Source organism: Marmota flaviventris, chromosome 12 (genome assembly GCF_047511675.1).
Source record: "Marmota flaviventris isolate mMarFla1 chromosome 12, mMarFla1.hap1, whole genome shotgun sequence".
NCBI lineage: Eukaryota > Metazoa > Chordata > Mammalia > Rodentia > Sciuridae > Marmota > Marmota flaviventris.
The window spans coordinates 53,797,029-53,856,804 of record NC_092509.1 but is presented as its reverse complement, the minus strand read 5'-3'; the positions used below and the strand labels follow the sequence as shown (position 1 = coordinate 53,856,804).

Sequence of the window (59,776 nt, the reverse complement as noted above, 5' to 3'; positions counted from 1 at the left end):
CTTGCACGTGCGAGGCAAGCCCTCTACTGCAGCGAGCACTCTACCGCTGAGCCACAACCCAAGTCCCCTGGGTCTTTATCTTTCATGTTGCATTATTTTTTCAGATCGCTTAGTGATGGCTTGGCTGACAGTGTCAAGGACTAAGGCAGTGGAAAGCTATATGGAACTTTTCTTGGAAGAAGTTTATTAACTCTAGGCTTTACTCCAGGATGATTGAGTAGGAAGCGAATTAGTATGCTGGAGAATTCCCTAGTGGTCAGAATGTAAGATTCTTTTCTCTGAGATCATTTCTTTAAAGAAGACCCTCTGGCTTTTTGCCTGTGGAATTGATGCATACTTACCAAGCTTTCTTGCTGCCATAGGGATGTTAAACTTGTATACACAGACAGTCTTCTTTTCAAACCCTCCCTGCTTCTTACTGCAGACCTGTGCTTTTCCTGGATTTCTTCATCTAGAGCCCCTTCAGTTGTTTTCCTTCTTGGCTATATACTCCAGGTTCTCCCCCCACCTTCAACAATGATATTGAGCAGATGCAATTACTATATGTTTTCACCTAGTCCCACATATTACCATATAAGATGGTTTGTGTGCATCATCAATGACTGGTATTAGTCATATGACAAGTGTCTTCTTTTTTTTTTTTCTCTTTCTCTTTCTCTTCTCCCTCCCCCACTTTCTCCCTCTCCCTCCTCCCTCCCTTTTTTCCTTTTTCTGTGTTGCTAGGGGTCAAACCCAGAGCTTTACTCAAACTAGCCAGTGCTTTGAGCTGTGTACCCTTAACCCATGACACATTTTCTTAAGGCTGGATCTTGATTCCCAGTTGTAGGCTGATCAACTTAATCTGAAAAGAATTTGTAACATGTAAATATTTTAGGATTAGAGCTGTTGTATACACACTTAAATTAAAAATAGTTCTACCATCAGTTTATTTCAAGAGTCTTCTAAGAATGTTGGAAGTTATTTTGTTCCAAGGCCAGGGTTATTTTAGTTTAAAAGTTATCTTTCGAAGCCACTGTTGTCTTCATAACAGTAGAACTCTGGCACTGAATTCAATGGTCTAGGATTCAGTGAAATGGTGGGTAATTTCTGGTCCCAACCTGGAATTTAAAACAAATTAATGATTTATTATAAGATTACTCCTTAATTTTAACACACTGTTATTTTAGCAATTGTGCATAATAACATAATAATTTATGGCATGTAAGGCAAAGGGCTGTATTTAAAATATGGAAAAAGGGACTTAGTTAGCCAGAAGTTATTTCTTTGGTCTCCAGTTAAGAAGCCTACTTTTATACCAAAATGTAAATAAAATGAATAAATCACACAAATTTGCATTTTGACAGCCTAATTCTAGACGCCCCCCCACCAAGCCTTTTAGTACTACATTATCTGGGAACCACTTTGTATCAAACTGCTGCTGTTAGCACAATGCTAAATTCTTTATACATATATCTCAGTTCTAGTAGGTAGATACTATTTTTATCCTTTTTGCAGGTGAGAAAAGTGAGGGTCAAAGAACCTAAGGGTCACACAGCTACTAAAAGCATTTATTTTAGTTTGGAAGAATGATCTTTAATTATTTGGTACCAGGGTTAGTAATTCAGGGACAACTTTCTTCTGAGAGATACCTCCTCCTCCCAAGCTGTAAGTTCTGAGAACAGCCTGCTCTATATCCTCCAATGTGGCCTGCACATAGTCAGTGCTTAATAAGTGTTTCCTAAGTAAATAAATGATGTGTGTTGAGAAAGCATTTTAATGGAGGAAGATTTTTTAAAGCAATAAACATGACCTATCATGCATAGTCTATGTTTATTCTTTTCCTAAACAATTTGCCAAATTAGAAACCTCAGAGAAGGGAACATGAAATGCAAGAGATTGCTAATCTACACATGATTTCAGCCCTGAAAAATCTAATCACAGGGCTTGGGGTGTGGCTCAATGGTAGAAGACTTGTCTAGCATGTGCAAGACATGCAGATTGAACCCCATGACTGCAAAAATAAATAAATAAATAAATAAATAAATAAATAAATAAATAAATAAATAAATAAATGTAAAAGGAATCTAATCACAAAGACTGGCCTAATGGTGAAGCTCAACAACCCGAGGATTAGATAAACAACTTAATCTTGCTTTCTCTTATTCTGTGAAAAGCCCTTCCTCAAAACTCCTGAAGGAGTTTGTGCCTTGATCTGAATATGTTTGATTCAGTCTCTGCTCTTTTCTCTACCAGTGCTCTGACTGTAATGTTCTTCTCTTAGGCCTCTTATGTACCAACCTTTTGCCTGCCTGTTGTTTATAAAACAGTTTCCATCTAAGTCTCTCTCAAATCCTTCTCAGTCTTTGTACCGATACAACCCATTACCAGTTACCTGAATCATTGGTTCCCAAACTTGGCTACACAATGGAATTATCTGGAGAGTTTTAAAAGCTATTAATGCCTAGGTCACCCCAGCCACCCCCTACTGGGAGATTCTGATTTCAGTAATAGTGGGTATAGTCTGGGCATCTGGATATTTTGAAAACTCTTCAAGTGATATAGCCAAGATTAAGAACCTCAACCAAATCACAACAATTGGCTCTCCATAACCAATCTTTGGCCTTCTCCATTCCCTTCCCTACCTCTCCTTTTCTTCTTCATGGTTAGGGTAATCTTTTCAAAATGAAAATTTAATCATTATCTCTATTCTTTTTAAAACTTTCAACTGTGTCCCATTCTGAGGCTAAAGGCTCCAAACCTGAATATGGCCAGTAAAGTCTTTCTTATTCTGCTGAGGATTGAATCTATGGCCTTGTATGTGCTAAGCACACACACTCATCACTGAGCTATGTCCCCAGATCTCTTTATTTTTTTTTTAAATTCTTCAAACATGTCATGTTCCATCCCAACACAGGGCCTTTGCACAAACTACTCTCTGTGAATGTGTTTCCCTTCTTGCTTAGTTAGATTTTAGCTTATCCTTCAGCTCTTGGCTCATTTCCCCAGGGAAACCTCCTGTCTACTGTATGCCATTATAGCATCCCATAAACTGCTTCCCAGCATTTATGGAGGGTAGAACCTATGGCTACTTCCATGCTAGTTCTACTAAATCTCCCTGAGTGTAGGAAACTTGTGTCTGTTTTCAGCTCACATTATATTGTGAAAATAGCACACCAACTGGCATTCACATAGGCTCTCAAATTATTTACTGAAGGAATAAGTATGAATAAATAAAAATGTGCCTAACATCAAATCTGTTACCCAGTCCAATCTAATGTCACCTCCACATCTCTGTAGAGTCCATTTATTCCTTTTCATCTTCTCTGCTGCTATGAGCCATCATAATATCTGGTCTAAACCACTAAATAGCTTTCTCAGTGGTCTGCATACCCTCCCTCTTTGTCTCTTTCCATTGTCTTAACAGCAGCCAGAGTGATCTCTCCAAAATAGAAGGGGTGAGGGAAGAATGCATGCCTAGCACACGCAAGGCTTCATCCCCAGGACCACCCTCCCCCAAATTTAAATAACATGTCACTCTTCAAAATCTTTTGATGACTTTCCATGGCTCTTGAAATAAAATTCAATCACCTTATTATTCTAACCCCTAACTCACTACCCACCAAACTACAATGGCCTTCTTTCTGTTCCACAAATCTGCAAGACTTTTCCAGTTTTCAGAATTTTGCTTTTACTGCTCCCTTTGCCTGAAGTGTTCTTTATATGACTCATTCTTATTTTTCAGGGCTCAGCTAAAATTATGTCGCGTTTTCCCTGACAGCTCTATTTAAAGGAACTTCCTTCAAATGTGCTCATCACCCTGCTAATTTCCCTTATAGCTCTACCAAAATCTATAACTTTAAAAAAAAGTGTATCTGGCTGTGTCCTGTGTCCTCCAGCAGAATGCCAGCTCTCTGGAAGCAGGTGTCCTGTCTATTGTGGTCACTGTATCCCCAGGATAGCACAGCGTCTCGTTTATAATTGGTGCACAATAGTCACACTGTGTTTGCCAGCTTCTGAGGATATCTGTGACTCTCCCACACGACCTTAGTGGTGGCTGTATGTGACTAATAGGATAAATCGGAGGTGATAGGGTATGACTTTTGAGTCTAGGTTATAAAAGCCATTGCATTTTGCCACCTCAGTCTTGAATCACTCATTCTAAAGGAAGCTGACTTCCACGCCATCAGCACACTCAAGCAGCCCCATGGAGAGGCCCACGTGGAAAAGTACTGAGGCCTCCAGCCAACAGCCAGCTTGACAATGCTGTCACTAAACCACCTTGGGTTGGATCCTCCAGCCATCAAGCCTTCAGCTGAGACTGCAGCCTCACTGACATCTGATTGAAATCTCGAGAGCCTCAGCCACCATTGCCCACCTGAGCAGTTTTGGAATTCCCAACCCATGGAAATCCCTAAGACATTTTTAAAAAAATCATCATTCATGTTCTAACCCACAAAGTTTTGGAATGATTTGTTCCTCAGCAATAGACAACTAACATGCATTCAATCACTGACTCAATGAACAGAGTAGTGAATATTTCAATATAAATGACACTGGAATAAGTCAGTCCTCACTAAGTAGGGGATATCCAAAGCTGTTCTTCATCTTCTGTTGCCTAGCCTGCACTTTCTAGCACCATATTTTCAATTGTCTATAGACCCTAACTTGATCATATCTGCCTCAAACCACTATTTCTATCAGAGGTACCAACAATCTTGCAGAAACAAGGATGTGGAGTGATCTTTAGTTCCTCTCTTGCACATTCTTTATTGGCACCATCTTTCCTCACTTCCAGTTCTCTGCCATATGAATCTTCACTCCATTTCCACTCAAACCTTCCCAGCTCAATTTACGAGCACTATTTTTGGAGAGTGACATATCTAGATTTGACCTCAACTAACAAGTTACTTGGTCCTGGGGATGAAACTCAGGGGCACTTGACCACTGAGCCACATCCCCAGCCCTATTTTGTATTTTATTTGAAGACAGGGTCTCACTGAGTTGCTGAGCACCTTGCCAAGTTGCTGAGGCTGGCTTTGAACTCGCGATCCTCCTGCCTCAGCCTCCTGAGTTGCTGGGATTACAGGCGTGCACCACCATGCCCAACTTTTAGTAGGTGGTTAAGGTCTCTAATATACCTACTTCATGGAGACATTTACAACTAGTGGTAATGATGAGCATACATGAATGTCACTTAGCACAGTTCCAGGCATGAGATATTTTAAATCCTAACAACTATCTTAAAGGTAGACTTTGAGTCTCCATTTTATTGAGGAGCAAAAAGGTTCAGAGAAGTTGAGTATCTAGCCCAACACCACACAGCTAGAAGGTGCCAGGCCTATGGCACTATGATGCCTGAATCCTGTCCCCCACTTCACACCATCCCACGTGGCACCACTGCAACAGCTTCTGGCTGCTCTTCTTGCCTGTAGCACCTGCCTTCTCTACCCTGTCCTGAGCAGAGCTGGGTCACTCTGCTGACTATGACTCTGATTGTCCAAATTTGATTTTCCCTAGGCTTCCAGGGAAAAGTCTTCTCCCTTGCCCTAGTCAGGCCAACATCCTCCCCCAGTCCCAACAAATCTCACCACAGCATCCATTGTCCCTGGTGGCCCATCCCAACAGACCTATCACACAGCCCAACTCAGGCCCCATTCATGCATGCTGCATTCCTAGCTGAAATTGGCTGTAGTGAGGCTCCAGTGACCTCATCTTTGGACTCCTACTTCTTTAGTTGGTATTCGGTCATTCTCTAAAAGGTTGAGGTCCTCTTCCCTATTGGACTGTAAGGTCCCTGTGGCTGAGATCATCGCCTGGATTTCTATGTATCTAGCAGAGGACAAGGTACCTAGTAGGTGGTAAATATTTAATTGCTCTGCTGAACATTGATTTGGTTTTGTAGATTTATAAAGAATTAGAAACTGTCTTCTGAAATAAGTGTGGGAGAATACCTTTTGTGTCTATCTAATGAGGTTTCCTCCTAGCAGAGGAATTATAACAAGGGTCCAGTTTTTGTTTTTTGGTTTTTGTTTTTGGTACCAAGCATTGAACCCAGGAGCACTTGACCACTGAGCCACATCCCTAGCACCATTCTCTTTTTTTGTATTTTTATTTAGAGACAGGTTCTCACTGAGTTGCTTAGTGCCTCGCCTTTGCTGAGGCTGGCTTTGAACTTGCCATCCTCCTACCTCAGCCTCCAGAGCAGCTGGGATTACAGGTGTGCCCACAGTGCCCGGCAAGGGTCCAGTTTTCTCTTGTTTTGGAAGCCCACCTGGATTCCCTCATGCAACAGATTTTTCACTTACACAGTCAGTCTGCAGGGCAGGAGTCCTACTGGCACATCCTGACAACCTCTCCTCTCCAGCTCCTCCTCACCTCCCAGGCTTCACACTTTCTTCAGCCCTAAGCTATACCCCTAGCCCCCCACTTTCCTTTACCACAACCTCCTCAAGGGGGCTCTGGCACCCCCACCCCAACCACTCTTCACTCCCTGCCTGCCCCTCCTTCTCTAAATGACCTTCATTTCAGCCTCCATCTTCCTTCTTGGTTCTCACTTCCCTCCCTTCTCAGACTCCAACCTTCTCCTGCTTCCAGAACCCAGCTTTGCCCTGCTTGTAACCTCTTGTCAATCGCTGGCCCTATCCCAGCTTCATCTATTGCCACCTAGTCCCTGGCTCAATTCTCCCAAGACTGGCCTGTCTCTGCCTGGTTCCCACTCCTCCTGATGCTACTGTTGGCTGTTCCCTGGGGACCTGGGACCCAGCTGGGGCCATCTCTCTGCCCTTCCAGCTTATTCCAGCTCACTCTGGGAGGAGTGAGGGAAGGCTAAATCCTTTTACTCCCACCATTTCTCGTGTGACTCACTTTAAAGAAAATTGTTAAATAGTAACTCATGCAGGTGACACTCAGCTGTGACAGAAGCACTATAGCTTCACAGTTGGCCACATTTGGGAGGGAAATGCTCTGGGTCCTGAATCCTGCTGATCTCACCTCCTGGCTATGTGGTTTGGGGCTAGTTAATGAATGGTCCCTGCAACTTACTGTAAAATGGGGATGGTAACACCTCAGAGAGCTTGCCGTAGGACTAAATAGGTCCTTGTCACCATGTAAGAGCCCCCAAAATGTTGGGGTTTGTTCATTTACAAAGTCTTCCAATGAGGTAATTCATTCAACAAACAAAACCCCAAAGCACTAATGACTATGTAAATAATATTAAGCTGTCATCATTGTACACTCTCGGGATCCCTCTGCCCACCTGCTGAAACAGAGAAATACAGTGAGGGGAGTTGGGAATTTTTGAACCATGCCTCCATATATGTCAAGTAATTGTCATAACATCATTTAAAATAGAGAAAGAAAAAGAAGTTCCCTCAACAATGTGTTTAGGCCCACTCACAATTTGTGGTGGGACAGGGACTCAGGGCTCAGACTGGAGTCGGCTTCCTAAGAAGGACACTTGCAGATTTTCATCCCTGAAGTCCCAGATGCAGGGAGCCAGGAAAGGAGGAACCCTCGGCACCCCTCTAACTTCTTTCTGCACCCAGACCCTCACATATCCCTGTCCCCAGCCGGGTCCTAAACTGGCTCCCTGAGTCAGCAAGCCCAGGGAATGTGCCGATCTGTGGCCCCGGCAGGGTTAACTCAGTGGTCAAGATCACTTGACCCGACTCACCCATGTCGTAAAATGGCAGTGAATAGCTTCTCTGGTAAGTGGTTTCCTTATACCATGAGTCGACAGGCTTAGAACGACTTTTAAAACGAATATATCGAATGAGCATTTGTTGGTCTAATTGAGGCTGATGCGGAGTTTTTCTCTCGGTTGGAATTGCCAAGTCTATGAGTGGTCTAAATGTAAAGAGAAATAGTTGATGAGTACCCACTGGAAGAAAAGAGGTCCGTTTTCTCATCAGCCACAGCCCACTCCCTGGAAGTGATGCTGGGCCTGCCAAAATTGCAAGAGATAGTGCAGGGCTTTCAGTTTCCCTTTAAGCATCCTTCCTTCTCCTCCTCCCCAAGGAAAGATCACAGAAAGCAACCTGCATCAAAACCTCCACTGACTCCGCCCACCCACAGCTGTGTCCTGTGGGCCAGATCGCCCCCTGCCCACTCTACCTTTGCCCATTATAATTTTTCTATGCATGTTTGAGTCCTTCAAGAAACCAATGCATTCTTTTAGGTGGATCAGCACTGTGGTGCTTCTTGGTGTTTAATAGGCCTCAAATTAATCACAACCTTCTTGTACCTCTATTATAAACACTCTCCAAAGTAAAAAGTAAACAATAATCAAAATGTAATGGGAAAATACCTTCGGGTACCCTCATGGGAATCTTCATTATCAGTACAGTATTTCAGATATGAATGTAAGTATACATTCACCTACAACTTTGGTGATACGTATTAAGACCTTGAAAATAAACGTATATTTTGTCTCAACAATTCTAGCAATTAGGAATGTTAACAAAGACTTAGTTCTAAGAATGCTTACAAAGTGTTTTTATGATGATAGAGAGAGGAGAACTTTCAGGTGGAAAAAAAAAAAAAGGAATCAGCTGAAGGGATAGAGGTGCCAATCACCCTGATCTGACCATCACACGTTGTAGACATGTATTGAAATATCACACTGTTCCCATAAACATGTACGACTACTGTCAATTACAAATGAGGATATATTTTTAAAAAGAAAAATAGGGAATTATTTAGTCACTAAGATAGATATATATAGAGAATGCCATACCACCATGAAAACTAATGCAGTAGAATTATAATTTTGAGATGGAAAACGTCCACAATATATTATTAAATTTAAACAAAGGTTTTGATTTGAGTTATGCATTTTAAATGGATGAGTTGTATGGCATATAAATTACTCCAATAAAGCTATTATCAAAGAAAAAAATTCCACAATACCATTCCCAACCGTATCTCATCCTATTTTGGTGTGGATCTGCATGATTAGCTCTGGGTGATACCATTATTGGTAATTTTCAATTTTTTATTATCAATGTCTTCCTCTTCCTCCTCCTCCTTCTTTTTTATTTTTGAGTATTGAATCCAGAGGTGCTTTACCACTGAGCTACATAGCCAATCTGTTTTATTTTTTATTTTGAGTCAGGATCTTGCTAAATTGCTGAGGCTGGCCTTGAACTTGGAATCCTCCTGCCTCAGCTTCCTGAGACACTGAAATTACAAGTGTGTACCACACAGACAGCTTACCATCAGTATCTTTTAAATATTCTATTAAATATTTTTTTGTGTATGTGTATATGTGTGTGTGTGTGTGTGTATGTGTGTGTGTGTGTGTGTATGATTCTAGGGATTGAACCCTGGGGGCTCACTCATGTAGATAAGTGCCCTACCACTAAAGTACATGTCTAGCTCTTTTTAAATTTTACTTTGAGACAAGGTCTTGCTAAGTTGCCCAGGCTGGTCTTGAACTTGCAATGCTCCTGCCTCAGCCTCTTAAGTAACTGAAATTGTTAGGTGTGCATCATCACTGTGCCAGGCACACACACACACACACACACACACACACACACACACCATATATATAATTTATATGATATATTATAGTATATATTTATATATGCTAAAAATAAGTGAGGTGTGCTGCTATAGATGTAAAAGTATTAAATGTTGACTGTTATTTTGGAACATCTAAATTCAATCAGGGTTGAGTAGGATAGTCTTATATCATTTACTGATGATACGTATTAAGATACGTATGATACGTATGATACATTTACTGTGACCACATCATACAAAGAGGTGATCAAAACTACTCAATAATAATAAAAATGTTGGGGTTCAGAAGGTGTAGGTCAGTGGTAACACTTGCCTAGTATGCATGAGGCCCTGGCTTCCATCCTCAGCATAAAAACAAAAAATTCATAATCTTTTCCTGATTGTGTAAAAACTTGATTGCAAGGTGGAAATGGAGTGACGCTGTCTGAAGTTTAAAAAAGGCAACAGTAAGAATCTCACTGTGCCGTGGGAGACATGTTGAATGGGTGAGAGTGATCTATTGTGGATGAGCCTGGAGAAGCATCAGGAACACCCACCCACCTCTACTTATTCTTCTTTCATGTTTAATAGGTATTTGGCCTTGTAAAGTGGGTGTTTTAAGAGGTGGATGGTAGTACTCCTTTTCCTATGGAATGAGTCTCCTGCTGTCCTTGCTGTCAATGAGAACATTAGCTGTCTGGTGACTCTATCAGTTTCCTGTGAGCTTGGGTTCTGTGTGACCATTGCTGTCAGACTGGTCACTTCTGTGCCACTGGGGGTTCTGATCCTTGGGACCACCCCCTAGATCTACTCCTGATGAACTGCCAGCTTGCCTCTACCTTCATCTGGAGCCTTTCTCAAGAATTAGAACATTCTACCTTTTCAAATAACACAACAGCACCCTTCTGACTTTCACTCAAAGGACTGTAATCTAAAACGCCAGTTGGTGGAGGAAGATATTTGGGGAAGGTAAGCCATTAGACAACTATCAAGTGACACCACAATTACAATAACTAGATTTAAAATACTTGCTTCAGGCAGCACATATACAACAATTGGAAATGACACAAAGAAGTAAAGCATGGCTCCTGTGCATAGACTGACCTGCCAATTCATGAAACAGTCCATTCTATTTTCCATTCTATTTTTAGGATTTTTTTCACCTTGGAACAAAATTGGACATGAATAATAACTTTCTTTTTTTAAAATTTTATTTTTTTAATTTATTTTAATTAGTTACACATGACTGTACAATGATCTTGACATATCATACATTTGAATCAGATGGGGTATAATTTCTCATTTTTCTGTGTACAGGTTGCAGAATCACATTGGTCATGCAGTCACGTATATACCCACAGCAATAATAATGTCTATTTTATTCTGCTGCCCTTCCTATCCCCCTTCCCCTCTAACTTTCTTGTTTTAAAAATCCCCCTCCTCCACATCCCCCCTCCAAAATGCACCTAAGAATGGTCTTAAGAACCACAGTATTTCCTGTTTTGGTAGCATTTTGTGTAGATTTTTACTTTTTATTTTTATTCTTAACAAACTCTTTCATCTTAACCCTGAACTTTGGCAGGCACAAGTCTTGTTAAGAGCCAAGTAAAATCAGGTTCCTTTAATAGAGCCATGCTGATGTTTGGGCATCAGTCAGCCGGGTTTTGGTGGTGGTGGTGAGGTGGTGAGCAGAGTAAGGACATTGTCAGATTGCACAAAGAACAAACTCAGAGGGTGCCTCTGCGCCTTGCACAGCTCTGGCTCTGGGTCCTGCCTGTTTCCCTTCTTGTCGGTACCCTAGTAGAGGATGTCGCTGTAATGAGTGTACTAAGCCAGGCAGGGTGGCATGCCTGTAACCGAAGCTACTTGGGAAGCAAAGGCAGAAGGATCCCTTGAGCCCAGGAGTTCAAGGCCATCCTCAGCAACATGGTGAGTCCCTGTCTCAAAAAACAAAACAAAACAATAACAGAAAACAAAAGTACAGTTGACTATAATTATATGAGTTAGAACTAAGAGCCTTCAACTGGGAATGGGAAAATAGGGGTAAATTTAAGTTTAACTTTGTACTGTGTGACCTCAGGCAAGATATCACTTCTCTTGCTATTTTTCATTCATCTGATTGGACCAGGATGACCTCAAAGTTACTTCCAGTTTGATCATATAAGTATAGACTATGTGCTGCTCCAAAGTATGGGTGCCATGGCTCTTTTCTCTCTGCATGGAAAATAACTGGGGTTTGGCTACACTAAAGTCAACTGGGAGAGGAGAAATCTGTAACATATACTAGATGATGAACTTGGGGTAATAGTAATTGTATGTTGAGCGCTTAATGTGTTATGGAATTTTATATCCATTATTTTATTTAGCAGATTAAGGCAGTTAATACTGAGAAGGAATGAAGATTGCCTAAGATCAAACAGTTCATAAGTTACTCAAATTGCTGCCTTTATAGTTTCCTGATTCCCTAAGCTGAGAGAGAGAGAGAGAGAGAGAGAGAGAGAGAATCAAAGTACCTTTGATTTTAGTTTTTTCTTTTTATGAAAACCAGACCTAGAAGGGTAGAAAACATTTAGGCCAAATTTGTAACTTTACTGAGAAAGAAACTGAATCTCAGTAAGTTTCAGTTATTTGGCCAATTGGAAATCCTAAAGACATGGGATTTTAAATAATGATTTAATAAAATTCTTTGTTTATTGTTGATTGTAAAAACAATGTGTGGTCATTAGAAAAAACACTGAAAGCTGGATATGGTGGCACATGCTTGTTTTCCCAGAGACTTAGGAGGCTGAGGCAGGAGGATCATGAGTTCAAAGCCAGCCTTAGCAATTTTGAGACCGTGTCTCAAAGTAAAAAATAAAAAGCGCTGGGGTGCAGTGCACTGATAAAGTGCCACAAGTAACCTCCCCACTACACACACAAAAATCAAAAAAATAAAAATAAAAGAAATAAAAAATTTGGAAAATAGAAAAAGATTAAAAAGTAAAATACAAAATACTATTGATCTTACCACTGATTTAAAAAGACATTATTGGGTCTAGAGAGTGTAGCTCAGTAATAGAGCTCATATTAGCATGAGTGAGGCCTTGGGTTTGATGATCCCCAGTGTAAAAAGAAAGAAAAGATCTCCCCACCCACTCCCAACAACAACAAAACCCCACTTTTAAAAAAATATTTATTTATTTTAAAGTTGTAAGTGGACACAATATCTTTATTTTACATTTATGTGGTGCTGAGGATTGAACCCAGTGCCTCGTGCATGCTAGGGGAGCGCTCTACCACTGAATCACAATCCCAGCCCCAAAACCCATCTTTTTTGATAGTTGGTGTATTTCCTTTTAAATCTTTTCTACCATGAAGTAATACTTGTTATTATTGTTACCATTATTAAGAGATTATGTCACCCATAAAAATCATTTTAGCTTTGGTGACATTCTTGGAAATTAATACTTAGGATGTGTCTCACCTGGGTGTTTTCTTCACACTATCATCATAATGAACTCTTGCCAGTTGCCCATGGTAGTAGCCTCGGAGATCCTTTCCTCTGTGAACAATGAAGTTACTATGGAGAAGGAAAAGAGTTGATTTTTAAAAAGCAATTGTTACAATTACTTCTTTAAAAGAAGAACATTGGCAGTTATATGATAGAAATACATTTGGATTTGGTCCCCTGTTCCTGGCAACTAAAACCTGCAAAATTTCCTGACAGTGTCTGACATAACGAACTCCTTCCACCATACCTGAGTTCATGGCACCTGCAGGCCTCCCTCCCCCTCGCCACAACCTCCAGGAGCAGTTAAAAAAAAAAGTGCAATTTATTTTCAGGATTCATAAGGAAATACTTCAGATGTCAGGTATTAGGTTCAAAATATTAGGAAAAAAGAAAAGGATATATAAAATATGTAGAACAAATGTAGATAATTATAGAAATAAGGAAACGAGTAAGTGGGACTCATACTATTTTTTCTACTTTTGATAAATTTGTATATTTTCCTAAGTTAAAAAAATTAATAAAGGAGCTATAAATAGAGCAGCACTGTGACATCAAAGCATGAGGTGCTCATAAGCCTGGATGAGGGACTCTACCCCACCTGGGGGCACTTGTTGTGGAGGAAGTTTTGAAGCATAAACATGAGCCAATGGGGTGAGGGCTGGGGGGGAGTGTGAACATGAGATGATTTTGCCAACCAGAATATAGTGATGCTGCGGTTTGGATGTTAAATGTTCCCCAAAGGTCCATGGATTAAAGGCTTGGTCTCCAGGAGGTGAGGTCCCTAGATTATGGGAAGTGTGACCTCAAAAGGAATTGTGGAACCCCATTCTCCTTCCTTTCTCCTCTCTTTTGCTTCCTAGCCATGAGGTGAGCAGTTTGCTGCACTACACACTCCTTTTCCATTACTATCTGGTATGCCTACCAGAGGCCAAAAGCAACAGGTCTGCCCCATGTTAGACTGGACCCTCCAAAACAATGAGCTAAAATTTTTTCTTTATAAATTAGTTATCTCAATTGTTTTGTTATAGTAACAGAAAGCTGACTAATACAAGTGGTGTCAGGGAAGACTAGGCTAGAGGGTCATGGTGCTCAGGTTTATATTCTGAAATACATCTTATTTTATAATAAATTACATTTCCTTTTATTTTATAGTTACAATACTATATTGATATTTTAAAATTATGTGTAGGTGCATTATATTATTAATGGATTTTATTTCAAAAATATACCAGAGACATTGCAAAATATTTGTTATAAAAAGACAGTGTTGTCCCAATTATTTTTCCGATTGAAATTTCTTCAACCAGTGTGAAGAAAACTTCTTCACCAACTCTTTATTGTGCAGAGTTGAATTATAGAAGCAACATTCAAGACAGCATTTTCTTTTTTTAATTAAATAATTAATTTATTTTACAATAGAATTCATTTTGACATATTGTACACAAGTGGAGCACAATTTCTCATTCCTCTGGTTGTACATGGTGCAGAGTCACTCCAGTAGTATAAATATACATGTATATTGGATAATAATGCCTGTCTCAATTCTGTTGTCCGTCTCATCCCCACAATCCTGCCCCTCCCCTACTCCCCTCTACACAAATCAAAGTTCCTTCATTCTTCCCTATCCCCACCCCCCACCCCTCTATGGATCAGCATCCACTTATCAGAAAAAACATTCAGCTTTTGGTTTGGGGGGATTGGCTTATTTCACTTAGCATGATATTCTCTAGTTCCATTCATTTACCTGCACATGCCATAATTTCATTGTTCTTTGAGGCTGAGTAATATTCCATTGTGTGTATGTACCACATTTTCTTTATCCATTAATCTCTTGAAGGGCATCTAAGTTGATTACATAGTTTAACTATTGTAAATTAAGCTACTGTAAACATTGATGTGGCTGTGCCATTGTAGTATGCTGATTTTAAGTCCTTTGGATATAAACCAAGGAGTGGGATAGTTGGGTCAAATGGTGGATCCATTCCAAGTTTTCTGAGTGGTTGCACCAATTTGCAGTCCCATCAACAATGTATGAATATACCTTTTCCCCTACATCCTTGACAGCACTTATTATTGCTTGTATTCTTGATAAATGCCATTATGATTAGAGTTAGATAAAATCTTAGAGTAGTTTTGATCTGCATTTCTGTAATTTCTAGAGATAATGAACATTTTTTCATGTTTGTTGATCAGTTGTATTTCTTCTTCTGTGAGTGTCTGTTCAGTTTCTTAGCCCATTTGTTGATTGGGTTATTTGTTTAAGTTAAGTGTTAAGTTTTTTGAGTTCTTTATATATCCTGGAGATTAGTGCTCAAGACAGCATTTTCAATACTGAATAAACTTGTTTTCAAAGAAAGTAAGTATTGTGTCTGAAAGTTTGAGAATCACCTGATGTCAAGAGTTTTTTGTAATATTTTTAAAAAGATTAATGACACGATACAGAAAGATTTTCTCTGATGGCAGTGGTACTAACAAATTGAGAATGCTTGGAAGTGAAGGCAATCTGGCTGTGACATCTGTCATCCCATTGATTGCCAGGGTTGATTCACATGATCTGGCTAGCTAAGTGGGTGTCCCCTTCCTCCCTCACCTCTCCATGTGTGCCCCTCTTGAAGCAGTGTACTCAAAGAGGAGGACCTTCCCAGAAGAGGACCGTTCTTCAGTCAAAGGCATTTGAGTAGCTGCATTCCCCTGCTAGAACTTCCAGACAAGCTCTCAGATTTGAGAACACTCTGAATAAAAGTAGAAAGACTATTAGGATATGATGAAATTCTGAACAATGTGGTGGAAATGTATATGAAGATGATGGATTAATAAATGTCAAGAGAGTGACGTTATGTGCCACTACACAAAAATGGTAACCGAGGAAGCACATTTTTTTAATTACCTAAATTTAGCTATTCCACAATGTATGTGTACTTCACAACATAGTGTGGTACAAGATAAAAACACGCAGTGTTTTCTGTCAATTAAAAAAAGAGAGAATAAAAATTAAAAAAAAAAAGAAATGTGGAAGGAGGGGGAGAGAGAGGACTGGTTGGGGATATTTTAGGGGGTGGGATTAAGGATAAAAGAGAAGTATCTGAGACAAGGAATTGGGAAGAACATTGCCATTTCCCCTGGAGGAGGAATGTAAGAAGGTGACTGTCAGTGGGAAAATGTCATTATAGAGTATGTGATGCCTGGATATGTGGGGTCTTTTTGAACGTTCTACAAATTCTGAGCACTCGGTAGATGCCATGAGAATTCATACAAAAGGAGAGTCAGTTGAAAGTAGCACATGGCTTGCATAAATTAAGCTCACTAAATATATATTGGATGATGCATGCAAGCTATGCCTTAGGTTCACTCAACATTTACTGAATGAAGATAAGGTACCCTGTGCTCTGCTAGGGTCTGCAAATACAAAGCTAAGAAGCAGTATTGGTTCTCAAAAATCTTCTTTACATGCTGAAATAGTGTCCCAAATGAAAGGCCAATGGGGCATCAAGGAGGAAGAGGTGTCTAGGGTTTGGACAGGCAAATAGGACTGGGAAGATACTCCAGGTGAGGGGAATTATAGAGGCCAAGAGTCAGACAGAGTTGGGTATAGAGTAGAGTGTGCAGGGGGGTGTGTTAGTCAGCTTTTCAATACTGTAACAAATACCTGAGATAAATTAACTTAAAAAGAAGAAAGGTTTATTTTGGCTCATAGTTTTGGAGGTTTCAGTCCATGATCGGGTGGTTCCATGGCTTTGGGATCTGAGGCAACATAGCACATCATGATGGAAACGTAGTGGGAGCAGGGCTGGGGATGTGGCTCAAGCGGTAGCGCGCTCGCCTGGCATGTGTACGGCCCGGGTTCCATCCTCAGCACCACATACAAACAAAGATGTTGTGTCTGCCAAAAAAAACTAACTAACTAAATAAATTCTCTCTCTCTCTCTCTCTCTCTCTCTCTCTTTAAAAAACAAACAAACAAACAAACAAAACGTAGTGGGAGCAAAGCTGCTCACTTTGTGGTGGGTGGAAGGGAGGAGAAGAAAGAGGAGGGACCAGGGTACAAATATCTCCTTCAAGGACATTCCCTCAGTGACCTAACCTCCTCCCACTAGACCCCACCTCCTAAATGTTCCAACACCTCCCAGTATGTGCCACAGACTGAGGAACAAGTCATTAACTCTTGGGCCTTTGGGGAACACTGAAGATCCAAGCTATAGCAAGGGGCCAGAGGGGGCCTGTCAAGTTTGAAGGGCAAGTGCTGAGCAGGGCAGCTGTGTCTGTGTCTTTGTCTATGCAAACAGGACCTCAGGGAGTTCTGATTTTCAGAAAAACCACAGGCTGTCTGGGCCTGCCCAGTGGCTGGGATAATATGACTGAACCCTGAATAGTAAATAACGGCAAGGGATTAAGTCATACGAGGAAAGAGAAGTTGGCACACAAATAGGGAACAAATGGCATTTCTGAATGCATGGGAGTCGAGACAAAGCTTTCTTAAGTGCTCATCCAAGCAACACCTTGGAGTTTGTGAAGAATCTGCTGGGGTTCCAAAGGGGCACTGCGGTCTCTCACACTCTGCTTTTGCAGTAGGTTGTGTTTTGCCTGTGGGTTCTTTGCTGGCAAAACGTTATGTGCTACCACACAAAAAATGGTAACCAAATGCCAGCAAAATATGGGCTAATGAACTAAGTGCTGCTCCCTAGGAGCAGTGTATAAAGCTGTTGTGAGAATTGAGAAGCCTCCTCCAGCACCAAGTAACACTCCTGCGGTCCCTTGGGGGTGTCTCTTGGTAGGTCTCAGTTGGAGTGGAGAGAGTGGGAAAGTGCGTGTTATGAGGTGGCTATTGGAGGGAGGGCAGGCAGGGGGGAGAGGTAGAGAGATTTGAGAAATGAAAGGATGGCACACTTTGCCTCCACCTCTTTGGGTCAATTTTCCAAGATGCTCCATGTGACTTTCATCTCAAACACAATAGCTACCAATTGATAAGTGTAAATACCAGTATTTTGAAGGAAAACTTTTACCTCCTAAGGGGAAATGCTTAGCGAGGGCAGAGGCTACATAGTACCCAGCCTCTCCTCTAGAGGTTAGATGTGAGGCAAAAACCGATGGATATTAAGTGAGTGCATGAACTAACTTTCCAGTCTTGGCTTAGAGCCTTGCCCAGGGCTCTGCCCAGACCAATTTCTATTGACTCGGCTTTCAAGATTTTTGAATTAGCTGTAGAAAGCACTTTCCTTTGCCTAGGGTGGGAGCAGGCAGTCCAGCCACGTCCAATCCCATCGTGCATTATTTACAAGTCCCGACAACTTGGCTCTTTAAGATGATGTGTTCAGTCTACAGAAGAGCAAACTTATTCCCTGGGAGGGTGACTGTAACTGGAGCAGGATCTGGGTTTAGTCTCAGACAAAATTCAATATGCACAGGCAAGGACAGAGGTGCTCATCCCTCCAGAGGCTGGACCACAGCGTGAGGTTGTCTGAGTCACTGTGACTCTGTAAAGAGAAGTCTTTGCACCTGGGCTGTGCCTCATGCTTTATAAAGCACTTTTACAGAGATGATCTCATGTTAATTCTCACAGTGACCTTGCAAGGTAAATATTAGTAACTTTCTGTGTTTTAAGAGTAAAAAGAGGCTCAGGGAGGTTAAGTGAACTTTCTAAATATCACCCTAGTAAATGCCAAAGCCATGAATCAAACTCAGTTCCCTAAACCCCATGTCACACCCAGAGAGTCATCTGTGTGTGTGCATGATGAAAAGGATGTTCATCCTTTCATCCAAAAGAGTTCGTCACTATTTCTGTATGAACTTGGTGATTCTCCTACTTACGGATAGACAGCAAGTACATATGATGCAGCAAAAGGAAAGGAAAACCAATAAAGACATAGCAATGTCAGATGGGCTGTTATTCCAATTTAACAAAAAGTCCTTATGCAAACTCTAATGTGTCTCCAGTATGTTGGGTACCAGGGACACAGTGATGGTAGACATGTTCTGTTCACCCAAAGTTCCCCATCTGGTAATGAAAACCGCATTCAGGCAGCTAACTAAACATAAACAGTGTGGTAAGTACTATAACAAGCTGGGAAACTAAGGCTTAGAGGGAATAAGTAATTCAGCTAAGGCCAACCTAATACAGAAAACGGGATTAAAGGCAGGGATTGGGAGACCAGCAGTCTATCCTATTGCCTCCCAGGCTCTACTGGCTCCATACTATCTCTTCAAGGAATGAAGGAGCCTCAGATTTCTCATTATTAAAATAGGCAAATAACTATCATTTCCATTAAAGGTTACATGAGAGTAAATGAGATATTTGTACTTGGCGAGTAAAATATTCCATGTTAGGTATTGCTATCTTCCCATGCAGGATGAGCTGACCCAACAGCTGCCTCTGGATATTTTAGAGACTGAGAGACTGCTCCAATTGAAAAAAAAAATTTTTTTTGTGCTAGGTATTGAACCCAGGGCCTCAGCCCATGCTCTATGACTGAGCTACCCCCACAACCCAATAAATATTTTAAAAATCTATTTAAATATGACACAATTTTGCTATCTTTTATCTTCTGCGCCACACTAAATGTAATGCACTTGAAATGATCTTTTCAGGAACATCCTGAACTCCAAAAACCAATGCCACAAACAGCCCTGCCCCTGAATGACAGCTCTCCAGCCCGAGGCTTGGATTTGATCCCAGTTAACAGTTGCATTTAATACTATTCTTTTAATGAGAATCATATGTGGTCCAAATTACTTGTGAGCCATTTAATATTTATTTTTATTAGGTGCCTCTACTGGTTTGCAATTCAGTTTCTCCTGGTATAGTCCCTGAGGTTAGGCATTTAAAGATGAGTTGGATGAATGCTATGCAGAAGAGCAGAAGGGCAGGCCCAGGTCCTGCCAGTCACAGGTGGCCAAACCACAAATAAAGGACAGAATAGTTTTCTCATTCATTCTTTTTAGTTTATTCAAGAACTGTACCCAGAGGGCCTACCATGTGTGGCTATCTGCTAAGCAGAGGTTATGATAGTGGATTTCAGACAAAGGTAAGCAAACCCCACACCAGCTAATCTGGAGATGTAGCAAATTGCAGTGAAGACAAGAAACAATGGTGGAGCCAAACCAGTGGGTATAAGGCCCATCACTGCCAAGTACTATGGGACCTTGGGACAATCACTTACTCACATGATGTTTCAATTTCCTCATCTGGAATTCACAGTTGTTGCAAAAAATTATATGAGATAATATGTACTCAGAATAATGTCTGGCACACAATAGGAGCTGTATGAGTATTATCCTTCCAGTGGTGAGAAAGGAAGGAAGTTGTGATAGCAGCAATAAAGAAAAAGGGTGTGAGGTAGGGGATAACAGAAGTGGAGAGATAGGCAGAGGAAGAAGGTCTCTCCTAGCCAGAGGGGCCAAGCAATGGCTGTCTGACCAGTTGGCAACACCACTCAGACATGCTGGGTGAAAGGGCTGGGGAAGGGAACAGTCCAGGCAGAAGGAAGATGCTATTTGAAGCCCCCAGGTATGAAAGAAGCATGGCCTCCTGGAGAAGATTGAAGAAGAGATAGGCAGGGGTATTTTCTGTAGGCCACAGCAATAAGTTTAGATTTTATGATAAATGCAGTGGGTTGAGCCATTTTATTCAAGGTAGGGCTGTGATCCAATTAACATTTTATGAAGCTCATTCTGGGGAACAGATTGTTGGAGGAGAAGAGTGGGAGTTGTCATAGATAAGCGGAGAGGCAGTGGTGTTCTGGCCCATGTCAAGGCAGTGAGCTGGAGTCAAACTGCTGAAATTTGGATCTGGAGTGTCTCCCAAAGGCCCATGTGTTTGAAGTTTTGGTATCCAGCTGTGTTGCCATGACAAACACCTGGAAAAAACCAACTTAGAGGAGAAAAGGTTTATTTTGGCTCATTGTTCCAGAGTTTCAGTCCATGGTCGACGGGCTGAAGGCAGAAACATCATGATGGAAGGGCATGGCAGAGCAAAGCTTTTCACCTCATGGTAGCCATGAAGCAGGGAGAGGGTGGGAAGAAGCCAGGGAAGAGAAGTACCCTTCCAGGGCATGTCCCAGTGACCTACTTTCTCCAACTGAAGTCCCACTCCTAAAGGTTCCACCACCTCTCACTGTCAATGAATCCATCAATGGGTTAATCTTCGGATGAGGCCAAAGTCTCATAATCCACTCACTTCCTTAAAATCCCCACCTCTGAACATGGCTATGTTCAATACAGAAGCCTTCAGGAGACATTTCATATCCAAACCATAAAACCAGCTCATAGTGCTATTGGAAGATGGTAGAACTTTTAGGAGGTGGGGCCTCAGTGGAGCAAGTTAATTCATAGGGATTGTGCCATTGAAGGGCCCTCTCTCTTCTTCCTGGCCACCATGAGGTGAGTAGCTTTCTCTGCCTTATGCTCCAGCCATGGTGTATGGTGCTGCCACAGGCCCAAAGCACAGGGCCGACCAACCTGGATTGAAACCTCTAAGACTGTGAACTAAAATAAATCTTTCCTCTTTATAAGTTGTATATCTCAGTTATTCTGTCACAGGGATACAAGGCATTCTGGTGAGAGATCTGTTCTGGACATAGAATTGATGTATCTTGCTGAGGGATTGGACCTATGGTTTTTGACAAGGCATAAGGTAGGCATAGAAGTGCCCCCCAGGAAGCACTGCAGGAGAAAGGCGGGGCACCAGCTCCACCAGGTACAAGAAGAGATGGAGCTTTTGGATCATGCCTCCCCTCTTATGGCTCTGATAATAAGCACAAGTGAGCTGAACACAGTCCAGTGGGCCACAGGGCTTGCTGCACTCTGTTCCCCCAAACCTCCAGGCTCCCCTGGGGGCTGGCTCAGGCCAGACCCAGTGACTGATTTGGCTCCGTGAAGCACCAAGCATTAGAAACCAACAAAGATTTGTTTCCATTTTCTCCAGGAGACAAGACCACAGCTAAATGGGCCCCATAGAGACAAAACAGTCTTATATACCCACAAAAAGACCAAGGACTTGTGGGGAGGGAGGAATCAGGAAATACTAGAACCAGTCCCTGTTTCTCTCTACCCTGTTTCCTCCTCAGGTAGATTTCAGGGACCTGTGCTTTTTCTGAAAAGAGGATTCTTAAGAGAATTCCACTCACCCCTCCTTTGGTAATTTATGAGTTCAAAGGATTTCTCTGTTGACCAAACATTGTTAAAATAATTAAACACTAAAGTAAACATAAAGGTTGCTCAAATCCATGAAGCCATTGAGGCTGACCCGAAAGTCTCACTATGTTGCTCCCCCAGAGTTCTGAATTACAAATCTCTGTAGAAGGTGAAAGATAGTGGGGTTAGGATTTACAGATTGTTATCCAATACCTCTCAGCAAGATGAATTCGGCACAATAAAACATGTATAGGGCTTTTTATTCCTGTGCTATAGATGATCTTGGAGAAGGAGTGAAATTCCTTCTTGGTTTCCATCTGTGCAGTCAGCTCCCATATTGCAGAAGCACAGGGGTGGTTCGATTTACCCCAAGCAGAGTAAAAGGCCCCCATCCAAAATTTGGGTCGTTCCAACGTTTTAAAAGCCCTTCCCCAGAGAAAAACCCAAATCCTCCTGATCTCTTGGAAATTTGGAGCTACCTATTAATTGGATTCTGCAGATTGTATGGGATTTCTTTAAAAAAAATTTTTTTTTTTTTTACAACTTTCCCTAAATCCAAAGAAGATTCCTCTGGCAGCAGTTGTTTCTCAATAAGGGAGCAGCTGGATGACAGCTTCTAATAGCTTTTTATTTTTTGTGGTACTGGGGATTGAACCCAGGACCTCACACATGTTAGGCAAAAGCACTAGGTGCCTGCCTGCCTTGCCTCAGCTCTGGAAGGCTGTGCATCTGTAAGATCATTACCTGGGTGGAATACCTGGGCGACGGTCAACAAATTCACGTAGTCGTATGGCAGTCATGATGGATGGGAATCTGAAAAAAAAAATACAGAATGAAATTTAATATTGTCAGTTTATACACATTTCCAGGTATAAGCTATTACTAGTGTTTGGATCTGGAATGTTCCCCAAAGACCAATATGTTGAAGGCTTGCCAGCCTTTGGTGCTTTTGGGAGGCAGTGGAACCTTTAGGACGTAGGTCCTAATGGAAGGAAGTTAGGTCATTGGATGCATGCCCTTGTAGGCGTTATTGGAAACCTGCCCCTTCCTCTTTCTCTCTTTGTTTCCTGGCTGCAGTGAAGTAAACAGGCCTTTACTATGCACTCCTGCCATGATGAACTATGCCATCACAGGCCCAAAGCAACAGAGTCAAGTGGCCATGGACTGAAGCTTCTCAAACCGTGAGCCAAAATAAACCTTATCCCTTATTAACTGATTATCTCAGGTATTTTGTTACAGTGATGGAAAGCTGACTAACACAGCTATCTAGCATCACAGAGTCCATCTGGAAAGAAAATCTGTAAAACATTGACATAGTAGAAGGTTTATCCATATCCTTTTTTAGGGAAGAAAACAAAAGAAGACTAGTAAAGAAGCAAAAAGAAGTGGAAAGTATAAGTGAAAAAGTACAGGTATGCTTTTCTTTAAAAACAAAAACAAAAAACCTGTTCTCGAATGTTAGTTGGGCACAGTCTCCTTTCTCACTTCTTAGTGGGCCTTCCTGCTGCACAAGCTTACAAATAAGCACTACATTTCCCAGAGTCTCTACAATTAAAATTCTGAATGTGAAGTTTTGTCCTTCAATCAGATGTGTTTACACGGACTTGGAAAAAGAAAACAAGGCAGAGAAAATATCTTGCTGCTTTGACCCATTGGCAAGAAAGGCAATAGTGGTTGGCATTGTAGCTCAGTGGTAAAGTGCTTTCCTAAGCACATGTGAGGCACTGGTTTTGATCCTCAGCACCACATAAAAATAAATAAATAAAATAAAGGTATTTTATCCATATACAACTAAAAACTAAGTTAAAAAAATAAAGGCTATAAAGATATGATGGTTTTCTGCAGCAGAAATCCAGTGTCTAATCTCTAGCTTTGGGGATGTTGAGATTCAGTTGCTACAAAGACAGTGACTGAACTGCATTCTACTGTTCAAACACCAGCTTCATGGGTGTGCAGAGGGAGCTGTAGTGGTATGGTAGTGGCATTGGGAGTGGATTCTTGAACTTGATTGTTCTATAAGCAGCTTTCTGATTTTTGTGGAATTGTTCTAGAAGATTCTTGGAGGCCCTACCCATGTTTTAGTCAAAAATTGATTTTGCAAACTCTTCATTCTCTATTTTAAGCTCCATTCTATTTCCCAATCCGATCTCAGACTTAAACATGTATTGTTTCTTGTCTAAAATTTCATATTACATCTGATTATTTACCAGAGAATAACTTACCACGAGCACACAACTGTAATTAAATACACACACACACACACACACAAATCTATAATAGGAAGGGAAACTGGGGAGGAGGACAAAGATATGAGAAAGCCATGCTCTTTATAGAGTATCTTCTGTGCCTTATTTTGCACTATATGTATATGTTACATTTTCTATATATGAAGACAGCTGGGCCTCTGATTTACATAAACATGGCAACCCGCACAGCATAAGAACATTGGACTGAGACTCTTGTGGCTGGTCATTTCCTGGCTATGCATATTGATTACAGAACTTCTCCAAGGATTAAATGAGGCAATAATGTATGTGAGTGTTCTGTAAACTTAAAAGCACCTTTAAGAAAGGAGAAATATGAGTTTCTATTTAGAGTGTGCATTATGTGTTGAATAGCATGCATTAGCTCCCATTAGCCTCCCAGCAACCCTGCAAAGCAGTAAAACTATTTTCCTCACGAGAAAACAGGTACTAAGAAGTAAAGTAGCCTGTACCAGTTTACAGGGAAACCAGGATTAGAATCTTTTGGCTCCAGAAACATTAATCTTAACAACTGTGTTATATTTAAACAATCCAGAGCACTGAGACCATCAGCCAAAATAAAAGTAGGACTGTTCAAAAGAAGCTAAGAGAAAAGAAACCAGGAGGAAGGACTAGGGGGAAAAAAGTGTGTGATGTCTCCCTCTCCTGCTTTTTATAGTCAAAACTTAACTCACTGCCTACCAGCCAGCTAGCTGATTTATTTCACCTCTGAGGATCATTTTCAAGGCAACTTGGAAATTTACAATGACATTACATTCTAACAGAATAGTTGGCTATCCATAGAAGCCTCTTCATTATATAATGTATTTTACCTTTAGCACTGCTCTGATTAGTTTTTTTTTTTTTTTAAGGAAAAGAGAACAAAAGAAAATTTGGTTACACACAATTGAGTTCTTGTGTGATTTGATACAAACAGAAAGCTTTGTGAGGTTTTACTTCATTAGAAGTGATATGCTAGAGAAAATCTAAGATATCTAGGACATCTATGCTCCAAAGACAGGACTGATATTGCCCTTGATGATACAGGGATTGCTCAGGGCCTACAAATTCTGAATCAGCATTGTAGGTTGCCATGCCATACAGTCAGTTTTGGAGGAACACATTAATAATTGTTTTTGAGTCTCAGTTATAGATCTGACATTCTGCATCTCTTAAACACATGAGAAAATGTAGATGGTAATAAGAGGTATCAATACATTTTGTTTTAGTCACTCTTAAAAAAAAATATAGCCACCAAATCTGAATGTGATTTCCCAAGCATGAACGTGTGGTTAACTTATCAGTGCCCTATCCACAGCCTGTACCAGTGCTGTACTCAGAGCTGAGAAAAATGTAACTCTCCTGTCCTTTGTTACTGGCAGCAAAGCCAGGAACACTGCCTGGATCCTGGTTGGCCAGATGCAGCTGCCAGCCCACAAATGAAATAAGTAATAATGTAAAAAGAAAATATGTATTTAATTGAGTTTAAGCAAACTGGGGAGAAGTAGCTATTGTCTCTCTGCCAATCTTGTAGAAGCCATTGCAATTTTGAGTAACAAAAGCCAGGAGATGTGCATGTGTGGATTTACTCAGGCTGTGCTTAGCCAGAGCACATGTCAGTTTTGACCTCCTTGGCGCCTGTTAGGGACAGGATTTAGTTTTTAAACTTTCTAGCCTCATCATGAGGAAGTTTGGGAACTCTCTGTTTCATTTGCAAATATTTACAGCTTTTACTCAATCACCTTCAAAGATTTTGTGGGACTGGGAATGTAGCTCAGTAGTAGAGCTCTTGCCTAGCATGTGCAGGGTCCTGTATGTGATCCCTAGTGCTGCCAAGAAAACTGTTTTTTTGCTTAGATGTGCCTCATGTAAAATTCTTCCAGAGCAGATGCAAGTTCAAGCTTAATCTTCCATCCCTTACCTTTTATTTAATTTCAAATTAACCGTAAGAAACTTCTGTGGTTTGGATCTGGAATGTTCCCTGCGTCCCATGTGTTAGAGACTTGGTCCACAGCTTGGTGGCCCTGGGAGAGGGTATAGCCTTCAGAGGTGGGGCTTATAGGAGGACTTCCAGTTATTGGGAGCATGTCCCTGAAGGGGATATTTGGGCCCTGAACCCTTCTTCTTCTCTCTTGTTCTTTCTCAGCCAAAGAGTCAAAAATTTTGCTCTGTCACGCTGTATTCCCACCTCAGGCCCAAAGCAGTGCCAGTCATATACTGGAACCTCCACAAATGTGAGCCAAACTAGGTCTTCTCTGTTTATAAGTTGATTATCTCAGGTATTTTTTTATAGTAGTGGAAAGCTGACTAATAGAAACCTTAAAACATTTTTCTTTTTTAAGACATAATAAATTACAAAACATAATATGTCCTGAGAACATAATGTTATAAAAGAACAGTAAAACAATCCATAATTCTACCCAATAATGGCTACTCTCATGCACATATAGGTACATATATATATGTACCTATATATGTGTACATACCTATATATTTGAAACCACAGCAGATTTTCTACTTCATATTATTTTTAATTTAACAATATATAATGAAAAATTTTCCCACATTGCTGCAGCATGTTCTTAATTCTAATATTTAATGTTCTTTTATGCTGTTTGGTAAGGTCATACATCACCTTATTACTTATTATTTATTTGGTGCTAGTTATGGAACCCAGGGACTCATACATGCTAAGTACCTGTTCAACCACTGACCTATACCCCACCCTCATGACCTTATTTAAAATGAGATCCATCTCTACCCTTACCCCTGGGATTCCTTATTCCTGCTATATGCTTTATTTTTCTCCAGAACCCTTGGGATTTTCTGCCTTACTGAATATTTATTTATGTATGTTGTTTTTAATGTCCTGCTACCTAGTTAGAAAGTGAAGTGCATGAGGGCAAGAAGATGACATTCCCAGTGCACAGAAATTAAAATTTAATTTTAGAACCTTTTATTTATGCTAGTGTTCAGAAGATGAACTAGGGTCAATAAATTTAAAAATGTACTTTCTTAAAGTTTAATGTTTAACATGGTCACTGTGAGAACCAACATATAAGATGCATTTTGTCAACTTTCTCAGCAACTTTTTGGTATTATATGACATATTATTGATTAAGTAAGAGTTCCACAACATAAATAACAGTAAAAAATACTAAAAATCTGCCCATTCACAGCAAAATCTGCGAACAAACTATGAGGAAACTTTCTTAACTTAATAAAGAACATGTACAGAAACCTACAGTTAACCTCATACTTAATGGTGAAAGACTGGATTAGTTTCTTTCGAAAACTGGGAAAAAATAAGAATGCTTACTCTCATCACTCCTATTTAACAAAATGCTGGAATTTCTAGCCATTTAAATAAGGCAAGAAAAGAAAAGAATATAGATGGAAAAGGAAGAAAACTATTTATATTTGCAAATAATGTTGTTGTCTATGCAGAAAATCTAAAGAAACCTAAGTCCTAAAACTTGTATCTATGCATAGCAAGACCACAAGATACAAGATCAACATGTAATAAAAATCATTTATATACTGTACTATAAATAAAAAAATTACACCCCAAATTTAAAACATAATAATTTATAATCACTAAAGAGATTGGAGTATTATGTAAAAATCTACAAGGCATATACAGGATCTGTATGCTGAAAACTACAAAAAGTTAGTGAATTAAATCAAAGAAGACTTGGGGCTGGGGCTATAGCTCAGAGGTAGCGCACTTGCCTGGCGTGCATGAGGCACTGGGTTCGATTCTAAGCTACCACATATAAACAAACAAACAAACAAATAAATAAATAAATGTCAATCAACAACTTATTTTTAAAAAATCAAAGAAGACCTGAGTGATATACTATGTTCATGAATTGGAACACCAAACAGGGTAAAGAAAACAATTCTCTCAAATTATCAGGTTTATTTTATCAACGTACCAGCAGGATTTATTTTTGCAGACACAGAGAAACTTATCCTAAAACTATTTGGAAATGCAGGAGAAATAAAATAACTAATGCAATTTTGAGAAAGAACAACCACCTTCTATTAGAAAGTCAGGAGAAAGCACCACCTAATAGACATTTCACATATGTGATTTCACTCAGTCTTTGCAAAAGTCCTGCAAGTTATTATTCTTAATTTGTGAGAAATGTTAAATTACATGCTTAAAGTCACAACCAGTTCTGTCTGACTGTAAAACCTAAGTTCCTTCCACTGCCGTACAACTGACTCATTGATTCAACAAATGTTTATTAATAATCTACCTTTTCCTGATAGTGCTACGCATTGGGGGGGGGGGGATTTTTAGCGAGACAAACATGGTTCTGCTGTTATATTGCTTACAGTCTAGTGGAGATGAAGTCACACATTCATCATAGAGTCACATTGATGAACATAAAATTAAAGCATATCGTTCCGGCAACTACTCTCTTTGTTCTCCTTATCCTTCTCCTATCTCATTGTCTTGCAAAGTGTTCTCCATCAGAGTAGTGCTTGACACATACTTTGGAATGAATGAATAAATGAAAGAACCAATTAATAAGTCAACTCAGTTACCTGGTCGTCTATTGGTTTTTAAAACTTTGCTCTTCTTGCATCATAGAGAGCAAGATACTCCATTTCTTTAAAAACAAATCAATACGTTGAGCTCAAACTATTAAAATGACTCTAAGTTGAGAAGGATAAATATTCATTTTCTAAAATAATTCTAGGCTTCATATAAAAGTTTGCCATAAAGTTTTTTTAAGTTGTGAGTGCCTGTCTCTAGAACCTTCAAAATGCTATCAGCTATTTAATAAGGCAACCACCTTGTCAGAGGAGAGAGAGAGGCATAGACAGTAGCAACCATGTCATTGTTACCTGCTTGGGCTGCAGTGGGTAGGGACCTCCTTGTTTTTAATAGCAGTCTTCTGAGGGTAGCAGTTATTTCAGCTGCCTCCTCGTATTGGAAAGACTGCAAAGGCATACTGCAGAGTTGTAGGACTTGATCCCTTTACATCATTCAAAGGGTATTGTGATGCACTGTGGGTTAGAAAGTTTTGCTAGGCAATGCCTTTCAGAGCTCACTCAGGCTTATAAAAAGTAGAGATTTTTGGTCTCTATGGGGAGCCTAGCTGCACATTGAAAGAAAGGGCAAACATTATGTAAAGGGGGAAGTCATACAGGCAAATAACCCCAGACTCTTTAATCTCTAAAGCTTTCTATTCTATAAAGATTGTTCCAAGGACCTCACAAGGTCAAGGATCTGGGCAGTGCTGTACTGGTGATTCTGCCTTCCCCAAGCGAGAATTGAGGGAGTAGGGTTGGCACAAGGACAAAGGAGTCCAGCTCTGCCTGTTCTAAGACTAGATTAGGCTCCATACTGCTGCTATTGAAGGCATAAAAGGAAGCTTTAATCATTTAAAAATATAATTTTAACCAATCCATGAAGCATTACAATAGCATTACTATGTAGATCATCAAATCACAACCTGAGAACAGAAGGGCAAAAGTATTCATTTAGACCAACCTGTATCAAAAACAAAAGCCAAGCAAAAAAACTGGAATTCTCTACAATAGGCTGACCTGGAGATATGGGCACCTTTCAATTGAATACAGTTGGCAAGTAAGAAGTAAAATATTTCCATCAGATCCAGATGGCACTTAGGACAGACCAGATCGAGGCTGGGCTCCCACTGGAAGCTTAACCTAGATGAACAGACCCAGAATAATTTAATACCAGAGTCCCAGTGACACGGCATTTTGTTGAGGCAGATAAGCTAGGGAACATTTAAATCTAAGAACAGAAGCAACATACTGGTCCACACAAACAGAAATAATAAATTGGTTCTCTTTTTTGAGTAAGCACCCTCAGTGCCAGGCACTGTTTCTGCTGTTTGACTCCTACAGTCTCAGTCCCTATGATGACCTTGGGAGGTAAGTATCTCCATTTAGAATAAAGGTCAAGAGAAGCTAAGGAACTTGCCTAACATCATACAACCAGACAGTAATGAACCTAGGCTTTTAATCCAGTTCTGTTTAACACTGAAGCCCAGGATGAATAACATCTCATTAAAATGTTAATTTTTCATTCTAAGAATAATAACTCACATTTTTTAAATAGAGGAAACAAACAAACAAATCCCCCTCTGTTTTGTGAGAATACACCTGGCAATACAAAAGAAAAATAGATAAAAGAAAAGTTTTAAAATGAACACAAATTTCACTAGTCAGAAATTATCATTGTCAAGAATTAGTGAATCTCAATTCAGGGTCCTGTCCTGCTAGAAATATAAAAAGACTGACATAAAAGTGTGAGATAGCAGCCATCGTGGTAGGGCATGGCTGCAATCCCAGTGACTCAGGAGGCTGTGGTAGGAGGATCACAAGTTCAAACCCAATCCCAGCAACTTAGTGAGGCCCTAAGCAACTCAGTGAGACCCTGTCTCTAATAAAATGTAAAAAAGGGATAGGTATGTAGCTCAGTGGTAGAGCACGTGCCTCATGTGGGCCAGGTCCTGTTCAATTCTCAATACCTCAAAAAACAAAACAACAACAACAAAAAAAAAAGAGATGATTTTTAAAAGACAGAAATGATTTTAGAAAACTGAGATCATACTATACATGTTATATACACACATGTGTATATAATATAAGGAGAATTATTTAAAATGTTAAATAAAAATCATGACTTATCTACAGAGTGTAAGAGATTGTGTGAAATGGTCATCAGAAGTTCCTTGGAACAAGGGGGGTGCTGCTTTTGCATGAAGATACTAATTGACACAAATTTCTTCAAACTTGTGACAAGCTCAATGACAACGATCTCTAATACATAGTTCTCCATTCTCTTCAGCTTTAAAATATCCTCCAAACCTCTTCCTGGATGTTGAGAGCCACAGCCGAAGGGGCCCCAGCAAACTTCCAGCTGCCAGCAAACTTCCAGCTGCCTGCTGATGATTGGCTCACAGCGGCCCCAGCAACATCTAGCTGATTGGCTCCTCTGCGGTGATACTCATTGGGCTGTTTCCCTGCCCTTTCAGACCACGGAGCTGCTCACTGGGGGACTTTTTTGGCTCTGCCCACGCGACCCAGCCAATCGGCCTCAAGAGCAGGAGGATGGTGGGAGGTGGTGAGGCTTGTGGTTGAGAGAGAGGCTTGTGGGAAGCTGGTGGTGGCAGTTGGGGCTCTGAGGGTTTTTCCTGAGGAGCTGTTTTGTTTGGTTCTAAAAATAAAGTTAGTTTCTTTTGACAAGTGGCTCCTGATTGTGCCCAGCCAGACTGCGGCATTTGGTGGCTAGCACAGGGAGCGACTGAGGGTAAGTGATAAGGTAAACTGCTCGCCCCTGAGGGCAGGGCGAGAGGATGGGTAGCCATTTTAAGATTCCTCTTTTGTTTTGCTTCACTTTTGTTTTAAGTTGCCTGTCCCTGGAGATGAGTGAGACGGAAGAAAAACCGCTCACATCTGAGGAAAAACTATTTGCGCCTGAGGAACAGATAGGGAGAAAGGCTATAATGATTTTTTGTTGTTCCATTTTTATTTCATTCTATCTCGGTTTTGTTTGGTGTTATCTTGTTGGGTTGTATTATAGTAGAAATATGGGATCAGAAATTAGTAAAAAACAAACCGAAAGAGTGTTAAGTAAATTGCTAGAGGAAGGAGGCATCCCAGTAAAATCAAGAGCAGTCAGGGCATACGTTGATACAATACAAAAATGTAGCCCATGGCTGTTTAAGGAGGAGTTGTTAAATATATCACAATGGAACCATCATGGTGAAGATTTAAAAAGAATAGAAAAGAAAAGCCCAGGGACTCTGCCAGTTGGCACATTGCCATTGTGGACGTTTGTATCTTGTTTGCTTAGTCCAAAGCCAATGGTAGAGGAAGGAGAAGACATATTGATCCAAGTAAAAGAGAAGGTCTCTCAAGTCAGACAGAGGAAAAAATCCAAGTAAAAGAGAAGGTCTCTCGAACTAGTCAGACAGAGGAAAAAATTCAAGTAAAAGAGAAGGCCTCTCAAGCTAGTCAGACAGAGAAAGAAAGTGTAAAACAGAAAAAGCCATCAGGGGGAAAGTTACAACAGGAGACTGCTACTAACACCTTTCTATCACCAGAGGACGTAAGTGTCCAACTAACAAGGCCACCTCCATATGCTGGGAGGTCCCCAACCCCTGCAGTTGATAGTTGGGATCCTGAGACAAGATCTCAAATATTAACATGCCCTGTATTTGAGGCATGAGGGCAGTGAGTTCACCATGCTTTAAATTTCAAAACAGTGAAGCAGCTAAAAGTGGCTGTAACAACCTATGGTCCTCAAGCACCCTTCACTGTAAGCATGGTCGAATCCATTAACAACTTGAACATGACGCCAGCAGATTGGGCTAATATGTGTAAAGCTGTGCTAAATGGAGGACAATACCTGTTATGGAAGGTTGCCAATGAGGAATTTTGCAAGGAGATGGCTAGGCGAAATGCAGCAGCTGGTTATCCTCAGAGAAATCTAGATATGTTGTTAGGAAAGGGACCTTATGAGGATCAGCAGCAACAAATTGCATATGATCCTGGTGTATACGCACAAATTGCTGTAGATGCAATTAAGGCATGGAAGACTTTACAAGGATATGGAGGTTTACAAGGTCAATTATCTAAGGTAATACAAGGAGATAATGAACCTTATGCTGAATTTGTAGATAGGCTTATTCAAACAGCTACCAGAGTTTTTGGGAATACAGAACAAGCAATGCCATTACTAAAACAACTGGCTTATGAGCAAGCGAATCGTTGGTGCAGAGATATCATTAGACCATGGAAACATGAAGATTTAAACACATATATTAAATTATGTAGAGACATTAATGAACAAGAGCAAGTCGTGGCAACTGCAGTAAAACAGGCTTTAGATGCCAGCGACATTAATGAACAAGGGCAAATTGTGGCAGCTGCAGTAAAACAGGCTTTAGATGCCAGGCCAAGAACATGCTACAATTGTGAACAAACAGGACATTTTAAAAGGAATTGCCCCATAAGGAGGAGGGTTTAACAAAACTAGGTATCAAAGGAGTAGAATACCAGGTATTTGCCCACGATGCCATAGAGGGAGACATTAGGCTAATGAATGCCGTTCTCAAACCACCATAGAGGGTACTCCATTATCAAAAAACGAACAAGGACCAGGTGTTTATCCACGATATCGTGGAGAAAGGCATCGGGCTCCATTGCCAAAAAATGGACAGGGGGGCCCAATGCTCCGGGGCCCCAAACCACAAATATACGGAGCACTGGAGGAACCCAGCAACCCCATCAGGGTAGTGCCCAGGACACATTGTCCATCAGATCCCTCATCAGACAAACCAGAGGGAGCGCAGGGTTGGACATCTGCGCCTCCGCCAGAGCAGTACTAACTCCAGAGATGGGAGTTCAAATCATTCCCACAGGGGTAAAAGGACCTCTTCCCAAAGGAAAGGCAAATAATAAAACAATGTGAACAAAAAAGGAGGTTAACAGATCTGTTTGTTTACTTTCACCTTTCCTTTTCATTATATTTAATAATTCTCTTAAAGATAATGTAAATTGTTAAGAAAATTGTTTTCTTTTAGTGCCTTCTGGAATGTTACATAATTTTTTCTTTAGCCATTATTGCCAGAATTCCTATCTTCATCCCAGTGCTGGTGAAGACAAAGATAAAACCAATCTACAGCTTCTGCAATAGCCATCACTGAACTGCTTGCACAACTTGCCTGGACACATTGTGAACTCACCTGTATGCATTGTGAACTATCTGTTGGTGCAGTGACTTGTGGTAGTGTTGGGGTATTTTTGCTGATGATGTCATCGGTGGTACAATTTTTCCAAAAGGAGCCATCAATTGGCTTGGTGTATCTTCCTCCCTTCTGCTTGTCATGATCGTTCAGCTAAAATTTGGGGGCCAACAGAGGTGAGACAAAGAACCTCACCCCCCCGCTGGTACAAAGACCTCTCCACAGGTGTGGCTGTATACTGGACCGGTAGTCAGTGACGGGTAAGATCCAATTGCAATGGTACCAACCTAACGGGTAAGGACCATATGTACTATTGGACAACCTAAGGCAGGCACGGTCCCTAAGCCACATGCTTGTTGTTTAAACAGAGAGGGGGAGATGTTGAGAGCCACAGCCGAAGGGGCCCGAGCAAACTTCCAGCTGCCGGCTGATGATTGGCTCACAGCAGCCCCAGCAACATCTAGCTGATTGGCTCCTCTGCGGTGATGCTCATTGGGCTGTTTCCCTGCCCTTTCAGACCATGGAGCTGCTCACTGGGGGACTTTTTTGGCTCTGCCCACGCGACCCAGCCAATCGGCCTCAAGAGCAGGAGGATGGTGGGAGGTGGTGAGGCTTGTGGTTGAGAGAGAGGCTTTTGGGAAGCCGGTGGTGGCAGTTGGGGCTCTGAGGGTTTTTCCTGAGGAGCTGTTTTGTTTGGCGTGTGTGGTTCTAAAAATAAAGTTAGTTTCTTTTGACAAGTGGCTCCTGATTGTGCCCAGCCAGACTGCAGCACTGGGTGTTTTAAATGGCAAGCTAATGCTTCTTTAGAAGAATGTTAATGGAATAGTCCTGTAAAATGTGATCATGAGGCTATCAGGCTATCTTTCTACCATGTCATTTGTCATTTGACATTCTCAAAAGGCAAAATATAGCCAGGTCATAGCCAGAGCTTTTTCCTATTCCGAATTTTCAAGTTTGGAAGCATGATTATTAAGTAACTCTTCCCCAGGATCCACTGACAACCTCTGTTTGGGGATCATCTTCTCTCCACTGAAATGTCATAGTTCTTCCCTGGTGACATCAGAGAGCTCAGAGACATTCCTTATCTGCACATTCCTTATCTAAATATTTTTTTTGAAAAATAATGCATGTTCTCATAATTCAGGTAATAAAGAAAACATAACTAGGAACATTAAAGTTAATATGAAATCTTTCAATCTGGAGACAAATAAATATAGTCTGATAGCCTGATGATAACATTTTAAAACAGATGAGCCCTCTAGCCATAAAGTGCAGGGATCCCTGTAGTGGAGAAGGTGGTGCTCTGCCATGATCCTACTCTTTTTTAAATTTTTTATTTTTTATTTTTATGGTAGTGCTAGTTTTATTGACTAGATGGAAAAGAGGACACAGCCAATACAGAATACCAAAAAGAGTATCAGGGCTTAGCTGGATGAAAGAATATAGGGTACACAGCCAGCAGATGAAACCCATGGCCAGATGATATACTGAAATTTATGAGCCATTAAAGAGTAAAGCCCATAACTGAAATAGAGGAAATATTTTTAAAAATTATTTCTATAAATCATGTTATTTCATTTAATTTATCCCAAATGCACCTATTACCTATTAAGTCTAAATAAGGACTAATGTGTCTATAGGGAATATTTTTAAAATGTGGGTTTTTGTTTTTGTTTTTTTAATTGCAACTCATTTTTTTTTAAAAATTGCAACCCTAGGGAAAGGAAAACCACCTGGTAGAAACTATTCTGAATTGTTGGAAAATTTTTCCCAAAATAATTGGTAGCTTCTAGATTCAATCTCATCTCAGTGACAGGAACAACAACAACAAAAAGAAACTACAACCTCCTTTGAAGCATTCTTTGATAGCAAATGAAACAACTGACACTGTGCTTGAAAGAAATATTTACTAAGCCAAAAGCATTTCAGTATTAATTTTTAAAAACCTAAATATATATTTCTGGGCCATGATCCTACTCTTCAGGTCTGAACTATTTCCACATCTGCTTAGTATATATATGTTGCTTTTAATAACTCACTGTTTCTCTTGGCCAAAGAACACTGGGGTCCACAGTTTTTGCTCCCACCTGTAGGTAGTCCACATCCAATGACTTGTCAATATGAAGACATTCAGATCCAGTCCCCTTGCCTGGGTTCAGATCAACTGTGAAAGGTAATCTTAGCTTCAAAGCTCCCTGTGTAATCACCTGACTGAGGAAGACCTTCACTGCATCTCAGTTCAATTTCTCCCTCTACTCAATTTTACTCATTTCCTTTCATTATGGAGATAGTTCCTAAAAACCACCTCTGTTTCTCAGTGAAACTGATTTGAATGACTTTAAAATGAGTTTTAAAATTCCATTCCCCAACGGCAGGCTACCAGGAAGGTCTTCAACACTAGTGAGAGGTAGAATAGGAGCAATTGTGGTTCTATTTTTGTTCATTTGCTTTGCAGTGCTAGGGATCAAACTCAGGACCACACATGCATGCTAGGCAAGTGCTCTATCAGTGGGCTACACTCCCAGTCCCTGGAGCAACTGGGAAAGCCTTCTTCTATGTTACAAAAGGACAGAACAGCAGTATAAGGGAACTGGCAGGAATAGTTCTTCAGGAATTTGAGAGGTTGGAGAAGTAATGAGAGCAATGAACTTGGATGGCTCTCAATGAATCCAAATGAACCTTTGCAGGTAAGATAGAGAACATAATCATTAATTCAGGCAAAGTGTGAAAGTAGAGGACCTCCTTTGCAGCATATAGAGAGACTCGTGTTGCCTGAACCTGGAGGGCAGAAAAAGATGAGGATCATACTTAAATTAATGGTAGTGGAGCCCTGGCAAAGGACTCCGCAAATCTGCCAAGTCAATGTCAAGGCCATGGTTGGAAAAAAAGCAGTAACCTAAGATTTGGAATGAAGAAAGAGGAGTCAATGCCCCTGAGAATCTGAAAGCTCAGATTCCCCCCAATTCTCCAGGCCTGCAGACGTGGTCCACTTCCTCTCTGTTTAGGGTTTTTACTCCTCCCTTGTTCAATGGCTTGACGGGGATATCTAGTCCCCTTTGAAACTGGGTTTTCTGCTGTTAAATTGAAATCGTTGTGATCAGGTTCCATTCATGTTAGAGAACTTTCAGCTCCAAGGCAGGCTACACCTGCTACTGTTATTGATGAGCAGCAGCTCTGCCAGAGATTCCTTTCTAGATTCTTGTCTCATGAACTGGAAAGATGAATTCCGTGGACAATGGAGAGTGAGTGGGAAAGAGAATGATTTATTCAGGCTAGAAGAAATGAAACAGGGCTCTCACCATGTGAGGGGGTCCTGATCGTGGGAAGTGCATTAGTCTAGGGGGTCTTGTGGCTGCTGGGTAGGGGCATTGCTCAATAGTTATGCTAATCAGCTTTTGGGAAACCGTGAAGGCTGTTGGTTAGGTCTGTGACATTCTGATTGGTTGTGCCTTTTGGTCCTTGAGTTTGAAATTTTCTGTAGCCTTCACTCAGGTCCATATGGCTTTCCCTTTCCTCCCTTTCTAGGACAAAGGAGTAGATTGAGATGTTTAGAATGTTTCTAAAGGGCAATCCATTTCTATGGAGCAGACTGTACTTTCCATATTACTTAGAGAAGCCTTTTTTGGTGGGGGACCCATTGCCTTAACTGACTGACTCAGATCAGTCAGTTTATTCTACCGATTCGCCTTCATCTGAGCACTGTCTTCTCTCTGGTGACCAAGCAATAATTAGATCACAGAACAACATAAGCTGCAGGAGAAGGGCTGTTAAGAGAGGAAAGAAATTTTGAGTCAAAGTATTATAACCTGAATTCCATCCTAAGAAAAGATTAGTATGTATGAAAAAAATGTTCAACATCTCTAGCAATTAGAGAAATGCAAATTAAAACTACACTGAGATTCCATCTCACTCCAATCAGAATGGCAACAATCAAGAAAACAAGTAAATATAAATGTTGGCAAGGATGTGGGGGAGAAGTTTCTCTCATACATCGCTGGTGGGACTGCAAATTGGTACAACTCTGGAAAGCAGAATGGAGATTCCTCAGAAAATGTGGAATGGAACCACCATTTGACCTAGTTATCCCACTCCTCAGTATATATCCACAGGACTTAAAACCAGCATATACAGGCTGGAGTTATGGCTCAGTAGTAGAGCACTTGCCTAGCACATGGGAGGCCCTGGATTCCATCCTTAGTACCATGTAAAAAAATAAATAAATAATAAAGGTATATAAAAAAAACCCCAGCATATACAGAGGCAGTCACATCAATGTTTATAATAGCTCAATTCACAATAGCTTTCTATGGAACCAACTTAGGTGCCCTTCAACAGATGAATAAATAAAGAAAGTGTGGTCTATATACACAATGGAATATTACTCAGCCTTAAAGAAGAATGAAATTATGACATTTGCCGGAAAATCGATGGGTTTAGAGACTTTTTTTTTTGGTACTGGGGATTGAACCTAGGGATGCTTAACAACTGAGCCACATCCCCAGCACGTTTTATGTTTAATTTTGAGACAGGGTCTCACTAAGTTGCTTAGGGCTTTACTTAGTTGTTAAGGCTGGTTTTAAACTTGTGATCCTTCTGCTTCAGCCTCCCACGTCGCTGGGATTATAGGAGTGTGCCACCATAAACCAATCTCAGAAAACCAAAGGGTGGATGTTCTCTCTGATAATGTGGATGCTAACAAACAACAAGGGTAGGAAGGAGGGGAAGAATGGAAGTTCAGAAGATTAGACAAAGGGGAATGAAGGGAATGGGGGAGGGGACAGGAATAGGAAAGACAGTGGAATGATTCTGACATAATTTTCCTACATATTTAGGTAAATAAGCCACAGTGAATCTCCACATCATATACAACCACAGGACTGGGATCCTATTTAGTTATACTATTATGTATGACTAAAAAGAACATATAAAAAAGAAAAGATTAGAAAAATTCAAATATTTTACAACATAACTGGCCTGAACTTAAAAATGGTAAAATTAAGAAAGATAAGAAAAAAACCAAAAAAGATAAGGGCATTCTGAGAAACTCTACTAGATTAAAAGAGACTAAAGAGATATGAGAAAAGAGAGCAATATGTGAACTTGGATGGGGTCTTGATCCAAACTGAAAATTCATTCTGCAGCAGTATCCCCTCTATAGGAGTGACGGATCTTCTCCCAGTTGAGTGTATCACCTATTCACAGATCATGGTTCAGTTGCTCCCCAAGAATTTGCATCATGTTGGGGCTGGGGATGTGGCTCAAGTGGTAATGCGCTCACCTGGCATGTGATGGGCGCTGGGTTCCAAACTCAGCACCACATAAAAATAAAATAAAGATGTGTGTCCACCGAAAATGTTAAAAAAAAAATCTCTCTCTCTCTCTCTTAAAAAAAGAATTTGCATCATGTAAGATTATATACCATTGCTGGGCTGCCTATAACCAATAACAGATCAGTATGGGGATCCAAAAGTGCATCCTTGGGACCGGAGGGGAAGCTCAGTATTAGAGCACGTGCTTACCATGCACAAGACCCAGTGCTCCACCCCCAATGCCATGAAAGAAACATTAAAAATTAAAAATAAAAGTACAGCCTTCTTTCCCAAATTTGGGATTTCTCTGGAGTTCCATTCTTGCTGGGATTGGCTGAACCATCTCTTGCAAATGACTCACAGTTCTACTTATACCTTCACCAAATCCTGTTTCCTTCCCTTTCTCACATGTGTTGCTACATGGCCAAACCCCAGTAGACCACCTCCAATTTCCATCTCAGTGTGTTTCTCAGGGAATATTATCCAAGAAACCAACCCTAAGGCCAAGAACTCTCTCTTCCCAAGAACCACAATCCTTGCCTTCACTGTCTCCAGTCAAATGTTTTAATGTTGCTGTTGTTTAGATACACATACTTCCATCAAATAACCTTTACAATAGTGACTTGTAAACCCAGCTCTGAAAATGTTTATGATCTTTTCTCTTCCCCACTTTGCTAAGTATACAAGCCAGCTCATTATAAAAATGAGGCAGAAATGTATAAATTCATCTATTCTGAGTCCCTGAAATATGACCGACTCTCCCTCATCCCATATTGAACGTTAAAATGAAAAAGATGGCTGTTTGGGGCTGGGAGTGTCGCTCAGTGGTAAAGCACATGCTCAGCATGCAGGAAGCTGTGGGTTCCATTCCCAGCAACACCTGTACATGCACACACACGTACACACACACACACACACACACACACAGAAAGGCTATTTAAGAATAGAACTCATTCCCGGTTATGATCAAATTAATTCTCTAATTCCAACCCTTACATACCTTCCTGAGGAGGGCATTCCTATTCCTTCAACCTCATATTCAAAGAAAGCAGCTGCCACCTCTTTCTGCATGACCCTAGAGTGCCTAGGACTTGGTTTACAGAATGGATCTCAGGGTGAAACTGTTACTACCTCTTCCTTTCTCATTTCCTCTTGCCACCTAAGCCAGGCAGCCCCAAATGCAGCTTGCCTCCCAAATGTTGCAATGTTTACACTTGAGCATGTCACATTGAGTGGGGGAGGGGATGAGAGAGATGGTGATTAAGGAGAAGGCTTTTGGTGGGAGAGTGGAGGGACCAAAAACAAATTTCTTCCTAGTGATCTAAACATTATTTTCAAATTTCTGGTGTCCTGAAATCTTCACTAAAAAATCTAAATTTCTCAGGACTATCTAATATAATACTTTTAATGACATTTAAAATTTTTCTTTTTATCTGGCAAATAATACATAGTGTTTAAGGAGGACCTACCAGGTTCTCATGACTATACTGGGCCAGAAGAGAGTAAGGTAACCACAGAACAAGACTAGGAGGCAAACACAGGTCGAAGCTGGGGGTGTAGCTTAGTAGCGAAGGACTTTGAGCACAAGGCTGTGGGTTTAATCCCCAGAATAAAAACAAAAACTAAAACAAAAACAAACAAACAAAAAACCCCATAGGCCAAAATTGGAGTTTTGTACCTTGGTTACAAAACAGGGCAATAAAACCTACCACAAAAGGCTCATTCACATTATGATTCTGGGGGATAATGCACTGCACTTTGGTTGGTTTGCAAATGTTCATTATAATTATAGAGGACAGAGATGAACCTCAAAACCTATTCAGACTAGGATGCCTCACTCTGACTCATGGACATGAATCTGACCTTCAGGACAGCTGTATCTTACATACTCTCCCCAAACATTTTATATAGAAGATTTCAAACTTACAGAAAGTTTGAAAGAACAGTACAGTGAACATCTGTGTACCTTTCATCTAGCTTCACCAGTCTTTTCCATGTCATATAAGTTTGTGTGTGTGCCGGGGATCGAACCCAACACCTCCTGCATGCACTGTAACACTGAGTTACATTCCTAGCCCCTCATATTATTTATTTTTTTTTCCTGAACCTTTTGAAACTAGACATCATGGCAGTTAATCCTAAGCATTTTAGCATGTGTTTCCTAAGGATTCAGGCATTTTCTATTAAGCCCAGTGTGTAAACCTAGAGTACATCTCATATACAGTTCAAATTTGAATTTTCCCAATTGATCCAAATCTTCTTTTCCCTTCCTTCCCTTCCCTTCCCTCCCTCCCTCACTTTCTTCCCCCACTTCCTTCCTCTCTTTCTCCCTTTCTGGTCTATTCAAGTCCCCTCATTCTTTTGTTTGCTTTTCATGATGATGACTTCTTTTGGAAGTCCACATGAGTCATCTTGGAGAAAGTCTCACAGTGATGTTGTTTTTCTCATTTCCTATACTAAGTGACCATTTTTGGCATGGTTATTTGCCAAAATGGGATATTGTGGTATCTGGTATACTTTTTTAAGGCCTACCCAAGACCTTGGGTAAAGTTCTCTTGGCTTTAAGTTTTCAAAATAATTGTTATTAACTTGATGAAATATTGATTTCTCAGAGGACTACTTCTTAGAGTAGACAATAACATTGAAGAAAGGATGAAAATCACTGAGCCTTAGTAGGGCAGGTACTGAGCAGGTCTTGGGGCCCTGAAAGCAGGGGTTCATGGTTCCCTGAATATACCATTAATGTTACTGGGCTTCTAGGACAGCCTTTGCAGCAAGGTCAGGTTCACACAGTCTGGACAAAGCCACTGAGAAAATAATATCAGGCAGCCACCCCAGCTGCTTTTTATTTAAGTGATGAGGACAATTTACTATTTTAGGAGGCTTATACACAAAGGTGTTAGCTTGCTTTATTTGTTTGATACTGCCAAAGTCAAGAGGCAGGAAAGTCTCTGAAGAATCCCAAAACAATAGAACGCCTCCTAAGTCACAAAATCACTTTATGCATCTCATTAGCGTCTCTGCTTGCTGATTACTTAAATCACAGACATCCCAAGCCATAAATTTTGAGAATCCCCTGAGGATCTTCCTCCCTCAATCCTTGCCTCTAGTAGCTAAATAAGGAATTTTAATTCTACCTCTTAATAGTCTCACTGGGATGTTCCCAATTCACTCTCTCCTTTATTGCCTCTTGCTTTCATGGGTGCAAAAGACTGTGGGCTGAGATTGTTGGTTACTCCACCCCCATGTCCCCAACACATGCATTTCCCATTTCTTCTCTGTGAACACAACCCCAATTTCGTTTAGGTTGCAATGGACCCAGGCCTGCCGGATGATGATTGTAGCTGATCTCAGCCAAGCATGGCCATGCCCTTCCCCTTCCCTGTAGGCTCACTTCTCTGCCTTTCCTTGCATCTCACTCAGAGCCGCCTTGTGACTTGATGAAGGGATATAAGGGAAATCTGCTAGGGAGTTGCTGAGGAGTATTTTCCTTGCTGACATAGGAGACATTTTTTCCACCCACTGCTTCTTTTCTTCCTGATTGACAACACAATGTCTGGAGCCTAGCAACCACTGGGCAAGGAAGGTCGTGCCATTACTTGTGCTGTTTCCTTGGTCTGGAACTCTCCCCACCCTCATCCGCCTGACTCATGTTTGTTCATTCTTTTGTCTATGGAGCCTCCCCTCCTGCTAGAGTTTGGATCTTGAAAGTCCTCCAAAGGCTCATGTGAGGGCTATGATGTTATGGGGAGGTAGTGCCCAACGGGAGGAAGCTTGGTCACTGGGAATGTGCCCTCCAAAGGGATATTGTGACTCCAGCTCCCTTTTCTCTCTCTCTTTCTCTGCTTCTTGACTGTCATTGTTATGGTCTTGGAGATCAGGTCTTGCCCCGCCCCCCACCCCCCTAGAAGAATAAATGCCTGAGAAACACCAAGGCAAGCATAGAAAGCAAGTTTTGTTTAAGAAAGGGACAGAGATAAGAAGCAGCAGACTTCTCCAGAGAGAAGGGTGTCCAGAGCTGGGTGTCCATGGAAGTGGGTGTATCTTGCTCTTTTATAGACCCCAGAAGCCCCCTTTGAATCCCTGCTTTCTTCTCCATGTAGGGGTTAATTGCTTGTGTCCAGGAAGTGCAATCCCGTGGAGGTTAGCTGTTAGCAACCCATTTCCTTTCTTTGATAACCAGCCCTCTTTTCTCAACCCCTATCATTCATTACCTACACTGACTGCCAGGCCTTTGCTCCCTGCCTCAGTTTGTTGAGGAAGATGGTTTCCTGTTCCCTTAAGCCAGGCAGGGCTGCAAGCAGGTTGCTTTTTAGCAAAGAAAGCATGTGGGGAGTCAGTATACTGGGCTCATTTTATAGAATTATTCTCTTAACTTCGTGTTCCCACCATCCTCATCTATTTGTCCCCTTATACCATGAGGTAAGCAATTTCCTTCATTACACGTTCTCTACCTTGATTACTACCTCACTACAGGTCCCAAAGTGACAGGGCCAACAAACCATGAACCGAAACCTCTGAAAATGTGAGTCAAAATAGACCTTTCTTCCTTTTCATTGATTATCTCAGGTACGTGCCTGACTCTGTGTTTCTTTCTCCTGCAGTAGTGGTCACTATGCACTGTCTACCTGTGTGTCTGCCCAGTTAGTTACACCTGATGTTTTTAAGGCCAGCAAGTATATCTTCTCTTCTTTGTGAGAAGCAGCATAAGTTAGTTAAGAGCAAGAACTCAGAGTTAAGGACCACAAAGCCCTAGGTTCAAAGTCCTGCTGTGCAACTGTACTGATTCCATTGGTCATTCCTCACTCTACTGTGAACTGTACTGATTCCATTGGTCATTCCTCACTCTGATATGAGATGTCCCCCAAAGCTCCTGTTAATGCAGGAATATTCAAGGTAAAATGATTAGTTACAAGAGGTTTAACCTAATCAGACCATCATAGTTTGAGTAACTGCAGGCAGGTGGGGGTGGCTGGAGGAGGTGGGTCCCAGTGGGCTTGCCCTGGAAGGGTTATTCTTCCTGTGACTCCTTCCTTCCCCTTTTTCTCTGCTTCCTGACCCTGTCATGGGCTGAGCATCTTTCCTCTGCCATGCCCTACCCCCATGGTGTGCTGCCTCACCTTGGGCCCAGAGCAATGGAGTTGGTGGCTGTCTGTGGACTGAGGCTTCTGAAACCAGAAGTATTTAGGTCATAGCAAAGCAAAAGCTGACTAAAACAGTCTCAAAGCCCCAACTTTCTCATTTGAAAAATGATTGTTATCTATATCAGAGAATTATTATAGGAAATGCAGAATCAATGGCTTAGCAGAATGCCTGGTACAGGGTGACATCTCATTAGGCATGAATTACTATTATTATTTATCCCTGGCACCTGCACAAAATCAATCACTTACTGATTACTGAGTTCTGATTCCTAATTCAGCTCAGAACTCCTGACTCCAAGTCCAAGTGCTCTTTACTGGACTGAAGTTTAGGAGTTAAAGAAGCATATGTTGTCCTGCCAGCCAAGGGCCACCTGTGCTGCTTTGCTAGCTGGATAGTGACATTTGCATATGGCCTAGGGCACTTGACCCATTTGTCACTTCCTTGTGTGGCCCCTTAGGATCTGAATAAAATTGTCTCAAACTCACAATGCCAATAAACAATAAATCCAAAGCCTTCCCAAAATTTAAGCAACTTTGGGGTTGGCGAGGCAGCAGGAGTGTGATTATATTTTTGTCATTTTTTACTTTATATTCCACTTTCAAAACCAATTATGGGTGTAATTGAGACTGCAGTTTGCCCTCAAATATTCATTCTGTCTTTATAGAACTCCTGATTTTTAACTGAGCACAGGATTGACTCGAATAAAGCCTTTTCATTTGTTCAAGAAAAAAGAATATAAAGAGAGTACAGATAATGCACTATGATTTACCTTCAGTCTCTTGGGAAGGTAAAATTGTGGGAAAGTTTTACTTTTGAGCAAGGAACCTGATCTAGCACAGATTCTAGGCTCTGGGGAATTAGATTCACAGGAGGCAAAATGCAATAGGTTCTTAGAAATTAAGAAGTATTTTTTGCCTTTTTAGAATAATCAGTGTTTGTGTATTGCTGGGTTGCCGATGAAGCCCCAGGCTGGTTGGAAGCTGAGCCGTTGGAAGCTGGGATGATGGCTCCCAGCAGCTTCTGTCTGCTCAAGTGAGCATCATAGTACTCAATGAAGATTGCACCAGTGTAAGTAGGCTGGGTGGCCAGGTTTTCATATTTGTCACATCTAAGTGTTCCTATTGAGAAACTGATGTGACTCCATTTTTGAGAAACCAGCTTCTACCTAAGGCCTGTCCTAAGGAAGGGGGCATGACCCTTGTCCTTGGAAAAACCCACAGAGCACTCCTAGGCACATACCCACCCTGCTGAGTTGTTTGTCTGCAAATAACAGGAGAAATCTGTGGCGCCAGGTGTCCCTGACTCAGTTAGGCTAGGTGAGGACCCATAGCAACCCCCTAGCAACCACCAATCAGCATGAGACAGGGAAAATACCCGGGATGCCAGATGACCCCCCAGTAGTTAATGGTGGTTGATAACATGCTGGGAAACCATGTAGTTCAGCATGTACACCCCTCGTGGCTTAAACCAATAGTTCAAAGGAATCCTCCTCTTGTACTAACCAATCACCCCTACCCAGCTTGTTCCCACCAGTGAATCTGCTAATCAATGTTAAGAGTTGTTGTTTGATTTTCCCGCGGTATGGAATGATTTGCTGTATGATGTTGTGACGCATAGAGTATCCCCCCCAAACCTATAAAATCTCACTGGACAAAGGACCCAGACTCACTCCCTGGGACCGCTGTGTCGGGAATGGTTGTGAGTTCAGGCTCGAGCTTGCAATAAAGACTCTTGTGTGATTGCATTGGATTCGGCTCCTGGAGGTCTATTGGGGTCCCACGAATCTGGCATTACACTATGTATTTAAGTATGACCAAGAACATGCAACTGGGTGCTTTACGCTGTCTCCAGGAGGTATGGTCTTCTCCTTTGTGTTGGGTGGACATAGTATCTCCATGTCCACCCAACACAAGGGATGGAAGCCATATGTGTAGGATGGTAAAATAGTAAGTTTGAAGAAGGTTGGATCCCCGATGATTGTGGAACCACCAAACCAAGACTTGCCTGCTTTTCTCTGGACCTTGTTTAGATGAAAGAGCAGTGAGCCTCTCTTGTGTTTAAGCCTATTTTTGCAGAGCCAAACTCATGTATGTTTTGAGCAGGACAAGATCCATGGATCTTAAAGGCAGTCCTATTTTTAGGCAGAATTTTTCTACCTACCCACTCCCCCACCACCTCACACATTTGTTCATTGAAAGAAATGTTAATTATTTTATACAAGTAGTTCCTTCACTTTGTATTTATGAAAGAATAAGAGAAATAGTAAAAAGAGAGAGAGAGAGAGAGAGAGAGAGAGAGAGAGAGAGAGAGAGAGAGAGAGGCACTGAGGAAGGGGAGATGTCGTTGTCACTGACATCTTTTCTTTTAGTTCCCAAGTCTCATGTGCCCTTTTGGAAGCGGGATGGACTGACAGCATGATTCCACAACACATCAGCGTTTAGTCATGATTTAGTGCTGATCATAACCTTGATAGGATATGAGTATGTATACCCTCTTAGTGTGGAAATGTTTTTTTTTTTTTTTTTTTGTCCCCAGCACCCTATAGGATAGTAGGCACATGTTAATATTTCTCCTGACCTCCTGGAGGAATGGGAAACTAGATCCAGTTTTTCATATGATGTTTTCTTGGATCCTGACTCCTTGATACGGTGTCATTGGAATGTATAAGGCCCTAGATATATGCCTGAAGCAGGGACCTGTAATGTGGACCATAATCCACATAAATTTAAGCTTATAGGAATTAGAGCAATGTAAAAATATTATTTAAGTCCGTTCTAGAACAAAATTCATACTTGCTATATAACTTCCATCTATTTAGATTTGCCACAAGCCTGATGTGTTATTTAAATACATTGTAGGGTTATTTTTCTGAGTTATCACAATGTTAGGAGGAGGAAGGTAATGCAGAATACAGTTTGTAACAGAAGTAACCGAGGCCTGGAATTATTCGATATCTGACCCATAGTTACACAAGCAGTCAAGGTCAAGGTAAGCTCTTGTCATGATTTGGATATGTGTCCCCCAAAGACCCATGTGGTAAAGGCTAGGTCCTCAGCTTGGCACTACTGGGAGGCAGTAGAAACTTTAAGAAGGGAGGCCTGGCGAGAGGTCTTAGGTCATAGGGCATGCCCTTGAAGGGAACAGAGGGACTGTGTTCTCTTTCTCTGTGTTTTACATCCTGGTCAGAAGATGAGAGCTTTTTTCCTTCAATACATGCTCCTCTCATGACGTGCTGCCTCACCACAGGTCTAAAAGCAATGGGGCTCACTGACCGTGGACAGAAACCTCCAAAACAGCAAGCCAAAATAAACCTTTCCGAGATGGGGATGTGACTCAAGCGGTAACACACTCGCCTGGCATGCATGGGGTGCTGGGTTTGATTCTCAGCACCACATACAAATAAAGATGTTGTGTCCACTGAATAAACTGAAAAGTAAATATTTAAAAAAAACTCTCTCTCTTCTCTATTAAAAAAAAAAAATAAAATAAACCTTTCCTCTTTGTGAATTGCTTATCTCAGTTATTTTGTTACAATAAGAGGAAGGTGATTCACATAGCTCTGAATTTAAGTCTGGGTGACTCCAGAGCCTCTGGAGTCTTTGAGACTAGTGGGACTGTACGGTGGGTCAGGAGATCTGGATTGAAGTCCTGGCTTTTCAGGCAGTAGCTCCCTGACTTTGAATGTGTTCAATTTCTCGGTGCTTCTGTTTCCTCCCTTGACATCATCCTGTCCTCCTATGCCCATTAGCAGGAGGAAATCATCCCCCACAACTCAAGCATCCTGCTTCTGTGGTTTCCTGTCGCATAGGTTCATGCGATGACTGATGACTGTGGGAGAAAACTCCTGGGAAGATTTCATCCGGCAGTGGAATAGTCAATGCTGGGGAGGTTCCTACAGAGAGAAGAGACTGCAGGTAAATCATCAACACCCCACCCCTGGCCGCCAGGGGTTCCCCTCCCATTCTGTCTCTGCTGGCCTGCAGCCCTTTGTCCCAGAAGTGGGTGACTCAGCACTTGCAGGGGAGAGTTTAACAGAGGCTGAAGTTGCCAGAGGAAATCAAACAATTCTTATTTACCAAACTGTCAAAATCCTATCATTGCAATTAAGGAGATAGGCAATTAACTGTGTCTTAATTACAGCAGCTGCCACTTCTTCTGAATGCTGTAATTTACAGAGAGAATGGGAGGAGACTTTAAATTAATGTGTGTCTTTAAACAACGGAAAACATTGATGGGGCCTGAAGAAAATCGTCAGCGGTGGTCGAAGGGGCCCCTCCTGAGAGGAGGCATTGTTGTGAGATGTGCTTACAGAACAGCTATGATTTTCCATTGCTTTTGTTGCCTAATGACTGCATTTGTAATAAGTGTCAGAGTGACATTATTATATCCTATTTTGTATACAATGCAATTTACTGATTTCAATAGCAACATCATCTGTGAAGCCCTCTGCAAGTGTCATCTCAGTTTTGTTTTGTTGTTGTTCTTTTTTTTTTTTTTTTTTTTTTTTAACTCAGCTTTAAAACAAAGAATTTTCAACAATAAGTCCAGGCTCATGGACCAAGAAACAAGCTTGTAATCTGAGGATTTTTAAAGGGGTGATTAGATTTGCTTCTGTACCACCACCTAGTGAGGTAGGTTTTATCATCTCACTTTACACTAGAGGAAACCAAGGCTCAGAAAAACTTTTTCAGAGTTGCAGAAGAAGCTATTTGGGCCAAGTTAATTTTTGGTGTGACCCAGAGTTTACTTTTTCTCCAAATGCTGGATAAAAATGTGGCTGGGGTTGTAGCTCAGTGGTGGAGCACTTCCCTTGCATGCGTGGGGCCTTGGGTTCCATCCTCAGTACCACATAAAAATAAATATATAAAAATAAAGGTATTGTGTCTGTCTACAACTAAAAAAAATATTTAAAAAATGTGGAATGTAAATGAAGGACCCTTATCAGGGGAGAGGACACAGTCATGGCAAATCCAGGATGTGCAGCCTTCAGGAGTCACTGAGCAGGAGCTGGGGTATGGAGCTTAGTGTGTACAAGGCCCTGATTCCCAACACTCCCTAAAACAGTCACTGAGTGGCAGAGAAGGTGTTTGGCAGGTAAAGGCCCAGATTCAGTTGTGATTTGGAGCTGTGCTTCAGGCCTTGGGAGGCCCCAAGGTGATAACAAAGCTCTCAAGACTAAGACTAAGTAGGCTTCAAACCTTCCTCCTCCCCTTCTGCTTCCCAGCCAGGTGAACTTGAGAAATGTCCTTGACGTTTCTGAGCTTCAGTAGCACCAATGTCCTGCACCTTCATCTGTATATTGGGAGACTATATCAACCTTGTACAACTACTATAGGGATATAAAGGGATGACACACAGCCCATGGTCTGGAATAACAACTGGTGCATTAAAGGCACTTGGCAAATGTTAGAGCATACCCTTCTCTTCCCTGGAAAGTAAATGGGCAGAGCCTCAGATCTAGGAGGCATGGGAGGCACTGGGGTGGGGGTGGGGGGTTACCATAAAAAATGAAAGTCCAGGAGTTTTTGAACAGAACTAGAGCACATGTTAAGAGATGGATACTTGGTCTTAAGAACAAGATGATGCCTCTTTATCATCACCAGGGACCACACTAATGCTGGACAACCAGGACCAAAGACTTCATGTGGAGACCCTGAAAGTGGAGTTGGAGCTGTCAGGGGCCTCCTGGTCAGCATGAATACTAAGAACTGTTCATGAGACTAAATGACTCATCTGTGGGGCGAGGAGGGATGCTGAGCTGTAGGGCAGGGTGGCTCCAGGATCCAGGACACTGGCAGTGTGGCTCCAGGGTGGACTTTGTCTTGGCAAGCTCTTGGCAAGTCCTTAGACTCACTGTCTTGGCAGCCTGTAGAGATATTGCAATGGTTTTGATGAGAGCCCTAAATGAGAGGTGCAGCTCTGTGCTTGCAAGTCCCTGCTTGGTCTAGTTCATTTGAAACTTTGATTGAACTTTGATCTTTCTTTTGAAAAAATATTAATCTTCAATATGATACATTAGTGCAGAGATAAAGTTACATGAAACTAAAGTTTATGCCTGTAAATATCTTCACATAAGAGTTTGATCCAACTGAGAGTTATTTGGTGGCCTGTGTTATAAAGACAGACTTGGGCCCTGCTTTGGACCCTGTCTTAGTCTGTTTTATGCTAGTGTAATAGAATACTTGAGACAGGGTAATTTATATTATAAAAAACAAAACCAGAAATTTATCTCATACAGTTCTAGAGACTAGGAATTCCAAGATCAAGGTGATGGTATCAAGGTGATGGAAGATTACTGTGTCCTCACTTGGCAGAAGGTGGAAGGGCAAAAAAGGGACAAACTCCCTCTGTTTAGTCATTTTATATGGCCCATTCATAAGGGTGGAGCTGTCATGACTCAGCTGCCTTCCAAAGGCCACATCTCCCAACACTGTTGTATTGGGATTAAATTTACTCATGAATCTCAGCAGGAACAATAGCAGGCACTAATGTGTATGCCTTCCCTTGCCCTCTTGTTCACTCCACTGACTAACATCAGTGGGAAGGAAGGAAGAAACAGATAGATGTCAGGTACCTGGCTTTAATGTGATCTCAGCTTTGAGTGATCTTTGGGGAGCAAACATTTAGTGTCTTCATTTATGACCAACTTAATTGTGGGGACTCCACTTGTCTAATGACTGGCAGCAGAGTGCCCGTCAGGAGATGTGATGCAGGGCACTCTCTCAGAAAGTTGCTAGTAGTTTCCCCAAAGAAGGAAACAGAAGACAAAACAGCACAAGGGGGTGATGGTGCAGAGGATGGAAGACAGAAACAGGAAAATAGGGTGATTATACAGGTGCTCCCCAGTATCTTAAAATAATTGACTCTTATTCATCATTTGCAGAAGAAAACCATAAATTCAGGGAAGGCAGACTCTACATCTTGTACACTCCTTATACCAAGATTAAGCACAGAAACAGCAAGTGTTTACAGGCTGCAGTTACTGGTAGTTAACATTGGGTAGTTTAGGATATCTGTCCATAATTCTTCCATTGAGTTGTATTAAGAAAAGCCCCCTTGCCCATAGAATCACAGAAAGTAGAGCTGGATATAACAAGGACACCATGTGGTTAAATGAGAAAATTGTGTTAGTCAGTTTTTCCATCACTGTAACAAAATACCTGAGCCAATCATCTTGTAAAGAGAGGCTTATTTTGGCTCACAGTTTCAGACGTTTTAGTCACAGTTGATTGGCCCCATGGCTTTTGGGTCTGTGGTAAGGCAACCCATTGTAGCAGGGAATGGGTGGCAAAATCATTCACCTCAAGATTGAGATGCCATGTACACAGTGGTCAGAACATAGACTGAAAGTTTTTACAGAGCCAAAAGACCTTTGGTCTTCTACTTTTTCATATTGTATGTGAAAGTCAGTGATAGCTGTCAAGGCTCTGTCTGAGATGTTTTACAAAATAAATTGATAAGTTTCTTGGGACAGGAAAACTACTTTTACCTACTGTGAGCAAAAGAGCTAGAAAGAGAAGGAGAGGAAAGAGAAGATTGTTGGAAAAAAATTAAGGAATCATTTTTATTATAATAATTGACATATTACTTTGTACAAATTTATGGGGTTCACTGTCATATTTTTCATACATGCATATATTGTGAATTGATCGTGTCTACCCACCCTTCTGCTTTTTCTTCCCTATCCTTCTATCCTGATTTAAGGAATCTTTGAAATGGAGTCAGAAAACTCACTTACTTGAGGAGCCAGGCAGAGGTGCATAACTGAGTGGAAGTTGTCAGTGACTAGAACAAGGATATGCTTCAGAGACTGGAGTTCATTTAACCCCACAAAAGGGGTCAGCTGCTCCACTCTAAACTATTGGTACTTTGTTAGTCAGCTTTTAATTGCTACAACCAAAATACTGACATCAACAACTTAGGGGAGTAAAGATTTCTTTTGACTTAGGGTTTCAGAGGATTCAGTCCATGGTTGGCTGGCTCCAAGGCAGAAACATCATGGTGGACAGATGTGGCAGAGGAAATCTGCTACTCATGGCAGGTGAGAAGCAGAGAGAGGGAAAGAAAAGGAGAGGAAGGGACCAGGGACAGATAGAGTTCCCCAGGGCATGCCTCCTGAAACCCACTTCCTCCAGCCACATCCCACCTGCCTAAAGTTACCACCCAGTAGTAAATTATTAATCCATCAAAATGATTAATCCACCAGTGAGGTTCTAGTCCTCACAGTCCAACCATTTCACCTCTTAACTCTGCCACATGAGCTTTGATGGGGGTGGGGAGCTGGTGGATTATGGGGACGCATTCCAGATCCAAACCCTAAAATTGCTTTTGTGGAAAAATGAGGCCAGTGTCACCAGGACTTTCTATTTTTCAAGAAAAACCATATTTGTGAAGGGAATTTTTTTTACTTCTAGTACAATGAGTAAGCTGATCAAAGCGTACAGTTAAATTTATACAATCAGCCATCAGTGTTCAACCCCGTAACTTAAAAAGTTTAAAAATGACTCAAATGCATCAAAGAGAAACAAATTGCTCACCCCTCCTCTTCTTTAATCACATTCTGTTTTTCTAGTGTTTTCCTTGCTGTAAAATCAGTTCCCAGGTCAATTATTCAGTGATAAAATTAAAAATTTTGATTTAGTAGTAAAACTCCATAAGCAGAATTCCTTCCAGGTGGTATGTTAAGTAGGCCCTCAACATCTGAAGACATGAGGTTTCAAATATCAAGGAAAGCCCACCTGGCTGAGACTTGTGAACATGTGGGCAGCCCTGTTCTTTCCTGCTATTTTCTTCTAGGGATCCTACACTGTCTCTTTGGCAATGACAGAATACCCAGGAGAATCCTGCCCTTTCTACAGATGAGGACCCTCAGCCAGTTCATAACCATCTCTCTACCTCTGCATGCAGCACTCCCAGCTGATTACCAGGACTTCCAGGACTGGGTTGTGGTGGAAGTTGTCTTGGTACCCTGGGAGAGGTAACTGTAGAGAACAGGTGTGGTCCTCATCAGTCAAGCAGAGAAATGGGACTATCCTGGGACTTCAAGCATTTAAATAGACACAGGGAGACAATTGACTCTTTATTTGTGAAGCTAAAAATGCCTTATTTTAAAAATACATTTTAGCTGCAGTTGTCAAAATTAGGAAAATGCACTGTGGAAATTACTTGCTCAAGGTCTCTCCCCTAAGCGATAGATAGTTGGAGACAGCTGATCCTGTTAACTGACTTGCTACTTTCCTTTTAACCTCTTTTTGTGCATCTTTTGCTGTCTGTAGGACCAAACATGTATGGTCTTCAGTTGGCTACTGTATCATCTACTCCATCTTTCCATAGTCACCATATTACACACACACCAGACTATTTGTAGTTCTCTGAACACAGTGTACAGTTTAAGTGCCTTTATTTCATCAACTTAATGTGCCCTTTCTTTCACTTTTCAGTTGTTAAGTTTTCTTCATTCACTTATGCAAATAATTATTAAGTATTGGGAATAGAATTATGAATAAAACATGGACCTTGGCTTCAAGGAATTCAGAATCTAAAAAGGTAGGCAGGCAGCAATAAAAGAGAATAAAATCATGGCATTTGCAAGTAAATGGATGGCACTGGAGAAGATAATGCTAAGTGAAGTTAGCCAATCCCTCAAAAAATAAGTGCCAAATGTTTTCTCTGATATAAGAAGGCTGACTCATAGTGGGGTAGGGAGGGGGAGCACGGGAGAAATAGATGAATTCTAGATAGGGCAGAGGGGTGGGAGGGAAAGGGAGGGGGCAGGGGGTTAGCAAGGATGGTGGAATGTGATAGACATCATCATCCAAAGTACATGTATGAAGACACAAATTGGTGTCAACATACTTTGTAAACAACCAGAGATATGAAAAATTGTGCTACATACATGTAATAAGAATTGTAATGCATTCCACTGTCATTTATTTATTTTTTTAAAATCAATAAAAAAATAAAGGGGAGATAGGCACATGAATAAGTTCTCTCTGCCTGGTTTACCCATATTATTTCTGTCCTCTAGAAACCTTTAAATGACCGGTAAAGGTTGGATCACATGTCATAATTGTCATGGTAGATGCCTGATTTTCTAGTCTTTCTTTCCCCATTAGTCAGTATGTGTTTTGAAAACGTAAACTTTCTTATTCACAATAGGAAAGCACAGGGAACTAGCATGGCAAATAGAAAGTTGAGTTACCTCAGGCCTGAAAGTCAGGAAGTGTGCCCCAGAGAATGCCTGGTACTATAGTTAGGATCTGGAAAATCCACCATGTGTTAAAGGCTTAACCCCAACTTATATTTTGATGTGGTAGAACATTTAAGAGATGGGAAATATTCAGATCATTGGGGGTTGGATAACTTCCCAGCTATCATGAGGTGAACAACTTGTTCCATCATGTGCTCCCCACCATAATGTGCTGCCTTGCCACAGGCCCCAAAGCACTGGGCCAACCAGCCCTGGATTGAAACCTCTAAAACTATCAGTCAAAATGACCCTTTTCTCTTTATAAGTTGATTTTTCTCAGGCAACACAGTAATGGAAAGTTAATATCCCTGGGATCCGAAAAATGACCATAAGTAAGAATAGTCAACTCTGCATTTAAATGCAATAACTAACACTCCACTAAGTGATTCTCCATGCAGAAAACAATGGCAAAACCTGGGCATAAAAACAACAAAACTAAACAAAAATTCTCCAACTACCAGAAAGTACTGGAGAAAGAGAGTAACAGAAGCAGTCAGACTCTGGTGAATAGGGTAGACAAGTTAACTGAGAGCAGGCTAGGAGCAGAGTTTAGGACCCTCATGGCTTTAGCCTGGGGCTGGGAAAATAAAACAGCAGCTGGTCTAGGAAATCAAAAGAGCAGCTACCAGAAAATATTATCTGCTAAATAGAGTGGGATAGGGTGGAGAATCCTGGAAAGATTCTCTGGAAAAGCCATAGAGAGGTTCTGCTAAATCAGTCTATTTATATCTCTGACTGACTGCTGAAGCAGGAATGAATGGAACAGACTCAGAGTAGCTCAGTTAGAGCCAAAGATATAAACTGAGACCAGAGCTGCTACCCAAAAACTAAGTTTGCAATTGAAGGCAGCCAAGAATATTACCTGCTAAATAAAACAAAGGAAATAATACTTATCAGAGGAAAATAGGAAGTAAAATCCAGAATCTCTACAACTTAACATTCATAATGTCCAAGATACAATCCAAAATTACCTATGTACAAAGAACCAAGAAAAATAGAATTGTTTTCAGAAGAAAAGAAAAATCAATTAAGCTACCAAAAAAAAAATGTTGGTAGCTCAGGAGATTTAAACCCTGTCTCAAAACAACCACCACCACAACAACAACAACAAAAGGTGGTGGTGTGGGGGAGGAGGGTAGACTAGGATGTAGCTTAGTGGCTAAGTGCCCCTGGATTCAATCCCTAGTACAAAAAAAAAAAAAAAAAGTCAAATGAGTAGTCAAGGATTTTGAAATTCTATTATAACTTCACATAATGAAACAAACAACATGTTTTATTGAAAAAAAAATTTAGTAGAGAAAACAGAAATCTCAGCAAAAAATAGAGAAACAATGAAGAACAAGATGGAAAAATCTAAACTGAAAAATAAAATTTCTGATCTAAAAATTCACTGAATAAATTTATCATCAAAATGGACAAGGCAAAGGAAAGGGTAAATGAACATGAATATAGAAAATAGAAATAATCCAAAATATAAAACAGGAAGATTTAAAAATGAATAAGCAAATAGATCCTTGGGGATCCGTTAAATGATCCAACATAGATGTAATGGGAATATCAGAAGGAAAGGAAAAATATAGGGAAAAAATTTTAAAGAAATAACAGCTGAGATTCCCCAAATTTCATGAAAGATACAAATTTGCAATTACAAGATTCAAAACAAATACAACTCTCCCCAACCCCCACAAAACTAATAGACACAAAGAAGCTCAAACCAAGCCACATCCTAAACTGTTGAAAGCCAAAGATAAGAGCAAATTTTCAAAGACACAAAAGAAAAATGATATTTGATACAGAGAAATGATTTGATTAATATCAGATTTCTCATAGAAAACTCTGAGGGCTAAAATAAAGTGGACCTATACCATTAAAATGCTGAAATAAAAACTTTGGACCCAGAATATATTCAGCAAAAATATTCTTCAAAAACCAAAGTGAAATAGAGGTTTTAAATAATAATAACAGAGATTTCATCACCAATAGACATTTTCTACAAGAAATTCTTTAATTTAATGGGAAATAATGCCTGAGGAAAATGTGGTTCTTTAGGAATGAAAGAGGAATCTTGGAAAGGCAAATAATTGGAAAATGCAAAAGGTAAACAAATGAAAATCCTATTTTTCTTTTTGCCTTTTCCTCTAAATTTGCTTATAAATTATATGCAGGATTACAGCAAGAACCATATTGTCTTGTGGGATTTAAAATCTATATACAGCTCTTTCATCTCAGTTGCAACATGCTATGCAGACTGAGGAAGGCCTGGAAACTTTGTAGCCAGGTGAGCCAGGGCCAGGACTCTGTCAGCAAGCATGGGAAGCCTTCCTACCAGAGGCTGGGGTAATGCTGATGGTGTGCATTACCACAGAATCAGTTTTGACAAATACCACCTAAGTTTCTTTGGAGAAGTTGGTATGAGGCATTTCCATTTAAGGAGGAACTGGAGTTTGCTTAACTGTCAATCTTGAGAAATTACAGACATTGGTCAATGAATATGAAACAGAGAGCTCCTGAGTTGCTTCATGCTGAGAAGAAAAAAAAAACACCCCATGACCTGAGCTGTTCTCTGGCTAGTGCATCCTAGCTAAATCTACATACATCTATCACCTGGCTTTTGTTTCTTTAAATTATGACGACTTCTGTAGGCCCCACAGAGAAACAATCTAGCTGCTTCTCCCCAGTTTAATCAAGCTGCATAAAATTCATTTTTCCTTTTCACATGGTTTGCTTATTTCTTACATGGGTGGGTGGCCAATCCAGCTAGATGGGATCCAGGCTTGGCTTCCAGTAACAAGGAAGACATGGATAAAGGCTGGGGAGCTCCTATCACTGATGTGGTACAGTTGGACTACTACATAGTTCTGAGGGAGGGAAAGTTCCCAAAGCAGGCTGTCATTGTGAAGGTCAAATTCTTTTGCAGAAAAGCTGAGACAATTAAGGGTGTTAGGAGTGGGGAGGAGAGGTGCCTAGGCCTGGTGGCTTGAAGCCACACAATTTCATTAAATGGTAACAAATGTTTTTCCTTGTGGTTTGAGTGTAGTTTTGCCACCAATCTGTACATTGAGAACTCACCTAAAAGGTCCTAGGAATTGTAAGGTCCTATATAATTGTAAGAGATCTGTATTTTACATAAAAGAGTACATACTAACTGTAAAAGAACACACACACACACACACACATACACAAATGCTAACCACACACACACACACACACACACACACACACAAAAGGCATAATACATCTAAAATTCCATTCAGACAATTAAAATATAATCAGAATTTCATGAGATTTAGTAATTCCCCCCTTATCTTTTTTTTTTTTTTTTTACTTTCCACAGTTTTAGTTACTCATGGTAAATCAGGGTTTAAAAACATTAAATGAAATGTTCAGAAATAAACAATTCACAAGTTTCAAATTGTATGCCATTCTGAGTAGTGTGAAGAACACTTACTCCATCCTCCTCAGTTACGCTCCGGATATGAATCACGCCTTTATCCAGCATATCCATTCTGTATACTCTGCCCATCCATTAATCACTGTGTAGCCTTCTCAGCTTTCAGATCAACTGCCTTAGTTATTGCAATACTTGTTTTTAAGTAATCCTTATTTTAACATAAAATATTAAAATTTCTATCTGGTATTATATCCAGAATTTAAATGCAGCAAACATATTCAATGTGAAATAAAGATTAAGGAAAAAATCCCAAAACAAAGCTTTCATCAACAGCATTATATCCATCAGAATAATGGCCTCAAACCACAAAAAAAGCGAGACTGGCAATTTAGTAGTCACCTCTGGTCATCAAAATGTGTGTGTGTATTTATTCCCACTGGCAACCAATTCTCTGGTAAACTCTTCAGTGGACATTAGCTGGGAATCCTGTCATTCAAATCTGAGGCTATTTACTTGTAGGTATCATGAGATCCTGAAGGTTGAGGACTCAGTCCCATCAGATTGCCCCCCACATCAGATACCATTCATGAGTAGAAAGTTGTCATTGTGAAAATGACAGGAAAATTACACTGAAAACAATCTTGAAAGAGCTTTTCAAAACAGAGTCTGGAGGCTATTAAAGGGGCAGGATTTATGCATGATTCCAGTTGCTGCCTAGGAATGTGAACTTGGGTCACCTGTGCCCTTTGATTACAGGCAACTGGAATCCACGATGTCATCAGACTTTTGTTTTATGGACATTTCCATTGTGTTTATACATTCTCTTCTTTATCTTCTATTTGTCATGTACCCCCTATCTTCAACATTCAGTTGTCCATATGACTTTCCATTTTTCCTGCTTTCTTAAGAATACTGATTAAGAGTTATGTGAACCTGTGTGTCTTTTTTCTTTAATATTTATTTTTAGTTTTCAGCAGACACAACATCTTTATTTGTATGTGGTGCTGAGGATCGAACCCAGGCCGCACACATGCCAGGCGAGCACGCTACCACTTGAGCCACATCCCCAGCCTGAACCTGTGTATCTTGAATTGCAATTCCTAAGGACTCAATTTAAGTCCTTTTAGGTTTTACCGTTTCTGAGTTTGGATTGAGCAACATCTGATCAATCAACTATAAATTAAAATTTCTACACTCCCAACTCCTGTCTGATTAATTTTCTAGGACAGCTCACCAACTTAGCTAAACCACTTAATACATTTACTGTTTTAATATAAAGGATATTATAAAGAATAAATAAAATATCCGGATGGAAGATATGCATAAGGCCAGATAAGTAGAATGGGCACAGAGCTCCATGGCCTATCCATGTACTCCACCCTCCAGGAACTTCTATAAGTTTAGCTAAAAGAGAGGTCTCCAAATCCAGTACTTATGAATTTTTATAGAAATTTTATTGGGCATGATTGATTACATCATTGACCATGGGAGTTCAGCTCATCCTTTAGCCCTTCTCTCCTCCTGAGAGACTGGAGTGGTAGATGTGGATATGGAGTGAGGGTTCTAATCACATGGTTGAGTCCCCTGGCAACTAGCCTCCATCCTG

At 40.8% G+C, this 59,776-nt stretch overlaps 1 protein-coding gene and 1 non-coding gene across 2 annotated transcripts; one reads left to right on the top strand and one right to left on the bottom strand.

Moving 5' to 3' along the window:
• Positions 1-796: 796 nt before the first annotated feature.
• Positions 797-40,480, bottom strand: Spmip3 (sperm microtubule inner protein 3). Its single transcript, XM_027928464.3, has 6 exons — positions 40,386-40,480; positions 22,841-22,909; positions 12,944-13,039; positions 7,652-7,824; positions 1,001-1,097; positions 797-854 (listed from the first exon to the last, which is right to left on the bottom strand). Exons 1-6 carry the CDS (start codon positions 40,454-40,456, stop codon positions 797-799), a joined length of 564 nt encoding a protein of 187 aa, XP_027784265.3. The 5' UTR covers positions 40,457-40,480.
• Positions 10,509-10,614, top strand: LOC114087233 (U6 spliceosomal RNA). Its single transcript, XR_003581771.1, has one exon. It is a non-coding gene; the product is annotated as a U6 spliceosomal RNA (small nuclear RNA).
• Positions 40,481-59,776: the final 19,296 nt, after the last annotated feature.

What these genes read in the sequence shown, in the direction of transcription:
- Spmip3 (XM_027928464.3), bottom strand. Translation starts at nt 40,456, where the DNA reads ATGCAGAAAGAGGTGGCAGCTGCTTTCTTTGAATATGAGGTTGAAGGA. An exon ending in CGCCCAGGTATTCCACCCAG is followed by an intron (nt 13,040 to 22,840) that starts GTAATGATCTTA and finishes CCTTCTCCATAG; the next exon opens with TAACTTCATTGTTCACAGAG. An exon ending in GACAACAGTGGCTTCGAAAG is followed by an intron (nt 855 to 1,000) that starts ATAACTTTTAAA and finishes TTTACATGTTAC; the next exon opens with AAATTCTTTTCAGATTAAGT.